Source organism: Peromyscus eremicus, chromosome 16_21, assembly GCF_949786415.1.
Source record: "Peromyscus eremicus chromosome 16_21, PerEre_H2_v1, whole genome shotgun sequence".
In the NCBI taxonomy this organism is placed as follows: Eukaryota; Metazoa; Chordata; class Mammalia; order Rodentia; family Cricetidae; genus Peromyscus; species Peromyscus eremicus.
In genome coordinates, this window is record NC_081432.1 from 1,336,205 (window position 1) to 1,406,064 (window position 69,860).

The following is a 69,860-nucleotide window of genomic DNA, read 5'->3' on the forward strand; positions in this document are numbered from 1 at the left end:
GACTCAGGGATGTTGTGACCAGGACAGGGATCAGGGTAAGGTAACTTGTGTTCAGACACTGATCCCAAGATACCAGGCCACAGAACTGGGTCCAAAGCGGGAAAGCAAGGCCCTAGATATTTATTTTCCAAGAGTTCATCTCTCCATGACCCATCCCACCAGATCTACGTCACCACCTTTGGGAATTCTTAGAGAAGCCAGTCAGCCTCTTCCACATCAGAGGTACAAAGTGGGGAGATACCAGTCCTGTCTGAGACACCACCCATCTCCAAGGATGAGGACACCTAGACCTGGTGCCCTCTTGCTCCTGCTGGTGGCCTTGACCCTGACCCAGAACTGTGTAGGTGGGTGTGGGGCCTGGAGGGAAACAGCCTTTTGGGGAGCAGAGTGCAGCTGGGAATCCCCGTCTCTGCATCTCCTCCATTGCCTAACCAAGCTGTCCCTGCTCCCCCCAGCTGGACGACCCTGGCCCCTCTCCCTTCACCACCCCAGCTCTGCTCCCTCCCCAGCCCACCAACCGGCCCTGGGTCCAGACAGAAAAGATCAGGGTCTCAATGTGAGTCGTCCCCAGGCTCACACTGGCTGCAGCTTTTGGACACCTTGGTTTATGGGCCAGACATCTGGGAGGCCCGATTCATCCATGTCTGCTATGTGGACACCACACAGTTTAAGGGATTCGACAGCAACGAAGCGACAGCGAGGATGCGACCTCGGGCGCCGTGGATGGAGCGGGAGCCGCCTGAGTATTGGGAGAGGGAGACAGAGGAAGCCTTGCACAAGTCACAGAACGACCGGAAGTTTCTTCGGTTCCTGATGAACTACTACAAACACAGCAAAGACGGTGAGTGATCCCACATCTAAGGTTAGATCCCTCCATGCCCTCATGGTCCTGCCCAATTCTCTCCAGGTCCCCAGGTCCGAGATTAAGCCACGGGCGCACGGCCTATGACCTGGATAGGGGGTTAGTTTGGGACAAAATCCCAGGAGGGAGGAAGCAGCAGTGACTGGTGGCTGAATGGGGGTGGGGCAGAATATCACACCCTACAGAAGGTGCTTGGCTGCAATGTGGATAATAATGGGAGCTTCCTCGGCGGTCACTACCGGTTCACCTACTATGGCCACGATTACATCACCTTGAATGAGGACCTGAGCTCTTGGAGTGCAGAAGGCAAGGCAGCTCAACTCATAAGGCAAAGCTGGGAGGAGGACGGTGCAGCCGCGAGCTGGAGGACTTACCTGCAGGGGGAGTGTGTGGAAATGCTTCGCAGATACCTAGACCTTGGGAAGGAGACATTGCTGCGCTCTGGTAAGAGAGGCCTCCGCTTGTCAACTCCTTCTTCTGAGATTAGAACTCCTGTCTCCTGAGGCCTCCTCCTTAGCAGGGAGCAGCTGGAATACTTTACACTGTCTTGCATCAAAGGGGGAAAGAATGCTCCTGAGTTTCCTGACTCAACATGGGAGAAACTCTCCAGAGGATTCACCCTTCTCCCAGGATAGTCCAGTGTGTCAGTTAAGCAGCAGTTCCCTTCTGTATCTGCATTGTGAATCATGGCCTCTCTAAGACCTGTTCACTATCCATGCATAATGGCATTGGATGTCTGACTCCAGGGTTGCTGAGTCTCTCAGACCCTGCTCAGTCAGAACCAGAAGTCTATTTACCTAGAGGGAGATTCAAAATCTCCTGCTCTGTGCTGGCTCATGATCATTCTGAAATTTCCCAAGGAATACATCATCCAGATCCTGAGTTTAGGCTGCTGTGAGGAGTCTGCTCCCCTCCCTTCCCATCCTTTCCAGGGATGGTCAGTCACATGAGCACTGCTCAATGCCCAGGAGGAATGCAAAATGCCTGAATTTTGTTCCCCTCAGACCCTCCCCAAACATATGTGGCCCATCAAGTAAGACCTGGAGGGAATGTCACCCTGAGGTGCTGGGCCTTGGGCTTCTACCCAGCTGAGATCACCCTGACCTGGCAGAGGGATGGGAACAACCACACCCATGATATGGAGCTGGGAGAGACCAGGCCTGCAGGGGATGGAACCTTCCAGAAGTGGTCAGCTGTGGTGGTTCTCTCGGGAGAGGAACAGAGATACACATGCCATGTGAACCATGAGGGTCTGCCTGAGCCCCTCACTCTGAGATGGGGTAAGGAGGGGTGTGAGTGAGTACATTGTCAGGGAAAGTGTGAGCCCTTTAGAACCAGAGCAGGATCAGGGTTGAGAGCGAGGGTCAGAGTCCTCACTCTTCCTTCCTCTCCCTCATCAGAGCCTTCTCAGACAATCATCTTCCTCATGGCGATTCTTACCGGCCTGGTTTTTGGAGCTTTGGTTATGGGAGCCGTGGTGATTTTTCTGATATGGAAGAAATAAAGGTAAGGAAGGGGCAGGGTCTGAGTTCTTATCTCACTAGGGATTTCAAGCCCAAGCTATAAATATACCCTGCCCCATAAGAGAGGTTGTATCCACACACCTGGGGATGTGGTGGGGCCTCTGTGCTGACTAACTCTTATTGTAAAGCATAAAGGAAATAATGGATAGCCTCATCATCCTGTTGATGGAGACCTGATTCTGATTCCCCACAGACAGATGTCACAGAAAAGGTCCCTACTGAGAACAAACCTACAGAAGGCCAGTTAGTCTTCTTTATGTTCAGTCTTCTATTGTGTTTCCTCTTCCTTCCATGGAGCTGCAGTCACAGTTCTAGAAACTTCTCTGGGGTTTAGACTAGGAATCTCCTCCTGTTCTTGTGACTTTACTGCTTCCCGGTCTCTCAGTGGCTGGTTCTTCCCACAGGTGGGAAAGAGGCATCTATAATTGGGCTGCCAATAATTAAGTGGAAGGTGGTTCCTGAGACCCTTGTAAGGGTCGACAGATGCCCCCCTGGGGGGGGGGGCTCACACATTTCTCTCTTGGCCCCGTTGCTGTGGGCTCTTGACAGGTCTTATTCTATACTGCCCTAGTCAGGGACAGTGCTCAGGGATCTGATGCATCTCTCCCAGGAGGATAGGAGTATTCAGAGAACACATTGCTGAGCAGTGGTGACTCCCTATACTGATCTCTTTTTTTTTTTCTTCAGTATGGCTGCCTGTTCAGTGTCACAATCTTCACTCAGAATTTGTTCTTATTTTCTTCCGTAGTATGAGACACCTACCTTGTGTGACTTCAAAAGCTCCTGACTTTTCTTTCTGCAACTGGCATCTAACTGTGTCCAAGTGTCTGTCTCCTGTCAGCATGGCATAAGGAAGTGAGTTCAGCCCAGACCTGAGCATGACTCCTCTCCACACTGACATGTGTGCCTTCCCAGTCATCTCTCCTGATCCAGGACAGGCAGGCCTTGGGAAACTTCCATTAGAGACTGAACTTTCTTGTTTCCAATGAGCTATATATTTATTCTTCTTTCTTGAAAATAAGGACGTGGATATTTTGGTAATTTTGTTTGGTAAACTCTTTCCATGGTTTGCTCAATGGGTAAACACAATCAGAACAACTGAGACAGCAGCTCTGTCTTGAGAAGTTGAAACCCATCTTTCGATCTTCTCTGTCCTTTTCTGTGTGCTTCCCTTTCTATTCATGTTTAAATCTGTTAATGCCTCCTCCTAATAAACTTGAACTTTGCTTCATACTAGTAGTTCTTAAATTCTTTTTTTCCCCCAAGTTAAGAATCTTATCTTTGCCTGAGTAAAGGTCTCTGAACAAAACTCCTTGGCTGCTACACATGCAGCATGAAGCTGTCTCTACCCTACATCCAACTGCTACTGCCATCGTTCCTGCTGGTGACCAAAGGACTCCCTGAAGCAGTGGCCACTGAGCTGCTCCATTCTGCTCTTTCGCTTTGCATGTTACCCATGTTCCTTCACTTTCACTAGCCAAAGACCAACATAGTTTTTATTTTTATGGGTGTTTTACCTGCATGTATGCCTGTCTGCGCACCACTTGCATGCCCAGTGTCCATGGATGCCAGAAGAGGGCCGCAGGTCCCCTGGAACTGGGATTACAGACAGCTGTGAAATCTTACGGAGCCATTAAGAACCAAACACAGGTCCTCCAGAATAAAACCCAGTGCTCTTAACTGCTGAGGCTTCTGTACAGCCTCAAGACCTACATAGTGTTTAATGACCACTCCTGTGCCAAAGATCTCCTTAGAGCCATCCATACCCCATTCTTGGGTCAGATGGAACAACACATTGATTTCCAGGAAGACATCCACTTGTGCCCTAAGTCACACCTTTTGCCTCAAGAGACCTTCCAAGACTAAATTGAGGTGAACTGACTCTGAAGTGACATCCAGAGAAAACCTTTTTAAGCACAACATTCTGGATTGAAAATATGGTAAGAATTGCTGATTCTTGAGCTGGAGGGATGTCTCAGTGATTAAGAACATTGATGGCTCTTCTAGAGGACTGGGTTCAATTCCCAGCACCCACATGGTAGCTAACAACCATCTGTAACCCCAGTCCTAGGGGGTCCAACAACTTCTTCAGGCTCCCTCAGGCACTGAATACATGTGGTGCAAAGACATGCATGCAGGCAAAACACCCATATACATAAAATGAAAAATTGTTCAAAATAATTGCTGATTCTATGCATGACATGCCCCAGTGCCTTAATTCTCTTTCTTAATTTTTTTTTTTTTTTTTGGTTTTTCGAGACAGGGTTTCTCTGTGTAGCTTTGCGCCTTTCCTGGAATTCACTTGGTAGCCCAGGCTGGCCTCGAACTCACAGAGATCCGCCTGGCTCTGCCTCCCGAGTGCTGGGATTAAAGGCATGCACCACCACCGCCCGGCCTCTTTCTTAATTTTTAAGAGATTTATTTATTTAACGTTTTTGAGTGTTTTGCTTGCATGTATGTCTGCATATTATGTGAGTGTTTGGTGCCCCCAAAAGGTCAGAAAGAGCATCAGATCTCCATGTGGTTGTTGGGAATCAAACTTAGGTCTTCTGCAGGAGTAACAAGTGCTTTTAACAACTGAGCCATGTTATATTACCTTAGTTCTATTACCAATAAAGACTCGGGAGTCAGATATTGGGGTGAAAACCTGATAAATCAAAGAAGTGGTGGAGGAGCAACCTGCTGACCTTCTCTCCACACTTTCCAGACCAAAAAGGGGCTGACAAAAAGCCCATGAATCTCCATGTCCCTCCCTACTCCTTCCTGTGCCTTTTTATCCATATCCTACCTCCTCCATAGTCTTTATGACTAATTCTTAAAAACTAGTAGCTGACTCTGCTCCAATTCAAGGTTAACTTTATTAGTACAGTCTCTGGGTGTCTCATGGTGTGATCAAATATCCCACAACATCTCTCCCCTTTTGTCTAAATAAAAAGGGAAGGTTTTGACTCTAACATAGTAAAACTATATACAATAACAATTATCAGGTAAGAATTACATTCCCAGTGTCTAGTCTATTTGTATTTGGCAAATCAGAGAAAATACTCCATTATCCTATCTTTGTGGTACACATCTTATATGTTGGATATAGTTCTGCAGCACACAGGCCCATAGCCAAGCAGGAATGATGATGGCAATTCTCCCCCAGCAGCCTAATGTTCTGGTTCAAATCCAGGGTCTTGAGCATATCAGAAAAACACTCTGAACACTCTGCTACTGGAGCAGATCTCCAGATATATTATATATATTCAATTGTAAGATGTAATATTGGGAGATGAATGTAATTTCTCTTCCATGGAACAAAGCCTAATAGAAGATATGGAAAATGGCTCTTAGTTTAATGTAAATCTCAAATGCTGCTTTCTCTCTAAACCCACTCTAGATTGAAGTCTCACCTGTGTCTTACTTCAAACTACAGAGTGAAAATTATAGTAACTGTAAACATTATGGAAGGTTTATATGCACATATGTGTACATTATTGGCAATCACTTTATTTAAGGTAATATACAGATTTGCACATGAAGCTGGCCACACAGCCAGAAACAGAATCAACACTCCTTCACTTCAAGTCCAAGGTAGAATTCATGAACCCTGTCTAAATAAATATTAATACATTTTTATTTTACTGTGGTATCAAAGATGAGTATCCACAATTATCTGATAACAGCATTAAAATATTCCACCTACATATTTGGGTAAGGCAAGCTGTTTGTTTCATATTCTTCAACAAGAATAACAGGTTAAGTGTATATGAAAATCAATCAGTCTTCTACTGAAACAGATGAAGAGAAAGACTTGGAAACTTGTGAAGTGCAAAAAGACCCACACTTCAGACTGTTCATTTGGAAAATGAGTATTTCTCATAAGATTTTATTTTGTCAACACAATGGATTTGTTAGTATTCTAAATCAATGGAATACATTTTTAAAAACTTTAGTTTCTAATATTATTTACACATATAACTCACAAAAACATGTTTTCCTTGGGGAAACTCGTTAAATCCTCAGACCCCATGGAGATCCTGAGACCAGAAAGTCTGAGAACAGCTGACCAAGACAACTCTTGACCTGGAGTCAGAGAGAACATGAGGAAAGCTCTTGGGGCTGGAAGAGGGGGAGGAAGGATAAAGGCCCAGGTCCCCCCCTGGTCAGGATGTCAGGTGGCTAGAAGCCCAGCCCTGGAGATGTCCCCCCTCCTACAAGTTTCACTTCCTGGTCTCCCAAACTGAGTCAGATTCTTCTGCCTAGACACTTATGACGCCATGGTATTTCCCACTGCCATTGGGTGTCCGGTTTCTGCAGAAGCCAGTACGAGGTTCCGGGTTCCAAAAAACGCGCAGAGCTCAAATGCTCCCCAGATCTCTATCTCTGGGTGATGGCACCTCGCGCACTGCTCCTGCTGCTGGTGGCCGCCCTGGCCCCGACCCGGACCCGCGCGGGTGAGTGCGGGGTCGGGAAGGAAACGACTCTGCGGGGAGGGCGGGGGCGGCCCCAGGGAAGCTGCGACCCCGCGTCTCACAGCCAGACCCTCCCGCTTCCTGTCCGGACCCCCGCTCCCAGCTCCCCTCTGGGCCCGCACAAAAGCTCCGGATCCTGGCAGGAAGGCGGAGCCGCCATCAGCGTCTTGCTTCCTCCAGGCTCGCACTCGCTGCGTTATTTCGGCACTGCCATGACCCAGCCGGGACACAGGGAAGCGCGGTTCATCGCCTTCGGGTTCGTGGACGACACGCGCTTTGTGTGGTTTGACAGCGATGCGGTGGCCCCTAGAGAGGAGCCGCGGGCGCCGTGGATGGAGGAGAAGCGGCCAGAGTACTGGGAGCGGCAGACTCGGATCGCCAAGGCGAACGCGCAGATTTTCCGTAAGAATCTGAGGACTCTGCTGCGGTACTACAACCAGAGCGAAGCGGGTGAGTGACCCCTGTACGGGCCACTTGGCCCCAGGCTTGGATAGCCCCCAAATAGTGGACCCGGCTCATAAACCCAAGGCTACTGTCGGGTGCATCTCCTCGATCCCACAGAGCTAGAGAAATTCACCCGTCTCTGCGGAAGACTCTCAACCGCTTGTGGACCTCCACGGGGCGGGTCTAAGAGTAGCGGGCGGGGCCAGGCCTCCGGGGCTTACTACTTTTGCCTTCCAGGGTACCACACCATCCAGTCCATGCGTGGCTGCTATATGGGCAGTGATGGGCGCTTCCTCAGTGGGTACTACAGGACAGCGTATGATGGAGCCGACCACATCTCTCTGAACGAGGACCTCCATTCCTGGACTGCGGCAAACAAGGTAGCTCTGATTACCCAGCGCGAATATGAGGCAACGAATGAGGCAGAGCACCACAGGTCCTACCTGAAAGTTACATGCATGGAGTGGCTCCGCAGCCATCTGGAGGAGGGGAAAGAGTTGCTGCAACGTGCAGGTACTGAGTGGCAGCAAATACCTGGGTCCCTGTGTAGACCTCCCTGCTTCGGGTCTAGTCTGGGCGAATCTTCTTGGGTTCTCTCTGGACAATTCAAGAAGCCCTGTCTTGCTCTCCCGGACGGGAGAAGTCAGTTGCTGTAGTAACTGACCAATGAGCAGTTTGCGCCAACCCTCCAGCAGCCTTGGACATTATTTGGAGATTCACTTTGTTTTCTGCCCCATTCCCGTGTCTTTGGAAATTTGGTCACGTTTTTCTGAGTCACCCAGCCTCCCCCCAGGTCAGACCCCAATGTCTCTTTCAGAGACTTGGGGCCTCTTACCCTGGGCTGGCTCGAACTGATTCTACGATTTTCCAAGGTAGAGGGTATCCTAGAAGCTTGAGTTTTATGCCTTCTTTCCCACCGCAAGTGTCCTGTCCATTCTCAGGATGGTCACATGAGCCCACTATTTCAGTGAAGGTAATAGTCTCTGAACCTCTGAATTCTCAGATCCCCCAAAGACACATGTGACCCATCATCGTAGCCCTGAAGGTGACATCACCCTGAGGTGCTGGGCCCTGGGCTTCTACCCTGCTGACATCACCCTGACTTGGCAGAGAGATGGGAAGGAGCAGACCCAAGACATGGAACTTGTGGAGACCAGGCCTTCTGGGGACGGAACCTTCCAGAAGTGGGCAGCTGTGGTGGTACCTTCTGGGGAGGAACAAAGATACACATGCCATGTGCACCATGAAGGGCTGCCTGAGCCCCTGACCCTGAGATGGGGTAAGGAGGGGTAGGCTGTCAAGGAAAACAGGAACCCTCTGGAGACCCTGAGTAGAGCCAAAGCCCCCACTTTCCTTTCACTTCCAGCTCCACCTCTTCAGCACATAAACCCCATTGTGGTCGTCTCTGCTGGCCTGGTTCTCCTTGGAGCTGTGGTCATTGCTGTGATGTGGAGAAAGTTACCAAGGAGGAACGGTGAGAAGATTGGGGTCTGTTTTTTATTGTGAATGTACATGCTATCAGTGTGTTCATGTGTGCCATGGTCTGCGTGTCAACCGACAACTCTGTAGAGTGGAGATCAAATCCAGGTCAACAGGCTTGCACAGGAAGCACCTTTACCCGCTGAGCCATCTGTGGTCTTGAGGGAATCAAAAGCCCAACACCACTTCCCCAGTCCTGTGTGCTAACAGTGTTTTGTAAATCATGTAAAAATAAGAAAGTATCTATTACTAAGGTGACTATGGCCCTAAAGACCTGGCTCCTAGCACCTACAGGTCAGAGATCCCTCTGGAGACACTGACCTACAAGGGCAGTTGGTCCTCTTGCACAAATCCCTTCCTCTTAATTTATCCAGCCCTGTGGTCCTGTGGTCTGCATGAGGTTCAAGATACCTCTCCATGTCCCCAGATTTGCTGGTTCCTTTAGGCTGTCATGGCTTTACTGCCTCCATGACCTCTCACAAAACAGGTTTTGTTTTCTACAAGCAGAAATGGCAGCTGTATCCAGGCCACCTATAAGTTTGGAAGGGCTAGCCCTGAGACCCTTACAGTAGACAGGAGCCCTTAATTCCAACCCCCCATCTCCTGTGGGCACTTAAGGCTTCTAAATTCTAAGACACAGAAGAACCTGAACTCAGAGACAAGAGTGGCAGGGGGCAGGACCATGTTGTAGGTTTCTGGGTTTGGAATGCAGGTGGGTGAATATGCAGTGGGCTATTCAGCACCACTACTCAGTGACCTGCATTTTCATGAATTTTCCTCTACAGCATGACACTGGGGAACTGAGCCATACAAAGGTGAACACACACACAACACACTATGTCATGAAGAACTCCTGACTTCTTTCTGCACTTGGCATCTGACTATGTCCATGTGTGAGCTCCTGTCAGCAAAATGTGAGTCTGTTCAGGCAAAACGGGATTAGCATTCTCCATCCCTGCCTATTGAGAAGAGCATCTAGATATGAATCTGTTTGAATTCTTACCCCAGGGTTGGTTGATGATTTAGTGTACAGCAAGTTGCTTCAAACTTGGGAGAGGAAATAAAACTTGAGAACATTCCAGAATACCTCTGCTGTATGGGTCTGTTTCAGGTTGGGAGAGAAGACCAAGGATCCAAGGGGCTATGCCCGGATGGTGCTCAGCCCACTGTAGACTTCATCTGGGTCATCTCTCTGCTTCTCTAGCTTTCTCCGACCTGAACCTTTGATCACAGGGACCCAGCTATGACCCTGGGCCTTATCCTACGTGTTAGGACTATACACAGTGAAGACTGCACAGCCTAGCATCAGGCCTGATTTCAACCTTCAGCCCCCAACTTATCTTTTTTTTTTTGGTTTTGGTTTTCCGAAACAGGGTTTCTCCGTGTAGTTTTGGTGCCTGTCCTGGATCTCGTTCTGTAGACCAGGCTGGCCTTGAACTCACAGAGATCCACCTAGCTCTGCCTCCCCGTGCTGGGATTAAAGGAGTATGCCACCATCACCCAACTAACTTATGTGTTTCTTATTCCTATGTTCCTCTTATCTCATTCCTCCCAGATGTCCCTTTTTCTTGACAGCATCAGGAGCTTAGTCAGACATTGCCTCACAAGGCCTGGGGAAGCCCTGCAGTCTCCAGGCACAAACTTTCATGTAGGCTCACTTTCTTAGCTTCCTCCCAGGACTTTCCAGTGAACTCTTCTTTCAACAGTTCATAACAGTCCTTATGAAGGAACTGGATTCCAGAGTTAGCAAGGAAGGATCTGACAGCTGCTCATCATCTGACATGAGTTCCTGTTGCCATTCTTCTGTCTACTCAGCCACTCCTCTCTGTGCCCCTTAGCCCAAGCAATCATAACAATGACTCATGTGCAGACTCAAGAATTTATTAAACAGAGCCTAACTTAGATTTTTCCTTGGTTGGGAAATATGACTAACAACCTTCTAAACCGTGTACTTACATTGCTGCAGGGTGCAGGAAGGCTGGGGTAATAGAGATAAGGAAGTCTGAGCACCTGTTAACAGCCGAGCACCTGTTAACAGCCCTGTTAACAGCCCGGGGCCATGAGCTCAGTGTGAGGTCCTTGTGCTGCAGCTGCCACAGAACAACGCTTGCTCTGAGGCCCCGCGGTGAAAGCTACTACAGAGGGTGGTGTAGTGCACTACCAATCACTGAACAACACAGTCATCTCTCACACTGTTGAGCTTTCACTCTATTGCATGCCACAGATACTGTTTTTGTTTTTACAACTCCTGCATCAAGCAAGCCAATTAAAGCCACTTTTCCAATAGCACATGCTCACTTCAATTTCTGTGTCACATTCTGGTAATTGTGGCATTTTATTGCTGGACGTAGTGGCACATGCCTTTAATCCTAGCACTCGGGAGGCAGAGGCAGGCAGATCTCTGTGAGTTTGAGGCCAGCCTGGTCTACAGAGTGAGTTCCAGGACAGCCAGGACTGTTACATAGAGAAACCCTGTCTTGAAAAAACAAAAACAAAACAAATAAAACTTTGGATTTTATTATTACATAAATCATGACAACCTGTAATCTGTGATCTTTGCTGTTAATACCAAATTTGCATTAGCTACCACAAACTGTGCCCATATAAGACAGCACGCTCATTCAATACGTCTCCTGATGCTCCACTGACTGGCCATTCCCCATCTCACTTTCCTTGGGCTTTTCCTATTCCCAGAGACATAATACTAAAATTACCAACCAACCCTACTATGGTCTCTAAGTGCTTAAGTGAAAGGAATTGTCCTAGCTCTCATTTTAAACCATAAGCTACTTGATGAAGCTATATGAGAAAGAAATGTTGAAAACTGGGACAGGCAAACTAAACTACTAGGCCTCTCTAGTTAGCCCAGTTGTGAACATGAAGGAAAGTTCCTGAAGAATGAAAAATGGCTACTTCATTGTACACATGAATGGTAACAAAATGAAATGACCTTCTTGCTGATGTGGAAAAGTTGTATGGTTGGGGTAGGAGATTAAAAAGCCTAATGCAGAACAAGACCCTAACCACAATTCTGAGAGATGTTTGAAGATAGCAAAGATTGGTTCCCAAGGCTTAAAGGCAGAAACTGTCTCCAAGCTCATGTAGAAACAGCAGGCTCTTCCCCAGAAGATCTAAGAGAAAGAATGAAGATGGCTATGCTGAGCAACAGATTTTTCAAAGTAGACAAAACAGGCATATAGTAGAAGATAACTCCAGATTCCACTTTCATGGGTAGAGAAAAGCTAATGCCTCACCTCAAAGCTTCAAAAGACAAGTTAATTCTGTTAAGAGGCTAATACAGTTAGTTACTGCAAACTGAAAATGGTTGTTCCAATCTTAGGGCCATTAAAAGTTACATTAAAGCTCTCTACATGGAGAAACGTGTGTATGACAGCACATCTGTTTAAAACATGGTTTCTGAGTATTTTAAGCCCATTGTTGAGACCTACTACTCCAAAAATATTCCATTTAAAATATTAGTTTCAATATGTTCCTTACCTGTGGTTGATATATTGTGCACCCCAATAAATTGATCTGGGGGTCAGAACAGAACAGCCACTATATTAACTAGAGGTTAGGCAGTGGTAGCACACGCCTTTAATCTTAACATTCCAGAGGCAGAAATCCATCCAGATCTCTGTGAGTTCAAGGCCACACTGGAGAACAGAGCCAGGCATGGTGGCACACACCTTTAATCCCAGCACTTGAGATCTCATGTCTTGCTTGGGAAAGACACACACCTTTAATCCCAGGAAGTGATGGCAGGAAGCAGAAAGGTACATAAGGCATGAGGACGAGGAATTTGAGGCTTTTAGCTTTTTAAGCTTTTAGGCTTTTAGCAGTAGTTCAGATGAGATCCATTCGGATGAAGACTTGGGAGGCTTCCAGTTTGAGAAAACAGGATCGGCTGAGAAGTTGTCAAGGTGAGGTTGGCTGTGGCTTGTTCTGCTTCTCTGACCTTTCAGAATTCACCCCAATAGCTGGCCCCCAGTTTTTTTTATTAATAAGACCTTTTAAGATTCGTGTTACAGCCGGGCGGTGGTGGCGCACGCCTTTAATCCCAGCACTCGGGAGGCAGAGGCAGGCGGATCTCTGTGAGTTCGAGGCCAGCCTGGGCTACCAAGTGAGTTCCAGGAAAAGGCGCAAAGCTACACAGAGAAACCCTGTCTTGAAAAACCAAAAAAAAAAAAAAAAAAAAAAAAGGTTCGTGTTACACTTACCATTCAAGAGCACTCAGAGACATACAACTAGATGGCTGCTTCCTGCTAAATCAACATCCGCCCTGTAGCCTTGAGGGATCAACTTGCCTTTCCAATCTTAACTACTGAAGAAATGCATTTCATACAGACACAGCTGCCACAGTGAGTGACTCCTCTGAGGTACCCAGGTAAATTAAAACTTCCTGCAAAGGGGTCACCACTCTAGATGTCACGAAGAATATTTGTGATTCAAGGAAGGTGGCTACAGTGTAGAAGAAGCTGGTTGTAGCTCTCCGAGATGACTCTAAAGAAGTGATTGTCAACCCATGGATCCTGTAAACAACTCTTTTACAGGGGTTGCATATCAGATAATACATTATGATTCATAACAGTAGCAAAATTACAGTTAATGAAGTAACAACAAAAATAATTTTATGGTTGGGAGGGTCACTACAACACTTTATTAAAGGGTCCTTTAATACAGGAACTGTATTAAAGCATTAGGAAGGCTAAGAACCGCTGCACTAGAGGATCAAAAATTCAGTGGAGGAAGCAGCTCCAGATATGGGAGTATCAGCAGAGGCCCAGGGGGAAGAGGTGACTGAATTGCTGAAATCACATGACAGAATATAACAAATGGGTTTCTTCCTACGAGTGATTGGGGAAAGTGTTTCTTGGCCAGTGAGGTGGTGCACACCTGTGTGTCCATCACTCGAGAGACAGATGGGAAGACCCCAAGTTTGAGAACAGCCTGGATCTAGATAGTCAGACCCTGTCATAAAGTATGAGTTTCTTAAAATGAAATCTTGGAACATGCTGCAGATCAGTGGTTCTCAACCTTCCTAATGCTGCAACCCTTAAGTTCCTCGTGTTGTGGTGACCCCAACCATACAATTATTTTTGTTGCTACTTTATAACTGTAATTTTGCTACTGTTATGAATTGTAATGTAAATATCTAATATGCAGGATATCTGATATGCAACCCACAGGGGGTCAAGACCCACAGGTTGAGAATCACTGCTGTAGACATTGTTCAATGTGAACCAAGTATTTAGATACTAAATATACCAGCTGATAAAGCAGCAGCAGGATTCAGAGAACTAATTACAATTCTGAAAATTGTTTTACTGTGGGTAAAAAGCCACTAAACACCATTATCTGCCATAAAAAGGAAGGAAATTTTTTTTTAAAGATAGAGCCTTGTTGGCTTCACAGCAATCCTCCTGCATCAGCATCTTGATTGTTGTAATTATGTACACCACCATGCCTGGCTTTGCTAAGGAGGAATCTTTTGTGAAATTAAGACTTAGTTGATCATTCTGTCTTGTTTTCTTTTTATCAACTTGCTTGTCATAGTAGCATAACCCCAGCTCTTGGAAAATATAAGAGAAGAATCCTAAGCTTGAGGCTAGCCTGAGCTACAAAATGACATCCAGTCTCAATCAAAGACCACAGCTACCCCAACTATAAGCAGCCACCAACAGCTATCAACATCAAAGCAGGAACTTCTACCAAAAGAAATTACAACTCACTAAAAGATCAGGTGATTAGAAATTTTAGCAACAAAATGTTCAACCTATGAAGCATATGCTCTAACAGGAAGAAGTAGATGATAAGCAGTGTAATTCAAGATCACTTCATCTAGGAGGTGAGGACAGTTATTGAGGGAAGAGGATGGCCAGGTCTAGACTGGAAGTTACCAGAAGAATTCTTACTTCGAGTGAGGCAGTTTTAAGCAAAACAACATAGAACTTTACTTTTTAAAGAATTGTTCTGGTTCTGTCCTAAGAAGAGAACTCAGACACTGCAGGAACTTCACTAGGTTGGAAATGTCAAGTCTCTCCTCCCAGCATGAACAGTGGGGATGCAGGAAGTAAGAGGAATATGGATCTGGTCTGTAGATTAAGACCTAGAGCTCTTCCTAATGAACTATACCAGGGCATGAGAAAGGAATTATACAGAGAGGCAGGCTGTACCAAGAAAACAACGCTCCTGAATGCTTAAGAGAAGTTCCTTGCCGGGTGGTGGTGGCGCACGCCTTTAATCCCAGCACTCGGGAGGCAGAGCCAGGCAGATCTCTGTGAGTTCGAGGCCAGCCTGGGCTACCAAGTGAGTTCCAGGAAAGGCGCAAAGCTACACAGAGAAACCCTGTCTCGAAAAACCAAAAAAAAAAAAAAAAAAAAAAAAAAAGAGAGAAGTTCCTTGTCTGTGTATCCTGCATAATGGGCGTTAACAGCTTAGATGCAAGATTGTAAAGCATCTGTAGCGAACTTCTACCCTCCGGGGTTCTCCCATTGTGCTGTAAGCCTGTATTTAAGACCTCTTCCCTCCTTCAATAAACAGCATTCAGCATAAAATAAATAAATAAATATTAAAAAAAAAAAAAAGGAAAGAAAGAAAGAAAGCAACGCAGATGCCACCAGCAAAGAAAGGAAGACTGCCAATGACATATGTGAGGAGAAAGCCGGGTGTGGTGGCACACGCCTTTAATCCCAGCACTGGGATGCAGAGGCAGGCAGATCTCTGTGAGTTCGAGGCCAGCCTGGGCTACAGCGTGAGTTCCAGGAAAGGCGCAAAGTTACACAGAGAAACCTTGTTTTTTTTTTTGGGGGGGGGGGGGCGACATGTGAGGAGGGATGTGGCAGACAGTGTAGGAAATGCTGAGTTGAAATGCCCACTAATATTTCAGTAAGGTGGGAAGTTGGCAGTGGGACATTTAAGGAAGATGTCTGAGCTGAGAAATGATCTGGGTGGGACACATATGAAAGGTATTTAGACCTGAGAAGTGATGAGGGCACTAAAGGAGTGATGGCTACAGAAGATGGACAGAACAAGGACCGAGGCCTGTGCTCTGGTGTAAGCAGTGGGACCAGCGCCCACACACAGAGCAGACTGCCTCGTTCCAGTGCCACATCTAAAAGGCACAAGGAGCAGGAGCCCCAGCTTTTCTGTGCACAGCTATCACCGGGATGTCACTACAACTTGCTGAAAGTCATCTGACAAGTGAGAAATCCCATGTTTGTGACAAGGCTGGTGTAGATGTTGCTGGTCTCCTAATAATTCCTGTAATAACAAGGACTAGAACAGGATTCTCAGGCCCTGGTGTGTCTCCTCTACAGACTGTTCAACAGGCATTCTGGAATTCAAGTGCCTAACACTTGAGACTGGATCTGGGGAGAGGCCTGTGTTCTTTTAACAGCTCGCACGCCTTCCTGGTACTCACACACGGAGGCCCAGTCAGATCAACAATCAAGTATAATGACAAAAATCTCAAGCTGCACCTGGATTCAAAAGAAGTTAATGCAACATACCATTGGCCATCACCAGGGCAACAAGTGGCAGCTCTTTAACATCAATGATGAGAGAGCCTGTATTTGGACATGTTTAGATAAAACAGTCACAAAGGCTGCTAAGCAGCAATTTACATGGTCACGTTTTTACATTAGGTATATTTCTTTCATATGGATGAAGAGCTGGAAAACCTGACAGCAGGGTAGTCAATTAGGATAGGAGAAGCAAGCTATCGGTAAACAGGACAGGGCAGCTCCCAAGAAAATGCCCACACCATGAAGTACTTCTTGACCAAAACAGAGCAAGTTGTCAAGGATGAATTAACGCGTGTTGTCTAAAGGACCACAGACACTGGCCCTTATTTAACTAGTGGGGAAGGAATGTCAGGGACCAATTCTGAGAACTGGGGCCTGACGTCTGTTTTGACACTAACCAAATACATCCCGTCTCTACTTTCCCCCCAGCCACTTCACTGACTCCTATCACAGATCTCACATTGCTTTGCCTCTTCTCTCCAGAAGAGCTGAAACAGAGTGTTACTCCATCCTACCAAATACTGAAATCAAAGTAAGAGCTTGTACCCCAAATGTTATATACCATTTCAGGGCTACCAGAGACTAAACTTCACCACCTCTCAGCAATTAGAAACCAAACCATGAGAAACTGCTATGGTTGGGAAAAAGACAAGCATGGAAATGTGACCTGGTTCACCTATTTGGGGGCTTGAAAGCAAAATTAAATATGAGGGAGTGATTATAATGGTTTATATACAATTAGGCATACCACTACCCAAGGTTTAGGAAAAACTGAAAAACCACATCAAAAACCCCTATATTTGGAAGATATCTAGTTCAAATTCCACCATGGAACTAGCTCAGAAGTAAAGGCTTGTCTAGTCAAAGACCAAGAACAACAATTTTAAAAGGCACAAAGCATGCAGGAAATCTTGAAAGAAAAGCAATGTCCAATTCATGAGAAATCTGAGGACATATACATATAAAACCTGAATCAGTCAAGGTTGGCAGTACTTAAAGGTCTCCACCCTGCCAGCAAGTTTCAGATGTAAAGACAAACATTCAAACGCAGGGAAAAAACATTTCTAAGGAATGAAGCCCTTCACTGAAAAACATGACAACTCTATAAGTATGACATACTGTGGTTTTGGTTTTTATTTTAAGGTTTCCCTGGCAATACAGAGAGCTTGAAAAATAAAAACACTGGCTATCCTGATGACAAGAAAAACCAAGTAACTGAAAAATCCTAACTTTTTAACCTCTCAGAAAGCTACCCAAGTAGACTAAAATCCCCACCACCCAGCTTCCCAGAATAGAAAAAGAGCTCCTGGGACCAGATATGAGCCTCAACTCATCAACTCATGGAGGGACCCAAGACACAACAGAAAATGGGGCACCACATGAGTGGGTTGGCAGTACCCGTTAACATTTACTAATGAACTGCTACAGTAAGTACAGAACTTCTGGGAGACAGACACTGTGGTAACTCAAACCTGTTTGCTTTTTCTCCACACACCTCAAAGGGCACTCAAAAGAAAGATAAGGACAGGGCAGGGACCAGAGAAAATTCTCAAGACACAAGACTAAAGGGGGAGGGGGTGAGTCCTCAGAGCAGAAAGGGTACCACAGTGGGAAAGGCCACACTGGGACATGATTAAGGGACAATGGCAGGAGACTAGTTAATGGCTTTCAAACTAGCTTATGTTAGAAATGAGATGTCTGTGAACTATAACAACTGCTGCAGCTTATAATCCCTAATGGCCAAATATGACAGCAATGAAGTGGAGGAAAACTAATAATTATCAAATTTACTCTTGAAATTAGCTACCATAAAAGGGAGTAAAGAAAAAACAGAAAAGACAATTTTTTGAAGTAATTTGTTGTATTTGCCATTTGTGGTCCCAAATCTTTAACCTTAGACACTGCGTGTTTTCTAACATTAAAATAACGGTGGACTCTTTAAGTATGAGGGTTAAACATGCATGTTAACTGGGGTAGCCAATACCTGTGATTCTAGCACTCTGGAGTGAAGCAGGAGGATCGAGTTTAAAGCAATCTTCAGCTACGTGGTGAGCTCAAGTCTAGCCTGGACTACACAAAATGCAATCGTTAGAAAAACAAAACCAGCCAAACAAACCTTCATGGTGTTTGCGAACAATCTCAAAATGTACAGGAACCACTTCCTCTAAAAGGAGGGCACACATTAAAATCCACTCGAATATGATTCATGCCAGTTGTTGCATGAAGTAGGGAGGGTGTTACATAGCAGTTTCTCTGAATTAAAACCTTGCATCATCAAGGGAAACGTCTTAAGACAGGAGGATTATGGAGAGGTAAAACAACAGGATATCAGAAAGAGAAATGAAGTATTACAGGGAAGCACCATAAGACACAAAGTAAACAACTCAAATAGCTTCAGGAGTCCCTGAAACTGACTAGATTTCCCAAACCCCTTCCCCAAGAGTATATTAAAGAGTAGAGACTGTTGATGGCCACTCTCAGACAAGCCCAGCAGAAGCAGATAATGCCTAGAAGAAACAAGGACAGGCTGAACATCCTGGAAGATGCTCAGACCAACTGAGCCACCAGGAAAGAACACCCTCCAACCTTTTGAGCTGTGGAATGTACTCCAGGTTTCTAGCTTTGTGAGCTGTCACCCATGCTGGGGTGGATTCTGGTAATACTGCGTCTTTGAGTCATTTCTGCTCCTTTAAGTAACCCCTCACCCATATTCCTCTAAATAACCCCAGCAAAACTCATGCTTCACCAAATGAGACTTCAGTGATACCCATACTTCGTTCTCTGTAGGTGCCCTATCTGAGGTGAGCAGGCATGTGTTTATTCCCCAGAAAAGGCCTATCTCACAACAGAGGGACAAGCTTCCTATGCTACTGGTGGTGCACATATGCATCCTAGTACTACCTCCTCCTGAGTACATCTGTACCATCAGACTTTCCCTCCCCGCCAATCCACTCCCTTCCACAAAATCATCACAGATTTGTGACGCTCCCAAACACTGGGAGGCTACAGTGCAAGCCCGGAATCCATCCACAAGCTCTATCTGCTCTCCTGGTGAAACGCAAGCCAAAGACCTCACAGAGCAAGAAACTGGCTGTGGTTCTTCAGCCAGTGTTTACTGAACACTGGATTTGGTCCGCCCCGCATCCAAGGATCTAAGGACAGATGCGTGAGCAGCAAAGCACTGGACCAGCCCAGTTCCCCAGCCGGGGAAAGCACTTCGTGAACGTTAGCCAACCAGAGGACAGAAATAAGGCGTACCTCAACACGCCCGCTCCAGCCGGGGAAAGCACTTCGTGAACGTTAGCCAACCAGAGGACAGAAATGAGGCGCACCTCAATCTGCAGCCAAGATAACTCACCTACTCCTTCACTATTAAAATGCTAAACCTCAGCCCGTCGGAAGTGACGTGCCAGCAGAGCCTCTCAGGTCAGCCACGTAATCCGCCGCCGCCGCCTTCAACAGCCACCCTATCCCCCGAACTGACCCAGAGGCCGGGAAAGTGAGGCCCAAAGCCTATAACCCGGAGTCGCCCAGGCCTCTGCGGCTGCCAGCCCCACCGGGGAGCAGCCTGAGCCCCCGCCGGCCAGGTGACAGCACGGCTTTGCCCGCCGAGACGCGCCGCCGGCCATGGGCTTCGGCATCCCGCCAGGCGCATGCGCGGCCCTCCGTCTCCGGAGGACTACTCCGGTCACCTGCGCGCCAGCACCTCAGCCACCTGACGCGGCGGGTCGCCGCTCGCCCGTTGCCGGCCCTCACCTGCGGCCCTCGGTCGCCACCTGCGGCAGGCCCGGCTAGGCCCGGGCGCCGCGGCCGGGCGCCGCGCAGCTGTCTTCCCACGAGCCGCGGCGCGGCTTCCGCTTCCGGCGAGTATTGTGTGTCGCGCCGCGGGGCGGGGGTGAAGGGGAGGAGGAAGGAGGGAGGCAGTGCTCCGGCGGCTCCGCGCCCGGCACTCCGGGACCCGGAGCCGGGAAGGTAGGTGCTGCGCCGCCGCCGCGCGGGGTCTAGAGCCCGCCCCTGCCCGCCGGCTGCTCACGCCACGGCCTTACGCCCGGCGAGCGCGTCAGCTGCCCGGCGCGTAACCACAGCTGCCTCCGCCCGCCTCGGGCCCGGAGGACGTTTGCCGCCCCGGCGACGTCAGCGCGTCCGGCGTTGCTTGGCTACCCCGCCGTTCCCCTGTCCCGCTGCCTCTGGTCTCCCCGGGTGAAACTGACGCAGTCACCGCAGGTCTGGACGGCGACCTGGCAGCGGGCATCCCACCTTCACGTCACGCCTCTCTCTCACTTAGACACGCATCCCTTGCTCCCTGCCAACCACGACGTGTGCCCCCCTCACTCTGGTCCTCATGCTCCGGATATGGCAGGGGAAGATGGAGACAGGGTGGGACAGAGTTGTGGCCAGTGCTCAAGAGAGGTTGCTCAAGGTGGTACCCAACCGTGGTAGAAGACAAAACCAGGACGCCTCTGAAGTTAGTACTTCTACCGAGAACAGAGTAATGCAGAGAGAGGAAGGACCAAGCCAGAGGAGCACAAGGCCACACTCTGGCTGCCCTCTCCAGCAGCAGCAGCTCCAAATCCTCTCCATTCTTCACTAACCCTGAGCCCATTTCTCTTTTTGTTTTTGTGTTTTGTGTTTTGTTTTTCGAGACAGGGTTTCTCCGTGTAGTTTTGGTGCCTTTCCTGGATCTCGCTCTGTAGACCAGGCTGGCCTTGAACTCAAAAAGATCCACCTGCCTCTGCCTCCCGAGTGCTGGGATTAAAGGCGTGTGCCACCACCGCCCGGCTCCGTTTCTCGTTCTTGCCACTTAGATACATCCTGGCCTCTTAAGTATGCATATAATTCAATTCATTTAGATGAGGATGCTATCTAATGTCTGTAAGATTGGGGAGGCGGACAGAGTCACTAGTCTAAATTGGATTCTAATGAGTAGAGAAGAAATCATCCAACTGAACTCGCCTGGATCTGAATTTCTTCTCTCCCTTTTCAGGAGATAAGTTAGCCACTCCTACTTAAAACTTTTCCATTTGTACCACCAGTATACAGTAATAACCATTGCCACTCCGATTCATTACATGACCACTTTTCTGTCAGTGTTTAGGCCTACCAGATTTCCGTCCTTTGTTCTGGTCTCTTTCTGGGGCAAAACGGAAGTGGGGTTATGGGACCAGAGAAGTTGACTTATGTATTGACTATTTAAGGATGAAGTGGGGACCAGCCTTGTGTTCTGTATCTCTCTGGTGTATTTGCAAGCCTGAGGCTGTATCTAAAGAGCTTTAATTGCTTGCCTCTTTCCATTTACTTATTTGTTCGTTGAGACAAGGTGGTCATATTTAATCCAGGTTGGCCTCAAGCTTGCTGCATAACTGAGGCTGGCTCTTGCCCTCACCTCCCTGGTACTGGGATTATACGCATGTGCCACCATACCTGGCAAATTTCCTTTTAATTCCTAGTCAGTGCCCTGAATATCTGAGGAATTAGTTATCAGTAGCGACTTGAAAGACTAAATTAACCGCTGAATGTTTAGAGTGGACTTGCCAGCTGTCTTCAAAGAGTTATTGCCCTCTGCTCAACAGTAGTCTCTTAGAGTTAAAATGTGTTTGCTGCGTTGCAGCCATTCCAACACCACACAAATAGAAATGAGATGCGTGAGAGAAACATCTAGAAAAGAGCTGTCTTCCTTTTGGCTAGTCCAGGGAAAGGAAGAATGATTCCACATTCCCTGGAAAGAGTTTGTTGCTGTGGTATAATTCACTCAATGTGTTACCCTTTCAAAAAGAGGAGTAGCAGACAATCAAGGTTAAGCCCTAATAATAATACCAAAACTTCTATGTGTTATAAGTCATTTTTTATGTAGATGCAGTGCTTATATATAAAGTTCTTTTTAAAAAATAATAGTAATAATGAGTTCCTCCTGGAACTCACTATATAGTCCAGGTTGGCCTCCAGCTGATGATGATGCCCTGCCTTGACCTCAGAAATGCTGGGTTCTGGGTTTGAGCCACCACACCAGGGTCCTTTTCATCTGTTAGAAAAATACGTCAAATTAGAGTTAAAGGAAGCTTCTGTTTGTAATGAGAAAACAAAGGTGAAAGAGGCACTAGGGATCGCTTTTGTTTGCTGAGTTGGAAAAATGTATTGGCTAGAAGTGAAGATGCTGTAAATCGAGCAACAGGTGAATCCACTGGAAGAGATGGGAAAATATCAAGATGGGGCTAAATCTAGAGTTATAGCTTAATGGGAGCTAATGTCAGGATAGGAGTGCAAAAATAAGAAAAGTAATCCTCCGCTAATGTTTTTCTTTCCTCTCTCCCTATCTCCAGGTTAAATAATGGCAGAGACGAGTCTGCTGGAGGCTGGAGCCTCTGCAGCCTCCACGGCTGCTGCTCTGGAGAACCTGCAGGTGGAGGCGAGTTGCTCTGTGTGCCTGGAGTATCTGAAGGAGCCAGTTATCATTGAATGTGGGCACAACTTCTGCAAGGCGTGCATTACCCGCTGGTGGGAGGACCTGGAGCGGGACTTCCCCTGCCCTGTCTGTCGGAAGACATCGCGGTACCGAAGTCTCCGGCCGAACCGACAACTAGGCAGTATGGTGGAAATCGCCAAGCAGCTCCAGACAGTCAAGCGGAAGATCAGGGATGAGAGCCTCTGCTCCCAGCACCATGAGGCCCTCAGCCTCTTCTGCTATGAAGACCAGGAGGCTGTCTGTTTGATATGTGCAATTTCCCATACCCACCGGGCCCATACCGTAGTGCCACTAGATGATGCTACCCAGGAATACAAGGTGGGCAACCAGACACATGCCAGTGTGGAGAAGAAGAACACATACTGTCTGAGTAGAGGGGCTTCCGCTCCCTAGGCAAGGCTCTCTGTTCCTCTATATTCCCCTCAGAAGTATATACATGAGTATTTAGTACATCAGGTCGGTTGTCCTTCACAAGAATAGTGAGTAGTACCCAAAAATTTCTGTGACTTATTGCAATACAATTGAGTCTTCAGAGTATTGGTATGTATAGTTTTGGAATATATCAGATTTTAAATAAATGAGTGAAACCACATAAGGATCTGAAAAATAGTTTGGAAGAACTGGAAAAATATTTTGATTTCTTCATTTATGCCTGTTTACTCAGGATGTTTTGGTTTTTTGTTTTGTTTTGTTTGTTTTCTCATTTGTTGGAAATAGCTAACATCACTTTAGACTGATCTCCAGCAAACTAAGCTGAACCAGTTTGTGTCTTCTTATAATGGGTAGCATGACATTTAACATTTAAATTGCTAATAATAAGAATAAAAAATGGTACTGTCTAGAATTTTCATTCATTCTGCTTAATTAACAAAATTTTGAAAAATATTTAAGGTAATTTACAGTCAAGTTTTATTTTGTTTATAAGTTGGTTAGACCTGGATGGAAGCAGAGGTAAAAAGGACATCAAGACAGGCGTCGTGACACACACTGTAATCCCAACACTGAAGGTGGAAGCAGGAGGATGGGGTTGAGGGCCATTCAGGACCACATGTTTGAAGCCAGGCCAGGCTGCTGGAGACCTTACCATGAAACAACGACAATAGATGAAGGATATTGAGGTATAAAAGGAAGCTTCTGGCTAAAGGAGGGTGTAACCTGATACGAGACTGTTCTTAGTGTACACCCTGCATGGATTCTCAGCACCACCAGAACAAACCAAAAACAAAACAAAACAGATAATTTTGAATGTGATAGGCAGTTGTCCATAAGAAAATAGAGTGGTGCTGGGTGGTGGAGCACGCCTTTAATCCCAGCACTTGAGAGGCAGAGGCAGCGGATCTCTGTGAGTTCAAGGCCAGCCTGGTCTACAGAGTGAGTTCCAGGACAGCTAGGACTGTTACACAGAGAAACCCTGTCTCAAAAAAGAAAAGAAAAAAGAGTGGTAAAGGAAACTATTGATAACAGCTAGACTACTAGATTCAGGAAAGTCATGTGTGCCACAAACATGTTGGGGACAAACCAATGGCAGGGAAAAGGGGATCTGTAAAAGGTCCAGTTCTCGGCAAGGAAGGGAGTTAGACCAAGAAGTGATGAGAGGGTAGAAATTACATGATTTAGGGGTGAAAAATGGGCCTTAGTGGTAGAACATTTGCCTAGCATGCTTGAGGCCCTGGGTTTGATCCTAAGTACTTCAAAGGAAGAATAATCAGGGCTGTAGAAATGACTTAGCAGTTAAGAGCATGTACCAGTCTGGCAGATCACCTGAATTTGGTTCCTAGATGGCTGTTCACCACTGCCTATAACTTCAGTTCCAGGGCATCTGATGCCCTCTGCTGGCGTCCATGGGTACTGTCATACGCATATGCACATACACTCAGACAGACACATACACATTACCATGACTTAAAACAATCTTTGACAACAACAAAAGAAATAATAAATGGGTTAAACTCTTGAATAATGATATATCAACTAACTCCAAATATCTCCTCTCCTACTTTCTCCCAACCCTCAGGAAAAACTGCAGAAGTGCCTGGACCCCCTGGAGCAGAAGCTGCAGGAGATCACCTGCTGCAAAGCCTCTGAAGAAAAGAAGCCAGGAGAGCTCAAGGTAGAGCAAGCAATCTGTTGCCTTCACAACTTGGCTGGGTATTTGTCTATGAGCGAATCAACAACACTTTATGTGATCTACCAGTTAATTGGAAAACTGCTATTCTCTCAAAATGATGTTTCATTAGGTTTAGCATTAAACACTATACTTAAATTACTTATCATAAGTTAAATACTGAGAAGAAGGACATAAGAAATGAAGGGGCTGGTGAAATGGCTGTGCAAGCATCAGGACTTGAAGCCCACATGAAGGTAGAAAGATAAAAGTGAATCCACAGAGTTGACATCTGACTTCCATACTGTGGCCCACGTGTTCACATACTCTTGTGTGTATACACACATTATACATACAATAATAAATACTTCTTATGTAAACAGACTAAACATCTTACCTCTGCTAAGTCCCGGGAGTTCTCGCCTAGTGTTCTCCTCCTCCCACCCCCAAGCAAGGAAAGAGGATCTCCTAAGAATGCAGGGATGGGAGCTTCTTAGAGGGGTTGGAGGAAAGAGAATTTGGAGAGGTCACAAGGGAGAGAGGGAGGAGCTGAGCAAGGTCCCAGGACTGTTCAGTGACCTTTTGTTTCCTTATTAGTTTTTAATTATTTTTTATTTTATGTGTATGGGTGTTTTGCCTATGTGTATGCTTGGGTACCATGTGCCTGCCTGGTGCCCAAGGAGGCCAGAAGAGGGCATCGGATCCTCCAGAACTGGAGTTACCAATGGTTGCAAGTGCCGTGGGTGCTGGGAATTGAACTCAGGTCCTCTGGAAGAACAAACAGCCAATGTTCTTTAACTCTGCAGCCCCACAGAACCACAGTTTGTTTGTGAGAGTCTCACTGTATGTAGCCTTGGCTGGCCTGGAACTCACTATGTAGACCAAGTTGGCTTCAAACTCACCAAGGTCCACCTGCCTCTGCCTCCCAGGTTCTAGGAATAAAGGCGTGCACCATAACATTTGGCTTAGAACTACATCCTTACAATTAAGTTATCTAAGGTAATGTTGACTCATTCCCAGAATTCCTTTCCCTTCCTCAGCCTTTACCTATGGAGTTCTTGGTAAAATACCTTGACCAAAAGTAACTTAAGGATGAAAAGTTTTATGTTAGCTTGCAGTTCCAGAGGGAAAAAGTCTATAATGGCAGGGAAGGCAGTGTATAGCAGCAGGAACAGGAAGCTGGCAAATCAGATTTTCCAACCATACACAGGAAGTAGAGTAAGACTGTCAACTCTCAAAGCCTGTCCCCAGTGACATACTTCCTCCAGCAAAGCTCCACCTCCAAAAATTTCCATAACCTTCACAAAGATCCCAAGGGCTACCATCTGGACACAGAGTGTTCAAATACACGAACCTATGGAGGGTATTTCTCCTTTAAACCATGATAGTATTTGAGCCGAAGCATAGTTGTTGTCTTTAATTATAAATTTTCAGTTAGTGGTGTTTAAAACTGCTGGGCAGTGGTGGCACACGCCTTTAATCCCAGCGCCGCCCTCCCCTCCCCTCCCCTCCCCCCTCCAGAGGTGGAGGCAGGCGGATCGCTGTGAATTTGAGTCTAGCCTGGTCCAAAGAGTGAGTTCCAGGACAGCTGGGTCTACACAGAGAAACCCTGTCTTGAAAAAACAACAAAAACTACAATTCAAAACACTCCTTTTATGATCGTTTGAGTTTGTCCTCTCTACCTTTCTCCCTTCCCTCTCACCTCAGCCTCCAGAACTGGACTCAGTAACCCCTTTAAAACAGTTGTAGGGAGACAAGAGATGGCTGTGTGGTAAAAACAGTTTATAGAAGCAACACATACATATAATCCCAATACTCAGGAGACTGGGACAGGAGGATTGCAAGTGAGGACAGCCAAGACTACAGTAAGACCCTGTTAAAAAAAATAAAATTAAAAATTTAAAAAGTATGTAAGAACTGAGGGTGTGGTATCCGTTTACCAACACAGCAGGCAAAAAAATGCAAGTTTATCACCTGGGCGTGGTGGTGGTGCACACCTAGAATCTCAGAGGAGGCTGGAGCAGTAATATTACAAGTTCACATCACAAGTTCAGAGCCAGCACAGGCCAGCCTGGGCTATGTAGTAAGATTATATCTCCTGAGTAGGGATGGAGTTTATAATTAGCTCTGCTGAAATCAAAACTTTTCTTTTTCTTTCTTTTTTTTTTTTTTTAAGTTTATTTATTTATTATGTATATAGTGTTATGCCTGCATGTGTCCTTGCAGGCCAGAAGAGGGCACCAGATCTAATTGCAAGTGGTTGTGAGCCACCATGTGGTTGCTGGGAATTGAACTCAGGACCTCTGGAAGAGCAGTCAGTGCTCTTAACCACTGAGCCATCTCTCCAGCCCCCTGAAATCAAAACTTTTAAAGAAAAAGTTTAGATACCATAACCTACTTATGTAATTTTAAAGAGACTGTCATATCTAGTAACATCATAGAGTGATTTTTTTGTTGGTTTTTTTGTTTGTTTGTTTTGTTTTTGTTTTTGTCTTGTGATAGAATTTCACTATGTAATTCGGGCTGGCCTGGAACTCTATATAGACCAGACTTGGCCTTGAACTCATAGAGCTCTGTCTGCCTCTGACTCCTGAATACTGAGATTAAAGGCTTGCACACCACTTCCAGCTAGAATATATGCTTGCACCTGTATGTGATATTATTAAATGAAATAAATACAGGTTCATTCTGAAGTAGATGTGAGTCAAACACCTCAAGCAGTTTGGTGACATGGTAAAGTCTAAGAAAAGCAAAATATAGTATTCTTTTTTTAAGATTTATTTTTGTGTATCTGTATATATGTGTGCACAAACGCCTGTGTACACATCCTCTCAGAGACCAGAAGAGGACAAATCAGATCCCCTGAAACTAGAGTTATAGGTAGTTTTGAGCTACCCAATGTGAGTGCTGGGAACCAAGCTCAGGTCCTCTGGAAGAGAAGCAAGCATTCTTAACCACTGAGTCATCTCTCTGGCTCCCAAAAGATAGTTCTCATGAGTATAATTCAGCACATCTGCTTCTAACACCACGCACATTGAGACTCTATATCCAGGACAAAGGTGAGAAGGCGTCCTGTCCCATTGCCCACCTGAGACAGCAACATATGGCTGTCTGATGAAAGCTAGTCTGTTGTCTGCCAAGAGTAGCTTCAGAACAGGACTGCCGTCCTAATGAGGCCCACAGGCTCTTATTTATATCCCAACCATTCTTTAGCCTGAGCACTGACTCTCTGTCCCTGTCCACTTCTTTCAGAGTCCCATCTCTAGTTCTCTTTTGAGTTGATGCCTCCCTGTCAATCACAAGGACGTGAGACTCCTTCCCTGAGAAGGTCACTTACAGGAAGGCATAGAGGGAGGATGTGCTGATAACCCTCAGAAAGTGGTATGACTGCTGTTTGAGTCCTGTACTCTCAAACTTCAAGGATGTTTTTTAGAAGTAAAAGTATGTGCTGCTATCAAGAGCATCTTTCAAATTTTAAGCAACTAATTTACTAAAAAATATCTGGAACATGATCCTGGGATGGGAAATACTTATTCTCTACCAACATAAAAACCAACTGTCACCTCTCTCAGAGGAGATAAGAATTTATTCTGGAGCCAAATATGAGAGACTATGGCCTTGAAACACAGATTTAGGTTACCCCAAATTCCATGTTTCAACTTAGAAACAGTTTCATGAAGTTTTTATAGAACAGAATGAAGAAAGCCATAAAGTGAGGCACTTTGCAAGTACATTGGTAGAACATTGAATAGGTAGTTACAGCAAGGTAGAGTGATCTCAGCTATAGGCCTCAGATACTGTCTGATGACACTTAGTCTTTTGGTTAGTGAAAACTGGGGATTTATTATATTAATACATGTTTTATCTGCTAATCACAGAGTGTTAGGTCCAGCACAGAGGTTTAGATGGCTAAAGATAGCCTGCAACAGTCCAACCTCTCTCCACATCACTGCTGTTCTAATCAGTTAGCCTTTGCAGAATTCTTTCCAGGAATTCTCAATCCTGTCAGAAATGACTTAAACTGTTTAACATGTTCAGAGGGGGCATGCTGGCACATACCTCTGGAAGCTGAGGCAGGAGGATCCCAAGTTCAAGGCCAGCTTGTGCTATGTTACAAGACCCTGTTTGGAAAAAAACAAACAGAAACAGCAACCAAAACAAGTTCAGCCCTGAAGTCTAAGTATAGACTTTGCACCAACTCATTAGACTTACTGATTCTGATAGTTTCTTATTTGTTCTCTGGTTTTTATCAAGTTAATATGTCACAGTTATTAATGATGGAAATCTTTGGCTTTCTAGTATTTGTACTTTAACAGTGGATATCATCACATCATTGAGTCCCTGAATCTTGAATGTATTTTATTAAAATATAAAAGGTTAATTTAGGTTTAAAAAGTTAAGTATTCCACTGATTGGCACTAGCAGGTCATCTGTTGGGGACGTGCAGGTGACAGTATGCCGTACAGGAAGAGAAGCAAGAATGCCACTAACATCTCCCCAGTGACTGGGTCTGGGAGAGACTCCCTCATACCTCCTGGTCCTGACAGCGTCCTCCCTTGTTCTCAGAGACTAGTGGAGAGCCGCAGGCAGCAGATCTTAAAGGAGTTTGAAGAACTCCACAGGCGACTGGATGAAGAACAGCAGACGCTCCTTTCACGACTGGAAGAAGAGGAGCAGGACATTCTACAGAGACTTCGAGAAAATGCTGCTCACCTTGGGGACAAGCGCCGGGACCTGGCCCACTTAGCTGCTGAGGTGGAGGGCAAGTGCTTACAGTCGGGCTTCGAGATGCTCAAGGTTCGGCTTTGCCCCTGTGTGGGTCCTCAGGTCAGATGCAGTCTAGCTCTGTGCAGACCATCCTGTCAGTCGGAGGTGTACCCTTTCTTACTCTGCTTCCCTAAGCCCAGATTTTTCTTTCAGATGTGTGCAAAGAATCTTTTTCTAGAGTGGGGTACCTCAGATTTCCACCATCCCCTTTAACAAACTTTTATATCCTTAGGTCTTTTCAGAAATGATATGCTTGGAGCTAGCGAGATGGCTCAGTGGTTAAGAGCATTGCATCCTTTGGAGGGACCCAGGTTTAGTTCTCAGCCCCCCGCATGGCAGCTCACAGCACTCTGACTGCAGCTCCAGGGGTTCCAGCGCCCTCTTCTGGCCACTGTGGGCACTGCTTGCACATGGTGCACATACATACACACATGCAAGCAAGACTCTCATACACGAGATGAAAATTTTTAAGTGTATGTAATTTGTACCCCCCCAAAAGATAACCTTTTTCAGAAGACAGACGTCCATTCTACTTAGTGATAAACTATAAATTCAAATTCTTATAAATGCAGTTACTCTTACTTTCCAGTCCTAGAACTTAACTTACCTAGCGCTAAAGCAGGGGTATGAAGCATAATTTAAAGGATACTCACAGTGTGTGTGAGTAGTAAAGAGTGCATTGCCACCTCTAGCGTGTCGGATACCGTCTGTCTGAGGCAGACGCATGGTGATGACAAGGCTGTAGGAAGCACATTATCTCGGATAAGATGACTGACCTTTGCGTCAGTTCCACTGCACGCTTACGTGTACATTTTATGTGGCTTGGTATTTACCCCTTTGTCTTTCATTTGTGTGTGCTCTGCTAACTGCATTAAACTTGAAATTCTGCAGGGTGAGATTTGTTGTGTGTGTCATCTGAATCCCAAACAGTCTCAAATCAGGGTTGATATAAATTAGTGTTTATTAACCAGTGCTAGACAGGGATGTCCAAACCACGGTGTGAAACATCCTGTGCTACCAGTCTGGAATTGTCTGTACTGATTCTCAGTGATGCTGAGGTGTGTGGTTGGAATTTGGGGGACAAAAGAGCAGACACAACCTCTGTGCCTTGCAGGGAGCCTCCAGTGTCTTTGAGGAAGAAAGACAAATGTACAGGAATCCGTTTGGAAATGATATTATCAAGCTTTGTTATGACCAACAGTTGAAATTGGGCATTCCATGAGAGACACGCACTTGGGTCCACCTGAAGTGCGTCCCTTGCACTGGGACCCTCAGTTTGCCTGGTGCCAAGCTTGAAGATCTAGAACTTTGGGGAGGTAGGAGAACCTTCATGACCCATGAATTCTAGGACCAATCTTACTTTCTTTTCTCTTTTCCTCTAGGATGTGAAAAGTACCCTGGAAAAGTAAGTGACTCTGTCTCTCTGAGTTAGGTCTTGGCTTAGAGGCTACAGTTTAGTAGTGACTTGGAAGAAGTAAGAAAGGGAAAGTCTTGCAGTGTCTGAGTGAGATATGGAGAAGGATGAACCATTAGGAGTGATATCAGGTCGTGTTTGGTCAGAGCAGTGATAATGGGGAGCCAGATTCTGCTTGTGCCTGTGGGTAGAGCTGTGTCCAAACAAGAGGGCAGAAGGGTTGGGATCACAGGAATCCAGTAGTGGAGGGGTGATTGTCCATTTGCATGAAATGTAAGAATATTCCAAGAAGTCCTGAGGCTCATTCTCAAGATACAGACCTGTCAAGGGGAACCACATAGCTTCTCCTGGGATAATAAAAGGAAGCAGCTGTCTTCCAGGAGGAAGGAGAGTGGGAGAGGTCTGGTTCTACTTTTTTCTAAAGATGACACCACTCACATATTCAGTTGGCTGGAGCTCCCCCTGACCCTCTTCTGGCTTTCTTTATCTCCCATCCCTCCTAGATGTGAGAAGGTGAAGACCATGGAGGTGACTTCAGTATCTATAGAGCTGGAAAAGAACTTCAGCAATTTCCCCCGGCAGTACTTTGCCCTAAGGAAAATCCTTAAACAGCTAATTGGTGAGTTGTTCCCAAAAGGAAACTGGCATAGGGCATACAAAGGAGTGGAAGGTTAAGATCCTTCCAGTGGGCTCCATTTTTCTCATGCCCACCCTAACTGCCCCGTCACCAGCTTTCAGTCTCACCTTAAATCATAGAGTTCAGAGAAGAAGCCTTAGGTGTCATCTGCTGTAAATAGGAACCTAGAAATGTTAAAGGATTCCTGACTCACACCGTCTTAGCCAGGAAAGTGAAAGGGAACATCATCAATGTTCATGTAGGAAAGGCATCACAAAGCAGGACTGTGACAGGACTCCCTGCAGCTCACCGGATCTGGACCTTCTTTCTGGCCCTCCTGCAGACATTGCCCTTCATTTTTCCATGCAGCGAAAGCAAGCATGATTTGAGGAAGTTAGCCAACCCACAGTGTTCTGGGGACCTTTCAGGGGCCAGGCTTTGTACAGGCAGGCTAGGAAAGTGAGGCAGGGAGGTATAGCCATTCCCATCCTCATCTAGCTCCCCACTCTGGCTTCTCCCGCCAGCGGATGTAACTCTGGACCCTGAGACGGCTCATCCTAACCTCGTCCTGTCAGAGGATCGGAAGAGTGTCAAGTTTGTGGAGACAAGACTCCGAGACCTCCCTGACACACCACAGCGTTTCACTTTCTACCCTTGTGTCTTGGCTACTGAAGGCTTCACCTCAGGTCGACACTACTGGGAGGTGGAGGTGGGCGACAAGACCCACTGGGCAGTGGGAGTGTGCCGGGACTCTGTGAGCAGAAAAGGCGAACTGACTCCACTCCCTGAGACTGGCTACTGGCGTGTGCGGCTGTGGAATGGGGACAAATATGCAGCCACCACCACACCTTTTACCCCTTTGCACATCAAGGTGAAACCTAAGCGGGTGGGCATATTCCTAGACTACGAGGCTGGCACACTGTCTTTTTACAACGTCACAGACCGCTCACATATCTACACCTTCACCGATACTTTTACTGAAAAACTTTGGCCCCTCTTCTACCCAGGGATCCGGGCTGGTCGGAAGAATGCTGCACCACTTACCATCAGGCCCCCAACAGATTGGGAGTGACAAGAGATGAATTGGGGTGAGGCAGGGTCAAGAGTGATGGGCCTTCCTTACTGTGACCTGCTGGAATGTCTTGGTGTCTGCATGGTTCCAGTCCTGAGCCATCTTGAGAAACCACCTGGTCTCTGGGATGGTTTGTGTGAAGGAGTAAAGATAGGACTGGGCTGTATGACAGAGCACAGATGAGTGTCCCTACTTAGTGTAGTAGGAGAGCGGGCTCCCAGGGAATTGTAATCTCTGGTGTCCAGCAGGTTTCCTATCGCACAAGGACAGGCTGGGAAAAAAAGGGCTTTTCTAAAAACAGAAAGTCTATATAAAAGGGTCTTAACTTGCTTAAAATGCAGGAAATAGAAACCTTTAAAAGGCTTCTATGACTCAGAATAGCCTTGTTCCTTGTGGGAGCGCATAGGGATCTGTATACCTCTGTGTTGGAAAGATGAGTGACAGTTGCTGTCATGAGTCTAGAAGTTGAGAGACTTTTTTGAGGGCAGAGATTGGACATTAAAGTTAGAAGGAGGATCAGGGAAGAGGCTAAAGGAACATTACTAGAAATGAATGAAGAAGAGGGGGATTTCTTTGGTTTTCTCTTTTTAGGGTAATGTTACCATTACCCATAGGATTAGCCAGAGGTTGGAATTTGGGGGAAAGGAACAGGTGGGCAGAAAGGAGAACCCAGGTCTCAAAGATGGTTGTTCCCGTTCCCTGCAGTTGGTCGTCTCCAAGAAGTAGGCTCACCTTTCTCTCCTCCGGAGGTGAGATGGAAACGATCCTGCAAGACACACACCTGCCCTTCCACTGTCTTCCCAAGGGAACTGGGAGAGGAGTCGGATAGTAGAGGAAAGATAATGGTGTGTCCAAAGCCCTGGCCTTAAAGAATGTTAAAAGTAGTTATTCCCAAGTTGTCTGCCTTGTCCTCTGGCTCAGGTGTCCAAGCCAGAAAGGAAAGGTAACAGAGTCTTTCTCACCCCATGAGAACAGGGTAGAAGAGGGTGGTTTGTGTAGCAAAGGGCCAGATAGACAGCTTAGCTTCTATTAACATCCTTCACCCTTTGACATCCCTCTTAAAGGTTCAGAGAATGTAAATCACTTTAAGTTAGGCCAAAATAAACAACCCATAGGGTACATAAGTTGTCACAAAAGGTAATGTGATGCATGCCAAACCAAACAACCTGGATTATCTGCTGCGTGGGTAATCTTCGTACAAGACTAAGACAAGAAGCTGCATTGAGGGCATTTCAGTTCCTCCTACCACCTCAACAGGACGCTGTCCACTCTCCTCGTACCTTTGTGCCTTGACTGTGGTTCTTTGTGGCAAGATAATTTGGTTGATCAAAATATGGAACAAAGGATCCACTGATGTGATCTCTGAGTTGTGTGGTAATTTGGCAGTAGCCTTATGTGAAAATCACTGGGTATGAAAAATATATGTCCTTAATGGAGGTTTGGGTGGGCCTAGGAATCTACATTTTAACACACTCCTCATTCGACCCTGAAGGTCCTTACAAAACACCATCCAGGGTAAGTTTCAGCTAACCACCTTACTCTGAGCTAGAAGCCTGGTACTCCACCCATCCTGGCAGAAGCCCTGAGGCAGGAAGAGTTCTCTGCCTCCCCTGACTTTTACTGATGTCCTCAACTCTGGATTGAGCTCAAATCCCTCTGCTTCTGACTTTGGATGCTTTAGCCATTTAATGGGAATAGTTACTAATGGTTAGCAGGGGAGACAGCCTATACTGTTGACAGGTTTCTGTGCCATAGAAAGAAATGTTCATGTGGCCAGCACTGTAAAAGCAAGTGTCTTCGTTAATAAGTGGGAGAAAGCTAGGAGCTCTTTCGGGAGGGATGTCTTGTCCTGTGTCCTTATTTCTTCCCTCATAACGCGATCTTTCCCACTTTCAGCCCCACAGGCGCCGATACTTTTTGGTTTTGAGTCAGGGTATGGCCATGTGGACCATTGTAACCTGTATGTAATTCATGGCACTCCTACCTCAACCTCCCGAGTGCTGGGATAACAGGAATATAACGCGAAGCTAGACATTGCCTGCTTTATTGTGTTACATCAGTCCGTAGATGTTGCAGACATCTGTCTTTGGCTTCAGGAGAGTAAGAAAGTCTAGCTTGATGTCTGCAGCACAGTTCTCTCCGTACATGAAGAGAACAGATGTCTGTCCTGGAAATGCTGTTTTAAGATCCTTTACCTTCTCCACTAGCCGTGCTGGGCCCTACCTAGTAAATATATGAGGAATACCAAACCACAGGGCAAGTGGGGTTGCCCGGTGTCTGACGAGGTTGTCTGGGGCCGCGGGCTCGACACTACAGTTCCCAACAGGCTTTGCGCGTGTCTGGGGCGGGACATCCGCGAAGAGGGGCAGGCACTCATGGCGGGCCCGGTGAAGGACCGCGAGGCCTTCCAGAGACTCAGCTTCCTATACCAGGTGAGACAGCGGTCTGGGTGGGCGGCAGTCCGGTGCTGCGGCCGCGGAATGACCCGGGTGGCCGTCCCTGTCCCCAGGCAGCACACTGCGTCCTCTCGCAGAACCCGGAGAACCAGGCGCTGGCGCGGTTTTACTGCCACACGGAGAAGACCATCGCGAAGCGGCTGGTCCTGCGGCAGTAAGGCACGGGCAGGCGGGAGGAACCCCGGGCGCGGGCGGGTGCCGACTACCTCTCCTCCGCACCCAGGGACCCCTCGGTGAAGAGGACGCTCTGTCGCGGCTGCTCCTCTCTCCTCATCCCGGGCCTCACCTGCATCCAGCGCCAGAGACGTGAGTGCTGCTGCCTCAGGGGCACCGGGGTGGGCAGGGCAACTCCTTCCTCCTCGAGGTGGAGGCTTTCTGCAGCTGATTTGTCCCCAAAACCAGCCTGGACTACATGACACTCTAATTTATAAGATTCATTAAGTACTGCTGGCTGAGTGAGTCGTGGTGGTTCACGCCTTTAATCCCAGCACTTGGAAGGTAGAAGCAGGTGATCTCCATGAGTTCAAGGCCATCCTGACCTACATAATCCAGACCAGCCAGGGCTGCATAGTGAGATCCTGTCTCAAACAAAAATACATAACCTCTCTTTTGTAGCTGGAGTTTTCCTGCCTGGCCCACAGTCAGGTCAAATCTCTTTCACCTGCCAGTCCCACAGCCTCTTAGACCCGACCAAGTAAACACAGAGACTTATGTTGCTTTCAAACTTTATGGCCGTGGCAGGCTTCTTGCTAACTACAGCTCAAATTAATCCATTTCCATTAATCTATGCCTTGCCACATGGCTCGTGGCTTACCAGCATCTTCACATGCTGTTCCTCATCGTGGTGGCTGGCAGTGTCTCTCTGACTCAGCCTTCCACTTCCCAGCTTTATTCTCCTCCTTGCCCCGCCTTTACTTCCTGCCTAGCCAACGGCCAATCAGTGTTTTATTGATTAATTAGCAACACATTTGCCATACATCCCACAGCACTCTTTCTCTTTGGTTTTGATTTTTTTGACACAAGTGTCAACTGTAGCGCAAATTGGCCTCCAACTCCCTGAAATCCCCTGCCTCAGCATCCCTAGTATTAAAGATTACAAGGTGAGACAACACACCCAGCTACCGGAGTAATATTTTTAAGTGCTTTGATTGGAAGAGAGTAGAGTGCTGAGTTACTTCTACTAGAGGCAGGGAAGTAGGTATGTCGTGATAAACAGAGTCAGACAGAAACGCTAGACATTGGTTAGGATTCCCACACAAGAAAACTTGCTATCAAGGGGCTGGGGAGATGGTTCGGTGGGTAAGGTGCTTAATAAGCAAGTATGAGGACCTGACTTCAGATCTCCAGCACCCATGTAAGAGCACCCTTGGAGGCCAGTGAAGACATACAGATTCTGGAGCCTCTCTGGCCAGCCAGTCTATCTGAAAACATCTAGATCCCTGACCTACAATGATATGGTGGAATGTAGTAAAGGAAGACATCCAAACTAGGTTTCTAACCACACCTACACCCACGTGAGTGCTCTCCTGTTCACACACATATGCATGTGATGCTAACACATACACATGTACACAATATAAGTATAAATAAAAATAATGTTAAAGGGAGAATCTGTGCTATAGGAAAATAATGTTCAGGAGGCTGTAATTTGAGGTAGGTAGGGTGGAGAGATTTGTGAGGCTGGAAAGGGAAGCTAGCCCTCGTTAAGGAGTTTGAACTTCATCTTAGAGTTCCAAGGAATTGATGTTTGTGCAGGGCCTCCCATACACATACCAAATCTGCATTCTAAATGCAGACGGGATGGAATTCCCACCAACGGGAAACAAACTGCAAACAAAAAAAGCCAAGACCTTTTTTGTGAGAAGCCTAAGCACTCTCTTCTTTTTCCCACTTATACCCCAGGCAGAAAGGGACAGCGCTGGACAGTACAGACCTGCCTGACATGCCAGCGCAGCCAGCGGTTCCTCAATGACCCCAAGCATCTGCTCTGGGGTGACCGGCCTGAAGCCCAACTGGAAAATCAGGCAGGTGAGCAGTAGGGAAAGATGAGGGAGCCTTCAAGAGAAAGCTCAGTGGGGAGGAGCTGAAAAGCAAGGTAGGTCAGTCTGATCAATGGAAGGGGTGCCACAGTCTTAGGAAACTAATTCTTCTCTGATTCTCCCCCACTGTCTAGATTTCAAACCATCAGAGCCCCTGCCAAACATAGCCCACCTCCCTAAGGAGAACGCGCAGCCTCAGGCTTCAAACACCAGTGATGAATTCACTCCATTTTCCAGATAAATAAAAGTTGAATTTTGTTTGACTTTGTGTTCTGTGGCATTTCAGCTGGTTATATCATTTTCCTCTGGGGGGGGGGGGGGGGGGCGTTGTCACGGTAACCTCTTCTTAGATCTTTGTACTCTACTATGCAGGGAATTCCCAGTTTCCATTCACCACGAGGTCCTACTAAGCAACCCTTAACTTAAGGCTCCAGTGCCCTGTCACCCCTGCATTCTCAATACAATGATGTGTGTGGAAATGAAGCTTTAGCATTTCTTCCCTGCTCATGTACCTTCTTCATGGATTCCATATGGAGATGGGGAGGTAGACACTGTTCATACCCATGGACCTACTCAGACTTGGCGTTTTTTCTCATCTCAGAGTTGTCGTGTATAAAATCATAAGGGAAATGCTTCAGGCCTGAACTAAAATAAAAGGTGCTAAACATGGCAGGTTTGCTTAAGTATGCTCCATAGGTAAACTCAGATGTCTTCTCTGATATCTCTAGTGAGCCTACTCAAGCACAAAATTTGTAAACTGACTTCTTTGCTGGCTGCAGATTTTCATGTTACCCACAGAAATAGAGAAACAAAATTCGCTATCCTGGGAGTGAAGTTTTCTTCCATTTTACCTTAACCCTGTATAGCACTTACCTATTAATGCATCTTTTTTTTTTTTTTTAAATCTTTTTAATGTGCCTTAAGCAACAATGATTCTGCATTTGGGATTTTGAAGGAGTCACTTCCCTAGCTGCTCCAGAAGACTCAGTAATTTAATGTCCCATTGGCCAAAGCAAGGCACATCTCCAAGGCCAGATTCCATGTGGAAGAGGCTGTACTAGGACAAGAACGCTAGGTTCATCCGTTTCCTGGGACCATGGTTATAACAATCTACTGTATCCTTGTTTGTCTTTCTCCCCCAACTCAGGCTCTCCACCGACTCCACAAGTCAGTAAATGATTAGCATTGAAAGTACTAAATAAAATTAAATTATAAAATAAAAAAAGGATAAAAAGTAAAAGTACTAAATAGGGCTGGAGAGATGGCTCAGGGTTTAAGGTCACTGGCTGCTCTTCCAGAGGTCCCGGGTTCAACTCCCAGCACCCATATGGTAGCTCATAACTATCTGTGACACCATTTCCAGGGGATCCAACACCCTCACACAGAGAAATGTGCACATGAAAATGAAGGAAAAGAAAAAGTACTATGTAGGTAACCATGATATTTGGCAGTTCATTTCTAGAGATTGTGCCTGGCTAGGTCAACTGATAGCCACCAGGAACGTGTGCTCTAAAAGTATACCTCATTCGTACCTGGAGTCTGCATCTTTAGCTCATGTTCTTTGGCTTCTCCAGTAGGTCATTTCTGATGGTCCTTGGCTCTTGCACACTAAATCTAATTTATGGACAACTCTGTGTGTATGTGTGTGCGTCTGTATGTGTTGTGCCTGCGCACAATCAAACATGCCCTGTCTCAGGGTTCCTTATTGCTGTGAAGAGACCCCCATGACCACGACAGCTCTTAGAAAGGAAAACATTGGGTTGGGGCTGGCTTACAATTTCAGAGGTTTAGTCCATTCTCATGGTGATGAGAAGCACAGTGGCATGCAGGCAGACATGGTGCTGAAGAAGGAACTGAGAGTTCTACATCTTGATCCAAAGGCAGCAGAAGGAGGCTGTGTGTCACACTGGGCATGGCTTCAGCATATGAGACCTTAAAGCCCGCCTTCCACAGTGGCACACTTCCTTCAACAAGGCCACACCTCCTAATAGTGCCACTCCCTATAGGCCAAGCATTCAAACGCATGAGTCTATGGGGACCATTCCTAATCAAACCACCACATGCCCCAAACAGGATAACAACTAGAGAATATTTTTTAAGGGTCTTTTGCCCAGGCTAACCTAAACTTCCTATAACCTAAACTTCCCATGTAAGCACTAATTACTTTGGACTTCTGATCCTCCTGCCTCCAGTTCTGGGATTACGTGTTCACCAAAACACTTGGTTTTTATGTGGTGCTGAGGATTGAACCCAGGGTCATGCGCATGCTAAACAAGCACTTTGTCAGCCGAGCTGCATCCCCAGCATAGGAGCAGGAAAGCTTGAGTTTTGATCTTGTGGTTCAATCAAGAGATTTCCTCTTGTGTAGGAGACTATTAGGATCAAGTTCCACGTGCGGAAAATAGAATCTGGAGGGCTGGAGAGATGACTTCACGGTTAAGAGCATTTGCTGCTTTTGCAGAGGACCAGGGTTTGGTTCCCAGCATCCACATGGCAGTTCACAATTGTCTATAACTCCAGTTCTGAGGATCTGACATCTTATGACCGCTTTGGGCTCCTGTACATGCATGGTACTTATACATGCTCTCACACATACATATGACTATAGTTCCCTTATAAATATGGCCTGCTCATGTGTTCTGGTTCCTCTAGGAAGCAGTTTTGGTTGTGTGCATGTTCCAAGGACTACAGGCCACAGTTACTATCAAAGAGTACTTCAAATACAAGAAATAAACCTTTGGTTTAGCCTGGCACTGTGATCTGCACTGTAGTGGCAACCATTCAAGAGACTGAGGCTGGAGAATCACTTGAGCTTGGGAGTTTGAAACTAGCCTCAACCACAGCAAGACCTTCTCTCAAAAGAAGTTCTGACTCTCCGGAGGATGAAGGTTCGGGCGTGCAAAAGTGGGTTTCCTGCACCAAACATGAAAACAAGTTCCTGGTGTATGACAGCTTTCTCCAGCAGCCCCCGAGAAAATAATTTAAGATGTGTGCCCTTTCAAAACTAAAAGATTAGTCCATTTAAATTAAGTCAAACCAAAAAGAACACTTTCAGTATTTACCCAAAAAAAAGATCATTGTCTAAACCTTAAATTTATTCACTTTGAAAACCTTTAATTCCAGCACTGGGTAGGCAGAGACAGCAGATCTCTGAGGCTAGCCTGGGCTACATATCGAGTTCCAGGACAGCCAGGGCCACAGAGTTGAAGGAGGAGGAGGAGGAAAAAGAAGAAGGAAGGAGAGGAAGAGGAAAAGGAAGAAGAGAGGGGAGGGGAGGGGAGGGGAGGGGAGGGAAGGAGAGGGAAGGGGAGAGAAGAAGGGAAGGGAAGGGAGGGGGGAAGGGAAGAGAAGAAGGGGAGAGGAGGGGAGGGAAGGGAAGGGAAGGGAAGAAGAGGAGGAAAGGGAAGGGAAGGAGGGAAACCACTTCTGTGGTGTACTTGTTTTGCTCATTGGTAAAGCTCTTTTGCCCAGGACTGTGAGTTCAGTGTCCAGCACTGGAGGGTGTGGAGGGAGAAGGGGGAAGAGGGAGGGAGGTGGTGGAAATGAGTATCATTACTGTCGAGAGGAGTAGAGAAGGACCAAATGTTACTGTTTCTCAGAATTCAAAAATTGGATTCTCAACAAAGGAAATGGTGCTAGTTTTTACTGCCTCACATAGTAGCATCAAATACTGTATGTGAAGTACTGAAAATCAGGTAAGGATTTTTCTTTGTGGGGGAGGGGCATGTTTTTTGAAGCAGGATTTTATTCTGTAGCCCCAGTTGATCTGAACTCATTATTTGGCCCAGGGAGGCCTTGAACTCATGGTGACCTCCTGCTCAGGCAGCCTGTCAAGTGCTGAGGTTATAGGCTGAGCCACCACATCCTACTGGATATAAGATATTTAATCAGCAATTATAAATACTTTGGGAGTAATAACAGCAAATATATTAGAAAAGACAAGCCCTGGTTCATGAGCCACCTTTGCTAATCTTCAGATCAGCTTCTCTTTGCAGCAGACAGAGATCTTTACAAAAACCACACCTGGCCAAAATGCAGAGAACTGACCTTGGGGGCCCCAGCCCCAGTGGACACATCCACAACACAATCCTGCACTCAAGGCTCAGGGAACACCAGGAAAGTGGGGGAAGGAAGATTGCAACTCCAGAGGACCAGGAAATCTGTGAGATGTGTCTCTTAGAAATGACAGAACCTACACCATGATACATCAACAGTACGGCTGCCTAAACAAGACCTGAGCGATGACAATAGACGTACTAATGTGGAAGGAGGAAAACTCGAGAGCCCCATGCCTAGAAAAGGGATAAGCAAATAAAAACTGTTGAGAAAGGGAGAATTAGTCTTCCCCAGGGATGAGCCCTCTAATGGTTATCTAATACAAAGTGGTCAGTCCTGGGCTCCACTCCAGAGGTTATATTTATATATTGATGTGTTTAAATGTGTGTGTGTAACAACAATAATCATCATCATGGTAAATAATGTTTGTGATAATAAAAATCATAATAATAATCAGAAAAAGAGACCATCTATTGGGAGGGATTAAGGAGACATAGGGAGGATAAGGAATGGGAGGAGGAGAGGAGAGGGAGGAGAGGGAAGGGGAAACTTATGTGATTATATTTTAACTAAATTTGAAAATTTAAAAGAAGGCATATAAGAAAAAAAGACAAGTCCTGTGTGTGGGGAAATTTGAATTAATGTTCCCACAATCCATCAGTGCCTCCAGCACTTCTGTATCCACATATCTACAATTAGTAAAGTGGTATTCTTTTTTTTTTTTTTTTTTTTTTTTTTTTTTTTTTTTTAAAGATTTATTTATTTATTATGTATACAGTGTTCTGCCTACATGTATGCCTGCAGGCCAGAAGAGGGCACCAGATCTCATTATAGATGGTTGTGAGCCACCATGTGGTTGCTGGGAATTGAACTCAGAACCTCTGGAAGAGCAGCCAGTGAGTGCTCTTAACCTCTGAGCCATCTCTCCAGCCCCCAAAGTGGTATTCTTATGTGATTGTATTTGCCTGGTCTCACTGTCAGGATACTTTCCTGACCCTTCATTATAAATTAAAATACAGAGAAAAAACATTCAAAACAATGGTAGGGGGGATGGTTCAGTCAGTAAAGCGCTCGTCTCGTAATTGCAAGGACATGAATTGTTCCCAGGACTCATGTAAATAAATCATAATAAATAATAAATAAACAGTCAGGTGTGATAATATATGCTTGTAATCCTAGCACTGGGGAGGCAGAGGGAGGTAGATCCCTGATAGGTGGATCCCTGGATCTCACCAGCCAGCCAGCCCCTTGCCTACTCAACAAGTTTGGGGACAGTAAGAGACCCTGTCTCCACATGCACTTGCACACATAGGTATATGCATCCACACGACATACATGGACATGAACACACATATACACACACAATAGGCAAAACAAAATGATGGCATAATGGATTCTCACAAAACAGCCTTAAAACATACCCAGGCTTAGAAATACTTAATTTATTACTTTTCTTGTCATTGTGACAAGGTTCCTGGGGTCTGAAGGGCTGATTTTGGCTCAAGGTGTGAAAGACTTTAATTTGTCATGGCAGAGAAAAGTGGTATTATGGAAGCCAGAAAGGTAGAGGGAAAGACCAGGGCAAAATGTGTCCTCTGGTGACTTCCACTTCCTACCATCCCCTAACTCTCAATAATGCCATCTTATTATAATCCATCAAGGAGTTAATATCCATTAGGTCAGAGCCTTCATGATCTAATCCTCACTGGAAATGCCATCACACTGAAGACATGGTTATGCTGCTTTTTGAAAAGATTTATTTATTATATTTATGTGTATATGTGTGTGCCTGCTTGAGTGTATGTGCACCATGTGAGCACATGTGCCCAAGGAAGCCAGAGAGCGTATCAGACACCCTAAAACTGGAGTTATGGGCAATTGTGAGCCATTTATGTAGGTATTGACACCAGAACCCTGGTCCACTGCAAGATCAGCAAGTGTTCTTAACTGCTGAGCCATCTGTCTAGACTCAGGTTTGGTTTTGTTTGTTTTTTGTTTCTAATTGTAAGAACTATATTTTAAGATTTGTAATGTTATATATTTCATCTTCACATCATTTTTTAAAAGATTTATTTATTATGAATACATAGCTCTGTCTGCATGTATGCCTGCAGGCCAGAAGAGGGCACCAGATCTCATTACAGCCAGCTAGGAACTGAACTCAGGACCTCTGGAAGAACAGCCTGTGCTCTTAATCACTAAGCCATCTCTCCAGTCCTTCACATCATTTTCAATAATAGAAGCATAAATTATATAAAGCCATTAAAAGATATCTTATTATTTTATACACTTTTTGCAAATTGGAGTCTAGGTAAGTGCATTAACACATTGTTTATGCTATAAATATATGTGTGTTAAAAACATTGAACCTTCCTCATTATCTAAAGACTCATTCTTTTTGTATATCCGTATTTATTTTAGATTTTATTTTATACTTGTATTATGTGTACCTATGTACCTACCACATATGTGTGGGTACCCCATGGAAGCCAGAAGAGGATGTTGGGTTCCCTGGAACTGGAGTTACAGACAGCAGTTGTAATCTACCCAGTGTAGGTGCTGGGAATCAAACTCGGGGTCTCTTAAGAGCAGCAAGCACCCTTAACCACTGAGCCATCTCTCCAGCCCCTACATCTGTATTTTTGAAGGACGTACATGTTTTTTATTTCTTCGGGTGACTGAAAATATAGTGAAAACTCCTGGCACTATTTGATGAATCTCATCAAAAGATTTAGGTTGTCAAGATGGGCATGGTGGGACAAGGCTATAATCTAAGCACTCTGGAGGCTGAGGGAGTAGGAGCACCAATTTGTGGCCACCCTGGACTACAGAGCACAACACTGTCTCAAACAAACGAGAAGAGGTGTTGGGAAGGAGAGATAAACAAAGCTAACGGTGTAGAAACCTACTGCTTTATAACGTACTAAAAAAAGATAATTTTTAAAAAGGGCTTAGAGCTGGAGAGATGGCCCAGTGATTAACAGCACTTTATTGCTCTTGCAGAGGACTCAGGTTCAATCCCCAGCACCCACATGGTGGCTCACCAACATCTGTAACTCCAGTTCTAGAGAGTCTGACGAAAAGGGCGGGGCCGGGGGGTGGGGGGTGGGGAGTCTGACACTCTCTTCTGAGCTCTTTGGGCACCAGGCACACTCGTGGTACACATATTTAGATGCAGGAAAAACACTCAGGCACCTCTGTGACCTAACAACCATTAACCCCTTGATGGATTCATAATACGATAGTATTACTGAGATAGGGAATGATAGGAAGCGGTGTCTAGTCGGAGAAAGAAAGTCCCCTCATCCGCAGTCTCCCAGCTGTAGACCCGGCACGCTGCAATACTGACCTGCCACGCGAGATACGCCCACCATAGCGGCAAGACTGTTTAGGGATTGTGATGATTTGGATGAGAAATGCCTCCCGTAGGCTCAAGCGTTTGAACTTGTGGTCCCCCAGTTGGTAACACTGTTTGGGGAGTCATGGAACTTTTAGATTGCAGCCTTCCGGAGGAAGGGAGTTCCTGTGGGCCGGCTTGCAGAGTTTATAGTCTTGACCCATTTCCAGTTTGCTCTCTCCTTTAGTGTTCCTGGCTTAGTGAAGATACTAGCTCTCCGTTTTGCCCTCTAGCTGCCCGCTGTCATGCCTCCCTCCCCCTCTGGAACCATAAGCCAAAATAAAATCTTTCTTCTGTAACTCACTCTGGGTCCTGGTGTATTTAATTACAGCAGCAGGAAGTAATGAATGCGGGGTAGCGGTCTCTGGCCCGGTAGGCATACTCGGGTCTCCTTTACTCCTCCCACCTGTGCTTCTTTTCAGAGATCTTAGGATCTTTTGTAAGATTTGTTCTTAAATACTCGTTTTTGAGGGGCTGCTTACTGTTCTCACAGAGGACCTGGGTCTGATTCCCAGAACTAAAATAGTGGCTCACAACTGTCTGTAACTTCAGCCCCAGAAGAGCAGACACCACAATTCGGGTTCCACTGGCACCAAGCACACACACAGTGCGCATACGTACATGCAAGCAAAATGCTCGTAGATACAAAACAATATAAAATGAATATAAAATGAAACAAGCCTTAAAATATATATATTTTGAAACTACTGTTTTTGGAAAGATATAAAAAAATTAACTCCAATTATTTGCTGCATACATGCAATTCATTTTAGGTGTGTTGGGTGAGTTGTTTTACCATTCTTTCGTTTGTTTTGGTTTTATATTAACTTCAGAAACTAAATTTGTTTTGTGATATTTTGTTAAAGATAATGTTGGGCGGACAAGATGGCTGAGCAGGAAAAGGGGTTTAGAAGCCCAGAATCTACAGGAGGGTGATGGATAACTGGCTCCACAAAGCTGTCTGTCCTCTACCTCCACGTGTGTGCCCTAGCAAACACACACGCAATTATTTTTCAATCTTTTTAGTTAAGAAAGATTTTTGTGGGTGTGAGATCTGACTGCGACATCTGTCACCCCATTGATCGCCAGCGTTAGTTGATTCGGCTGATCTAGCTGGCTAGGCGGGCGGGCATCCTCTTCCTTCCTCAGAGCTCCACATCTCTCCAGAAGCTGCTCTCTCAGTCGAAGAGGACAACGTTCCCCGAAGAGGACTAGTCTCTGCTCTCCAGCTAGAACCTCCAAAGACGCTCTCAAGAAAGATTTTTGTGTCTATAATCTGGGGTGATGTCCGTCTGTAATATTTTTTCTCTTTAAATTATTTTTATTATTAAATAATTGTATTATTTTTAATTGTGCGCGCGCATGTGAGCCCAGGTGACCATAAAAGCTAAAGGTGTTGAATCCCCTGGAGCTGTACTGTGAGCCCCCAGCTCGAGGTGCCAGAAGTGTGTGTCCTTAACCGCTGAGCCATCACTCCAGCTCCACTGTAATTTTCTTTCTCTCCTTCCCACCCTCCTTCAATTTCGTTATTTCAACTTCAACATTCCATTTTATTGAAATTTACAAAAGATGTTCTTTACGTTCTCTAGACAGATCAAGACTTTTTTCCCCCTTCCTAGAATAGGGTAATGAGGTGGAACTGAGCCGTTCGTCTGCCTCGAGCGCCAGTTTGTTCTGCAATTGGCGGAATGTAGGGTGTGCTGGGGACGCTTGGGTCGGCGGCGTCCGCTGATATTTTGTGCATCCATCCGATCAGCACAGAGGCGAGGAATTTCCAGTCTGCCCAGTGTCTGCTGCTGTATCTGAGAGAACCCACGAGTGGCTGCTTCTGTAAATGATTCTCACATACAAACCCGACTCTCACTGGCTTGCAGCCCCCGAAACCCCAAAAGCGGAGAGCAAAAGAAATCTGAGTCACAGGTCCGGAGAAACGTAACTTGACCCCTAGTGGGCTCCTCCCTTCCGGTGACTGCGTGAGCGTTAGAGGGAATCTGCCTTCAAAAAGGGGGAAATAAGACACTTCAGCATGATGCTAAAACACAATGAATGGGCTAGTTTTAGCAGTGTACTGTAAAAACCAAAAACCATTCAAATTGAATTTTAAAAAATGAATCAGAAAAGTAATAAGCAGTTAACAGCTTAAAAACGATATAGCATGCCAGAGATAAAGCTTGCTCAGTGGAGGAAGGTGCTGGCCACCAAGCCTGATCACCCAAATCTGATTCTGGGAGTGCATGCAGTGGAGGAAGGGAGATGACTTGTAATTTCTCCTTGGACCTTCACAGGCATGCAGTGGCATACACACACTCCAATTTCACTAAGCACTAAAATGTAATATAAATTTAAAAAAAAAAAAAAACCCGCCCTGCCAGTTATTGGCCATTTTCTGACCAGATTGCCAGTGAGGCTGGCGTCCCTGAAGCAGGGTGACCCTTGCCTGATGTGGAGCACAGTAGTGGGGTGTAGGAGGTGGCTAAAGCCTGGGGTGTAGGAAGGTGCTCTCCTCCAGTGATTTTTTTTTCCAAGATTTGGAGTGTGGTGGATATGGCCTGGGGCACCGCACATCTAGTCAGGCATCCTGAGCTGAAGCCCTGGTCTTCTGGGGCTGTGCAGCACACACCCAGTGCAGAGTGAGACCAGGCCAGTCTTCTGTCCTCTTCCACCAACACCACCATCCCACCCCATCCCCCAGGGCTAGAGTGTTTAATGCATATGGATGCCACAGGGTGAGTGGTCGTCCCAGGCTGGAGCTACCAGCAATGTCTGACCACCCTGATGGGTATAGAGGTAAGGAGACCCCGAAATAAAAAAATAAAAAAAAAAGTCAAGGCAAGGTTTCCTGATCCCCTGGTCAGCCTGTTATTTACTTGGAGGAGTGGTAGTCAGTCTCACATGCGTTTCTTAGTGATGAGCTTCCTGTCCTGAGGACTCCTAATTGGGGTGGGATTTGAGATCAAATTCTGCATTTTGTTTTTCAATGTCCTTTTGAACATTGAATGTTCAGAAAACCACAGAGCTATGAAAACACACACAGCATCCTTGGTGATCAGGGAAACAAAAGCAACACCTCACTGAGCTGTGGCTCTGCCTCTTCTAGGTTGGTGGGTATGACCTCGTTAGAGGAGATACGGAAAGTAACAGACTCTACAGACATTTCATTCCAAACAATACAGAGGGGCTGGAGAGAAGGCTCAGAAGTTAAAGCATTGGCTTCTCTTGAAGAAGATCCGGGTTTGATTCCCACCACCTACAGGGTGACTCACAACTAATTCCAGAGTATCTGATACTCTTTCTGGCCTCTCTGGTCACCCAACAGGCACATGTCGCACAGATACATGTGCAGGTTGAGAGTATCCTCCTAATAAAAGACTACACTTTCCAGCTTCCCTTGCAAGCCCAAAGATAAGAAGGGGCTTTGAGCTACATGGGCTATATGCCACAACTATTTCTGATCATCACCCTACCCTCTATAAAGGATTGCAGTCATCTTTTTTCTCTGGCAGATAGATCAACTTCCAGGGTAGAGAGTCTCCTCCTCCATTGTAGAGCCAATAAACACAACCATCTGCTGTAAGGTTAGGCCCCTGTCTGTCTTTATTCCTTCTGCACTGCCTCAGAAATCCAGCATATGGTGCTGAAACTGGCAAGGGAATCTGAGGTCCGCTGGCAACCTGAGTCCTCCATTACTCTCATCCACTCACCAGCCTGGGCCCCTGTGGGCCTCACAAAGCCTTCCATCTCTCCCGGGAGGCCACTTCTTTCACTCCCCATCTCCACCCTTCTCTCCTCTCACTTTCTTCTGTCTTCCTCTGACAAAGGCAGACAGGAGGCCACTCTCCAATCAACAAGACCTTACACCCAACACAGTGGAAATGTCAGAACAACATAACCCACGGTGCCTAACTCAGAAGGGCTCCAGTTAATTCTAAGGGGCTCATGGTAACCGTCCCACCCCAGTCTTGTTTTGAGACTTACATGTTCAAAGGCTCAAAGGACTTTCCACTAGCCCTGAGGTCCCTTGACTCCTGGAACTGTAGGATTTGGGGGACACCCACCATACTTTACAGTCTTGTTTGGTCAATCCAAAATCCCAAGGATGCCTCCAGGTGGCTGGATTTGACCCCTGCTTTTACCATTTACCCCAAGCTGCCACATGCAGGCAGAAGTTTCTGTCCTACCACAACTCCCAAATTATGTTGCACAAATACTAATTGGTCTTAATAAAAACCCGGAGCCAGATATCAGGGTAAATGCTGAAAGGTCAGAGAAGCAGAACAGCCAGCCTGCTTCTAGTGATAGTTCTTACCTCTACCAAATCCTCAGGCCAAACAGGAGCCCCTGTCTCCTCCCGCCTTAAGTTCCTCCCTCCGCCCAGCCATATCACTCCCTGTCGCAACCCCCCTAGTGCTGGGATTAAAGGTGTGTGCCACCACTGCCTGGCCTCTACGGTCTGCCTCTGCCCTCTGAGCTTCAGGCAAGCTTTACTTGTTAGCATATACACAAAATATCACCACAGCCATATGTTCTAAATCATCCTCCAAAGGATACACCTTTAGCTTGGCTGCAGGCTAATCCTAATCTAAAAAAAAAGTATAATTTGTGAGACTTTAGTCAGGTCTCACTTGTTTTGCCCTTAGCACAAATCTGGCTTCAATGTACATTGGACAAATGGCCACTGCTGGCCCAAATTTGGAATTTTCAATGTTAATATCTGTGGGAGCCCGTTCTCGGGTTCCTCGTGGCTTTACCCAGCAGGTCCGAATAGAGGATGATTAGACCACGGGCCTAAGTGCAGGTGTCTGGGATGGTCTGCACTTGGCTGTGCTGGGGGAGGAGGTCTCTTGCTCCACCCCATGGCGTCTCTATAAAAACCCTGGGGCAGAGACAGTCGGGGCCCGTTGGAATAGGTTCCAGGCCCTCTCGAGGCTATCCTTTATTTTCTATCTGTTTATCTCCGCGATATTCTCCGCAATAAATCCTTCTATCTAATATTTCCTGCTGCTCGCACTCAAGAAAACTCTGGGGAACTGTGGGTGGTGGTTGGGTAAACGCCCCACAGAATGGCGCCATGAACAGGGACTAAAGAAAAAAGAAAAAAGGGACTAAAGAAAAAAAGGGGGGACTAAAAAAGAAGGGGGGACTAAAGACAAATGACAGGGACTAAAGATAAAGGAAAACAATAGTTTTATTACAGAGTTTTTGGCGAAAGTGCTGAGTTCAGCCCTGCCAGTGGATGAGGCATGCCGGTGTTATGGAAAATATATATTTTTTATATATATTATTGAGAGGCAGGGGTTTTATCCTCGAGAGAAAAGGAAAGCGGACTGGAAGGATGTCCGATGCTGCAGCGAAATTCTCTTCTGTCAAAATTTTCTATCTTCTATCCCTTTCTCAATTTCTATCTGTGAAAAATAAGTATAAGGCATAGGGTAGTAAAATAGTGTAGGAAAAACTTAGAAGTGTAAGATTGTGTAGGAAAAAAATAAGTAAGGCAACTAGACAGAAAAACTCTTCAATTTTCTAACTTGGGGGCTCTGAATGCAAACTGGGGGAAAAAATCTTTCTTTGGGCTATTTGGGTAGTAAAAAAGCTCTTCTTCGAGCTTATGGGGAAGAAAAAGTTTCCTATGGAAGCTTTTGACCTGGGGACAGCTGAAATGCTAAGTCCAAGCGGCAGGAGAAAGTAATTTCTCCCTGAGGCAAAAATGGGGGTGTAAGAAGTCAAAGTTTAAAGTTGGGAAGTCTTGGGAAAAGTTGGTCTTTCTCCTGGGGGAAAAAATCTTTCTCTTAAACTAAAAGCTTTTCTTGGAAAACTTGGGAAAAATCTCTCTAAAAAGCCTTAATCTTTCTCAAACTAAAAGCTCTCAAACTTAAAAACTAAAGCCTTTAACTTTCTCTCAGAAGGACAAAAATTAGAATCACCTGAAGATATTAGTATGGGGACCACCTGTGATTAGCTCTAAGGGAAAAACAACAAATCTCTTAAGACAGCAAAACCTCTAAGTTCTGTTTTTCAAGCTTTAAAAATCCTCCCTGCAATGCAGGAGGCAGGGACAAGTTCCTAAAAACCTCTTCTAAGCTCTGTCTCGTCAAGCTAGTAAAAGACAGTGGGTCAGTACCCTGAGGGGGATGCTTGGGAGAGTGTGGGTAAAGAGCTACAGAGAGCCCAAAAGGGCCAGAAACTTTACCTGAGAAAAGCAAAAAAGCCAAGCTTATCAATTACAGCCGAGCTGAGGCATCAAGGGTTTTGTTTCTGAGTTGAGCATTTCAGAATGAAAAGGTGCTCCTAATGGTCCTAATGCAAAGATCCCCTGAAGCAATGCAAACTGTTAGCTTTGTATCCTCTCTTCTGAGCAAAAACCCAGAGGGACTGGCCAGCTTCTCTGAGTTGGAGTGCATTTCAGGGATACTAGGGTTCCTGCAGTTGCAAACTTCCTGGAGCACAGAGCTGAGGCAGGAAGGTGCAGGACCCAGGGGAAGGTTGCTAATGAACAACCAAAGCTAAAGCCAGTGGGAACAGCACAGTTGTCTGCTTTCCTACAAGTCCCGGGTTGGTAGGTCCACTGCTGCAAAAAGACATCTGAAAAAAGCTTTCCTATCAGTAAGGACCTTTCTGGGAAAACAGTAAAGCTGAACTGTCTGAAGCAGTTGTGCTGCTGAGTCAGAACGCTGTCTGGGGAAAGAGCCCAGCCAGGGCAGAACAGAACTATCCAGGAGTAAAGCTTTCTTTTCTGTCAGAGAAAACACCTCTTTGAGAAAAGCTTTGTTTCAACTGACTCCCCTGAGATGAGGGAGTGTAGCCCTGAGGGGTGATTGCCTCTGGAATAAGCTCTGTCCTTGAGCACCCAGAAAAGCAAATGCAACCCACTGGGGGACTGGGCCAGGTGAAGGTCTGATAAGGCAAAACACCTGTCCTAATGGGAGTTTAGAAATGGCAAAAACCTCCCTTGTTAGATTTTCAGTCTGTACGCAAACCACACAGACCCAGAAAACAAACGGACAAAAAGCCCCTACCTTCAGTAGCAGGGAAAGCCGCCACTGTAGTGTCGGAAACTGTTTCTGGGGTAGAGGGGATAAACTGAGACCAAACTGGGAACTCTCTGGGAAAAAGACTCCGAAGAAACAGAAGGGACATATTCCTTCCCAGAAAATCCATGACCTGAAAAAGCTGCTAGGATTTGAGGCAGATTCGGGGGGAAGAAAAAAAAGCCCCTACTTCCAAGGGCAGCTAGCAGAGGTACAGAGCCACAGATACTTGAAGCTCTGCATCTGGGGAAGGAAGGAACAAGCAAAATGAGATAGATCAGTGGGAGAAAATCTCTCTGAAGGAGCTATGGAAAAGGTGTCGTACATGATCTTGTTTTTCACTGACTGGCTAAGACAAACACAAGCCCCAAGGAAAGCTGCTATCAGAAATGCCAGCCTCAATGCCGGCTAATGAGGCAGGTGCGGTTCTGATTCGGGGGCCCGTGTCAAATGAAGGAGAGACACCTGTTAAAGCCAGCTGAGGAGAGACCAGAAACCTCCCAATGTCCCATAATTGAAAATGTAAAATGCTTGTTCAAATCTCCCGTTGCAAAAGCAAAAAACTTTGTTCAAACCTCCCGGGCAAGAATTTGTAAGCAAGTCTGGTAAAAAAGAACCAGTTGACTCTCAGACCCAAAAAGAACTATGGGGAATGACTGATATAAGGGAAATGATATAAAGAAAATGATATATGGGACTGATATTATTATGGACTGATATAAGGGAAATGCATTCTGGGAAAGGTAGTTTTTTCTGCTAAAGATGGCGACATTGCCCTGAAACACTTTTGTCAGCTCGAAAATACGTTCATGGTAAACTTTAAAATACAGCTTTTAAAAGAATAAGGAGGAAAATCATCTAAGAGTTTTAAGTGTCAGTTCCAATGAAACATTGAAAGGATATGGAACTAGGCACTTCACGGTTTGGGGGTTGGTAAAGTGCCTTATTTACCCTAATAGCTGTGCAAAGTTTTTATAGTAGTTAGATGACAAAAAGCTACCTTTAAGAGCAAACAAGCCACTTTAAAATCCTTAAAGCAAGAGAGAGCAGTTTATACACTGAACGTTGTCTTAGATATGAAGAAACTTATGTGAAATTAAAATATTTACCTCTTGAACAAACAGCCTGCAATGAGTGACTCCTTTGCAAATCTAATTAAGGGGATAAGAAACAGGCATTCAAAAAGAAATGACTGCTTTATAGATGGGAAACAAACTTCGGAAAATCTAGCTGTCTTACGAAAGAATTGCTTCACCTGAAAGTTCCTTATAAGAAATCAATGCTAAATCACAGCTGCTAATAACATCAGTAGTTAAAGCTAATAAAATGAAAATGCTAAATCCTGAAAATGCTTTTTCTCAAAGTAAGCTAATGAAGGATATGTTTCATGAAAGAACATCTATGTTCTTGACTCCTTTGAATAGTAACAGTTTTGGTGAAAATATTGGAACTAACAACAATCCAGTCAAAATGTTTCAATAAATCCAAGACGCTATTCCACAAAAGAAAGCTGCCATGCTTTGTGGGCCATATTAGAGTTCACTCCAATCTTCCTGGTCCTTTAGCTGAGGGTAATGAGAAATGGAAAGATCCCTGCTCAGGATTATGGAAGGGTCCCGAGCCTGTGTTAATATGGGGTCGAGGACATGTTTGTGTTTTTTCACAAGAGGAGAATGAAGCTCGGTGATTACCGGAGCGTTTCGTAAGGAGCTTGGAACTAAGAAAGGTCAGCTCCAATGACATTCCTACAATGGAACCAGAATGAAAGTGGCTCAATTAGTGTTTCTGAGGTTTTGTCACTGGTTAATGCAAACAGTGAGGAAATAGAGTTCGGAGCTGTGCCGCTTTTGGCTTTACTAGCTCCTTTGGAAAAATACTTTATATCACCTAATAACTGTGCAATATTTGGCAAAGAGCTTACAGCAGCTAAATACGGTAATTTCACCGTCAGCGTGAAGGGAAGTTTTTCGGTAGAACAAACCAAGAGTACTGCTGTAATAGAAATGTTTGTCTGAATTGAAGTACTTAGGGGAACTATTATGAATTTGGGTGAAGGGACAGCCTCTAGTTAAAAACCGTCTACCGCTGACAGTGCATCTCTGCCGGTTTCGGAATGGCTGAGAGAACTGGCAACTTTGGAGTGTGGCGTCATCCTGGGAAGGTTATAGTCCCCTAGCAACAACTATCACAATTCTATAACAACACTCACTAAATCCCAGGGCTTTATAACAAAGCTGACTATACACTCTAAACGTTAGCAATGATGTACGTACTTCCTGTCTAGTTAAGAATCTTTCTAATAGAGATAGTGATAATAATTAAGAGTAAGAAATAGAAAAAGATGAAAATAAGATATGTGAGTTTATAAAAATTCTCTTGTTAGATCTGTGTTAAGAAATCTTTAGGTGTTTGCTAAGTAAAATATATGCTAATGGTAGCCCTATATAAGTTTGTAAAATAGATCTATAGATCCTTTAAGAATATAAGCTTGCAAGAAGTATCTAAGGTAGTCTTAAGACATGTAGTGATAAGCTTGTAAGAAGTAAAGATGTTAGCAGTAAATGTAAGTTTAAATAAGAATAAGATGGAATGAATATAAGAAATATATAAGTAATAAGAAATATATTTGCTAAAGTAGTTCTATAGTTTCCTTAAGGAGTATAAATAAGTAGATGTTAATACGTTATATGTGAGTTTGTAAAATGTAGATGTTGAATGTGAGTCTAAATGCTTTGCAAGGCAAAAGGTTATATGTGAGTTTGTAAAGTGTAAATGTTAAGTGTGAGTCTATTCTTAATGTATATGGTGAAAGAACCTGAGACATACAGAAGTTAGTGTCCTAGCAGACTGCAAAGCAGGCAGTCTGAGCGGTTTTTCAAAAGCTCCAGAAGCCGCTAAGAAGCTAAGAATGGCGGACGCCAGAACTAGCACAAGGCATCCGCAGCTGAGATTCATGGAAAATCAACGCAACACAGAAAAACCTGAGCTAACATCAAAAACGGTGTGGTTTAGAATACTACTGTACCTAAAAAGGTCTCTGTCTGTGAGAACAAAAGTTGCAGAGACGCTTGTTTGAAGTAAAATTGTTAACAGCAAAAAGTTTTGGTTGAAAACCATCTCTTCATATTTGGAAGTGAAAGCCTGATACTAGAATTTATTTCTTGTTTGAACTTTTTGAACTTAAAATGAGATAAAATTACAAAAAGACTTTGGTTATGGATTTCTTCATATTTGGAAGGCTCGTACCAGAATTTATCATTTGAATTTTGGGACTTAAGAAATGAAATGAACAATAGAGATTTCATTGCAATTGGACAATTTTGAGTTTACTTATAGTTTTCTGGAATTGGGTTAAAAATGGAACTGTTTAAATGAAGAAATTTATTTCTACCTAGAATCAAGATGCAGTTTTGTGTATGCATATATGCTTTATTAATTGGTGATTCATGAATTGTTTTGTGGAACTGTTTATGTAAAAATGAAATTACTTACAGAACTGGTTTTGTGTTACAAATGGAACTGTTTAAATTGAAAAGTTTGGGTTTTCTAACTAGGCTTGAGATTTTGCTTAAATTATAAAGAAAAGGGGGAGAGTTAATATTCCTTAGTCTAATTTCAAAAGTTGTTTGAGGGATTAAAGTCATGTTTTTGTTAGTAAGAAATGTATATTAAGAGACTACTTTTAAAGTGTAAAGAGTTTTATTAAGAAACTGCTTTTGGATGTTTTGCTAAGTTTTCAAAGTGTTAATGGTTAGATTGAGAAGATTGCTTTTCAATATGGGTTTGTAGGAATTGTATGAGTTTGGGTTCTTCTAACTAGGTTTTAGATTTTGTTTAAAAAATTATAAAGAAAAGGAGGAGTTATGAGGTTGAATTATGTTTGCAGAAATTATATTTACCCTATTGATATTAATGCACCCTGGTTTTGTGGAGTTAAGGAAATATTTTTTTTTTTTTTTTTTAAAGATTTATTTATTTATTAGGTATACAGCATGTATGACTGCAGGCCAGAAGAGGGCACCAGATCTCATTACAGATGGTTGTGAGCCACCATGTGGTTGCTGGGAATTGAACTCAGGACCTCTGGAAGAGCAGTCAGTGCTCTTAACCGCTGAGCCATCTCTCCAGCCCGAGTTAAGGAAATATTTAAGTTTGATGTGAATACATCGAAGTTTTTCCTATGTTGTTAACAAGAAAATTCAAATGATTGAGTTAAAGTTGTAAGACGGAGAAAATTGTTAACTATATATAGCACCACATATGCTAATTCAAACGGCTCTGTTAAGAGTTTGCTTTGAGTTGTAAGACTGAGAGAATTGTGGCTATGTATAGCAATGTTTATGTTAACCTGTTAATCGTAATGATGAAGCTAAGGGATTCTTTAAGTTTGTAGTTGCCTTAAGAGTTTTTGGCTTAGAAAGGGCTTGAGGCAGCTAAGACTGCTGTAGTCACCTTGGACCTAATTCAAAAGAGAAATGCCATCTATATCATCCTCTACTCCCATACTGGGAGGTGTAACAGCTATGGAGATTGTTGTAAGCCATTATTAGTTATTTTTTTATATATTAAGAAAGGGGGACCTGTGGGAGCCCGTTCTCGGGTTCCTCGTGGCTTTACCCAGCAGGTCCGAATAGAGGATGATTAGACCACGGGCCTAAGTGCAGGTGTCTGGGATGGTCTGCACTTGGCTGTGCTGGGGGAGGAGGTCTCTTGCTCCACCCCATGGCGTCTCTATAAAAACCCTGGGGCAGAGACAGTCGGGGCCCGTTGGAATAGGTTCCAGGCCCTCTCGAGGCTATCCTTTATTTTCTATCTGTTTATCTCCGCGATATTCTCCGCAATAAATCCTTCTATCTAATATTTCCTGCTGCTCGCACTCAAGAAAACTCTGGGGAACTGTGGGGGTGGTTGAGTAAACGCCCCACAAATATCCAAACCCGGAGCCAGATATTGGGGTAAAAACTGAGAGATCAGGAAAGCAGAAAGAAGCTAGCCACATTCTTTTTTTTTTTTTTTTTTTTTTGGTTTTTCGAGACAGGGTTTCTCTGTGTAGCTTTGGAACCTCTCCTGGAACTCACTTGGTAGCCCAGGCTGGCCTCGAACTCACAGAGATCCGCCTGGCTCTGCCTCCCGAGTGGCTAGCCACATTCTTACCACTAGAAATCCTCAGCCAAAGAGAAAGCTACTTCCTGTATGTAAGGATTCTGCTACTCCAGCTGTATGACCGCACATGCGCAGTTCAGTAGCTAAGCAAGGGGTCTTACGTCTTAAGTCATCAGTGTGCTGCGTGATTGCACAAATGCGTGCAGTGCAGTCACGCAATCAGTGCATGCGTGGCGCGTAGTTCTGTAAGCCCACATGCGCATGTGCAGGGAAATCCTTAAAAAGCTGGCCTCTGGCAGGCCCTTCTCTTCCATTCTTCCTGCCTTGCTAAAAACCACTAGATTACACTCTCAAAACTAGAATAGTCGATTCCCTTATTTGGCCACTTCCTCCTGAGGCTGACCACCAAAGTTTAGCAATAAAAAGTACCCCCCCCCTTTTTTTTTTTTTTTACTTTTTGAGACAGGGTTTCTCTGTGTAGTCTTGGCTGTTCTGGATCTTGCTCTGTAGCCCAGGCTGGCCTCGAACTCACAGAGAACCGCCTGCCTTTGCCTCCCAACTGCTGGGATTAAAGGCACGTGCCACCACTGCCCAGCTCAAAAGCCCCCTTTGGTTCACCTAATTAACATGCTCAATTAAAATTAAACACCTCATCTTAACACAGGGTTTCCCCGCCTCATAAACCACCATTTGCCTATGTCCCACGTGTGTCTCCCCCTCTATCCCCCCCTGGGACAAATACCCCTGCCCCTTTCCCCTTCTCCCTCGTTCCTTTACAGCTGCATCCTAGCCCATTCTAACACAGACCTCCCCTTCTCCTCTTAAAAATTACACCTGCACCGGGAGGCGGCCATCCTGGTCTACAGAGCGAGCTCCAGGACAGGCACCAAAACTACACGGAGAAACCCTGTCTGGGGAAAAAAAAAAAAAAAAAAGTTAGACCTGCAAGGTCATTTGCTGCTGTTTTTCTGCCTGAGTCAGAAAGCAGCCACTTGAACTTTCTTTCCTGATTAATAAAGGATCTCTCTGTAGAAACAGGTGTTTGGGTGTGGTTTGTGCCCAATCCGGGCTTGCTGTGTGGAGGTCTCCTTCAAAAGATCTCTTGAAATTTACACTGTACTGTAGCTGTCACAAGCATGTGGTGGAATGCAGACACTCACCCCCGACCCCACGAGAGAGAGAGAGAGAGAGAGAGAGAGAGAGAGAGAGAGAGAGAGAGAGAGAGAGAGAGAGAGAGAGATTTGTGTCAATAAGAGAACCCACACACCCCCTGGAGGAGCACAGACCCTTCTCTGACCGCAGCAGCGGAGGATCAAGAAATGCTTTGGTTTTTTGGTTTTTGTTTTGTTTAGCATTCTGTTTTTTGTTTTTTGTTTTTGTTTTTGTTTGGTTTTTAACAGCGAGCTAGGGTTTTTTTACTGCATCTGTTTCATTCCAATGCAGCTGGTTCTGTTGTGATTACTGGTGGCAGTGTGGTGGCACTCAGACTCCTCTCCTCTCCGCTGCTCCAGCAAAGCCCTGGAAGAACAGCCCCAGGAACTTTGGTAGGTACGGGGAATGGAGAGGAGTGCCTGCATGGGGAGGAGGGGAAACCTGACCCTAACTTTGTATCCTTTGGAGAGCAAAGCAGGAAGAGAAAGTAGAAAGTGGAACTGTCAGGCTAAGAAAAGGACAGACAAAAAAGGTTTGAGGCTGACAGTTTGAAGTATCCTGTGCTGGCTTCATTTGTTTTGTAGCCCAGGATGATCTTGAACTCCTGGCCATCATCATGCCCTCTACCAGCTGAGCTACATCTCCAGCAAAAACAACAAATTTAATGACAAATGAAAAGGAGATGACCTTCAGCCATGGTCATCTACCACATGTACCACGTGTCTCACAGGCTAAGGAGCTTCTCTGGGAGGCTCCATTCTCTCCTGTCATCTTCTTTCTCTTCCTTCTCTTCCTTCTAGTCCTCCTCCTCCTCCCTCTTCCTCCTCCTCTTCTTCCTCTACCTGCAGATTAATTTATTTAGAGATAGATCTGATAGAAGAAGACAGGGATGTGGTGGCTGTTCTTGATTGTCAAGTTGACTACACTTAGAATTAACTAAAACCCAAATGTCTGGGCACACTGTGAGATTTTCTTCTTAATTAAATCATTTGAAGTGGAAAGACCCATTTCTAATCTCAATCTTTGAGATGGAAAGATCCACCTTCTTCTGGTAGCCTATGTAAAGGACACAGAGGAGGGGAGATGGGCTCTCTCTTTGCCTGATTGTTCTCACTCTCTCTTCACTGGCATTAGAGCCTACTTCTTCAAGACTGACATATACTGAAGACCAGCTGAGACATCCAGCCTCATGGGCTGAACAACAGAAGGATTCTTGGACCTTCTGTTGGTAGGCAGCCATTGTTGGGTTAGCTGGACAACAACCTGTAAATCATTCTAATGAATTCCATAGATAGATAGATAGATAGATAGATAGATAGATAGATAGATAGATAGATATTGATTCACTCTATAAGTTCTGTTCCTCTAGAGAACCCTGAATGTATGGTGGTCAGAGGAAAATTTCTGAAGAGTTTAGTCTCTACTGACACTTTGGTTCTTAGTGTTTTGTTTTGCATGATATGTCTTATTGGGGAGACTTGCTGCTTTGGGGAGGTTTCAATCAAGTCCTCAGTCATTGCTTCCCATCTCTCCATAGGAGTGCTGTGGCTGGACTCACATACAGACACTAGTCAACTAAATCTAGTTTTCCAATGTGGATTCCTAGACTTGAACTTAGGTCTTATCGGTAACACAGCAGGCTCTTCATGCTTTTATGGGCTGAGCCATCTTGACAGCCTCAGTTTCAACATTATTTCCATTTCAATGAAGTTTACAAAAGATGTTCTTAACAGCCTCTGAATGAAGGGGAGTCAGTTTTTCAAGCACAGCTCACTGCTGTGGACATATGAAGTCTGTCTGCCTCATGCAATGGTTTCTTCTGTGATTCCTGGATTGTAATGAAGAATTAGTAACAGTTAAGTCAGGCTTATCTTTTCTGTGATTTGGGGCACCTGTTCTATCAGTGCTGAGGTGAAGAATCTCCTGACTGACGTGGAGGATAATGTATCTTGTTTCTATTTGTCTGTCTTCGTCTCTGAAGCTCTGCCTAAGGGTTCCCAAGGCTGGCTTTTCCCTATTGAACTACATTTCCTGAATGAAGTGATTTCTCCTAGTAAAGAAACTGAGGTTTTGGAAGTCATTGGGTATGGGGCAGTTGAGCACAGTCCACTTACCTTTTTTTTTTTTTTTTTTTTTTTTTTTCTGAGAAGTACTATTTGTTTAATTGTTGTTGATTCTGTTTGAATGGAGAGCTGGGGCAAAAATTCGCTCATTGTCTTCCTGCCCCAAGTGAAGCTGTTGGCACAAGCTGTGCCTCAGTCATCCTTAGAGAGAGCCACACAATTGGTACCCACCACCCTAGGTGCTATGAGAGACAAATGGCCACATGTGTCCTTGGCTTTCATACCTTTAGCCCTCCATAGCTTAAATATTGTGAAACACAGCTGGGTACAAACTGTCTTGACCCCCAGCCTGGGGATATAGAACCCACAGCCTGGTGCACATTAGGTAAATACAATGGTATTGACCACACCAACTGTCCCACCATTAGGCTTTCATGTAAATTTTTTAGTGGCTCTGTGCTGGTGGAATAGAGCTGAATGTAGCTGTCTGCCCTTTGGAGAAAACCAGGGAGACTGTACGGAACATCCAAGTTTAAGTAAGAATTTTTTTAATATTATATTTACTAATTTATTTGCATGGAGGGGTGCCATGGTTCATGTAAGCTCAGAGGACAACTTTGGGGAATCAGTTCCCTCCTCCCACTATTCCAGGGACTTGCAGGCTCAGTGGCTAGACTTAGTGGCTGCCTCAGTTTTGTGACTTGGGTACGTTTTGTTGGACACTGCTCTATCACACTAGCAATACCAAGGCCTCCCCTGATGTGCCTCTGCCCCGCAACCACCTTTACACCACTTCTGTTTTCCTGCCTTGCCCTCCTCTTCTCCACCCTGCTGGCCTCCCTCCAGCCCTTCCTTTTATCTCCTTTCTATTCTTGCCTTTAGTTCAACTCCCAAAGAACAGAAGTGTCAGCTGTTTCAGATGTTTTAGAATTTATTCAGTATTTTCTGGACATGTAGTAGAAGACAATGACTATGTCCCTGATAAAATGAGTGTTTCCTAGTCAGGGATGGTGGAACATATTTTTAATCCCAGCACCCAGGAGGCACAGCCAGGTGGATCTCTAAGTTTGAGACCAGCCTGGTCTACACAAGAGTTCCAGGACAACCAGGGCTATACAAAGAAACCCCGTCTTGAACCCTCTCCCTATCCCACAAAGAAAAAAAATGTTCCCTACCCTACATCTAATCCTTAAGTCTGTAAAGGCCATCTGATCTACCCATGGTCTAGGGAAGGAAACTGAGGTCTATAATCCCTGAGAATGCTTGTTTCCAATCACTTCACTTCTGCTTGACCACCCATTACAGGGTGTTGCTCAAATCTTAAAAGGTCTTAAAAAAAAAAAAAAAACCCTGAGCCACATATGGGGTAAAAACTGAAAGATCAGAGAAGCAGAACAGCCACAGTCAACCTCACCTCGCCAACTCCTCAGTGGATCTCTGTCTCCTGAGTGACAGGATTAAGGCTGTGTGCCACCACTGCCTGACCTCTTTGTCTAATCTAGTGGCTGGCTCTGTCCTCTGATCCTCAGGCAAGTACTTTGGGGTACACAATATATTGCCACAACAGGGTTTTGTAGTGGCCCCAGTAGTCTGCAGCCTCTGATGCTGTTGTCCAGAGATGCTGGGGAGCCTGTGGGGATGACTTAGTCTCTGTGTTGATTAGGAGGGCTGCTGTGCCCTTGGCATGGATCCTCCTCTTGGATATCTGGTTCCTGCCCACGGGTTCCCCATCCTTCCCTGTAAATGAAGAAATTCCAATGTTGTAAAGTTCTTCTACCACAGTTATCCTTGTATGTTTTCAGGTAGTTGAAAGATGTTTTCTACAAAGGTGTGAAATAGATCTGAGGAGGATAAGGGACTCACCAGGAAAGCAGGCAGAGGTGGGAGGAACACTGACAGTGAAACAGACCAGCAGGGGACAAGGTGCTTAGGCGACCAGAAAGCAGAAATCAACCCTCAGAAAAACCAGCAGGAGTCCAAAGGTGTGAAGAAATAATTTACTCTGGTGGTCAGTATTGATCTCCAACTTGACACAAATCCAGAATCACCTAAGACAGTAGCCTCCAGGCATACCCCGAGGAATTAACAAGCTTAAGTTAACTAATAATCAAGATTAAGCTACTCCCCCCTGCGCCTGGGAGGCATTGTCTTGATTAGATTGAGTTTGGAAGACCCATTCTAAATATATGTGCAGTGATTTGTCCTTGGCTGGAGTCTTACACCACATAGAAGGGAGAAAGTTAGCTAAATGTAGCCTTTGGAGCTTTCTACGTCCTGACTGGACCAGCTGCTCCATCTTCCTGACTCCATGACTATGCACTGGAAGTGTGAACCAAATACACTTCCTCCTTATGTTGCATTTGTCAGAGTATTTTATCATAGCAACAGAAGAAGAAACCAGGACACACACGTGCAATACAGTTAAAGATTATAGAAAGTTTCAAACTGAAACTCACAGGGATTATGAAGTCCCTATAAACATCAAAATGTAGAGAAAAGAAAATTAAGAGAGTTTAAGGAATGACTCAGGACACACACCTTTCCCAACTCTCCAGAGGCAGGTGATCCATGGCCAACCTGGTCTACAGAGTGCATTTCAGGACAGCTAGGACTACACAGAGGAAACCCTGTTTGGGGGGGGGGGGGAATAAATGGCTCCAGCTAGGGAAAGATTGCCTTAGGTCAATAATTGAACACCTCCCCAGCCAGCTAAAAGTACTCCACATCTGAATGAGGAAAACAAAGCTTCCTGGGTGTTAGGGAGGAGGCTTGGCTCAGAAATATTAAACATTTCCTACACAAAGGCTTAAACAGAACCGTCTGAAGCAGCATGATGTACATCAAACAATAACATTTTTTAAAAAAGCATGTTCTCTCTCTCTCTCTCTGCTTTTTGTTTTGTTTTGATTTGGGTATTGGTTTTGGTTTTTCCAGACAGGGTCTCTTTGTGTAGTCCTGGCTGTCTTGGAACTTGCTCTATAGACCAAGCTGGCCTCAAACTCAGAGATCTGCTTGCTTCTGCCTCCCAAGTGCTGGAATTAAAGACTTGCATTACCACCGGGAGGCTGAAAAGTAGGTTTTCAACAGGCAAAATTGAAGGAAGTAGGTAGCAGGGCTGCAGAATGTGGCCCAGGATCACAGGGTCTGGCTTGGGTAGAGGAAACTCATATTCAAGGCAGGGTGGGTCCCTTGACACTGAGAATACAGAAATATGAAGAGGGTGAAGAGAGAGTGGGGAGCCTTGCTTACTCTTGTCTCTATCAGGGCTCATTTATAAGACTGGCTATGACAAACTGCTTGAGAACTCATCAAGATAGGTCAAATTTTCTACCCCACATACCTTGCACTATCATTACACACATGGCCCTCAGCATAATCCTGTTCTTCTCCTTCGAGAAAAAGGAAGTGAAAGAAAAGCTAAGAAGGCTACTTACTGTTGGTTAAGCGGTGGCGCTGCAGTGGCAGAAGAATCACGAGCTATGGTTACCTTTCTAGAACTTTATTGGGAGAGGGAGGGAGGGAGAGAGAGAGAGAGAGAGAGAGAGAGAGAGAGAGAGAGAGAGAGAGACCGCGGAGGAAAGAGAGCACAGAGAGGGCACGCCTGCTTTTTAGGCTGGGATGCTGTCTCAGGCTGGTGACGTAATTAAGGACATAATCCTTACACTTACCGGCACAGCCAGAGAGATGCAGCTACCAACACTCCTGTGGTGACCACGATGGTGGCAGCCTCCCAAGGCATGGGATTGGAGGAGAACCAAAGAAGTCTCAACCCGGAGAGAGAAATGTCCTGAGGGCACAAAGAAAAAAATCAGATTTAGGAAAGTATGTCTTACGTCAGAGAGGGAAGCTCTGTGAAAAGCAGCCACAAGCAAAAAAAAAAAAACCCAAAAAGCCACAGCTGAGTGTGTGGAGGGAGGAGGTGTGGGGAGGGAGGAGCATGTGTGCCCTTACTGGAGGGACACTGCAGAGGCCAACATGACTATTCAATAAGGATCACATATACATCTTAATGACTTTAATATAGCATTTTATGCTTGAAAATTAAAGAGACAGTTCTTAGACAAGGATAGGTGTGGTACCCTGAACAGTTAGTTGGCCTTAGATGAAGGCATTTCAAAGCACCCCGTCACTGAGTGGTAATTACAGAAATATTGACACCCACTAGCAAGGATTCATCATTGGAAAAAGTTTTCCACTCCCGGGGCCCAACTCAGGCCTTCCATCCTACTCTGAACCCCTAAATAATGAGAGCTCAGCCACATGGGGGTTTCCCTGGCTTGCCCACCTGATACAGACCCCAGATCTGCTTACCAAGGAGAAGAAGTGACTGTGGTTCATGGTGAGCGCTAGATCCTACAACTCAAGATACCAGGGTCCTTGGTTCCTTGCAGACCATCCACCTCGTGCTGCGCCAACTGCAGTGTGTGAACTGTGAGTGATCAAACGTCTAACATCACCCCAGTCCACGAGATAGTATCAGCCTTATTAGGAAGGGGGTAGACCACAAATTTCTACACAGGATGTAGAAATCTACACTCATCTTCACTGGTGGCCACAGTCTGGTTGCAGCATACCTTTTTTTTAAATCTCCTGGGAGAAAGAACCTGACTCCCTCTAGCTTTGTGGTTTGTGATTCTAAGAAACAGGAACTAAGCTGGCAATACAATACATCAAGTTTCCTCCGTTTTGCGCTGAGCTGAGTTATGATTGCTTGAAAATCCTCGTGCTGAGTTGGGCAGGTATGCCAACATTCTCTAGGGTATGCCAATCTGGGAGGGCAGGAAGAACCCTGACCTCCAGTCATGAAAACCCACCTCACCCTAGACCATCTTAAGAATGGGCTCTGTAGGATATTGAGAGACTAAGTTGGTAATCCACTCTCTGCCTGGAAGCCATTCTTAGGGCTTGAATGCTTCGTTAGTAGGGTGGTAGGAGTCTACAGCAGGCTGAGACAGCCATGACCTAAGAGGACCTACTAGGCTCCATATCTTGCCTGGGTTTACTACACAGTGGCTTGAAGAACAAAGAAAATTATGAACACTTTTTTTTTTTTTTTTTTAGAACTAGCCACAAATCCCACAGATAAACCCGGTTTTTAAAATATCTAATCAGAAATGTGGTGAGTGAAGGCTACACCCTTTAAGGAAACCACAGAGCTTGTGGTTTGAAACCTTTCAGCAACCTAGTTGTCAGGGCAGGTGAGGCTTCCACTCTGGAAGCCCCTCGTTGACGTTTTGAAATTAGACTGCAAGGTTCCCTGGAACCACAAGGAATGAAATGGGTAAGACTGTCTGGATTCTCCTGGGGACGCAGTGGTGCCGAGCAAGCCTGACTGCCCTGTCCTCGAGGTTCAGGAAGCATTGGTCCAAGTGTGGGTTCAAAGCTGAGGTAACACCTTTGGAATCCACTCTTTTCTCTAAGGACAGGGGTGGGTTTTTCCCAGGAGATTGCACGCTGTGTAAAGGAGCGGGCATGCAGGTAGCATGGGGCAGCCTTGCATCAGACTCAGGCTTCTGGATTATACATCCAGTCTCTGAATTTTCTAAACAGTGAACTTGAAAGGGTTGTTTTTGTTTCGTTTTGTTGTTGTTTTTTTTTTCCCCAGGGGCATCTATGCAGCAGGTTCTTTCTCCTTGTGGTGACTGGGAGAATGTTTGTGGTTTCAGGCACGGACCTTCCCATGAATATCATTACTTCCCCAAAGGTTTGATAAGCTAATGCCCCTCAACCTCAAAAGATGCTGTGGCTTCCACAAAGCCACTGTGCAATACTTCTCCCCGGTGCAATGGAAAGAAAAACCCTGTGCCCCATGACCTATGTCCTGTGCACTGTGCCCTGCCCCCTGTGCCCTGTGATCTGTGACCTGCCCTATGCCCTGTGCCCTGCGCCCTGCGCCCTGTGCCCCGTGACCTATGCCCTGTGCCCTGTGCCCTGCCCCCTGTGCCCTGTGATCTGTGACCTGTGCCCTGCCCCCTGCACCCTGTGCCCTGTGATCTGCCCCCTGACCCTGTGCCCTGCGCTCTGTGCCCTGCCCCCTGCCCCCTGTGCCCTGTGACCTGTGCCCTGCCCCCTGAGCTCTGCACCCTGTGCCCTGACCCCTGCACCCTGTGCCCTGCGCCCTGTGCCCTGTGACCTGCACAGCAGCTCACGTTCTGACAAGTGCTCAGGGTGCTGACCGAGACTGGAGACTGCAACCTGGAAAACACGCTAGGGGAAGGGGGTATGCAGTGCTATTACCACCCAAGTCTTTGCCTTATGTTGAAAAATACACATTTTCCCCCTCTCTCCCTTCCCTCCTTTTCCTCCCCTTCCTCAGTCTGTTTCTGGAGACTGAATTTGAGATCTCAAGACGAACTTGCTAGAGGGACCCAGGTGTGCACCCAGCACTGGCCTGGACGGCTTTCTGGCCCTTTTAACTTTTAACCCAGCACCCAGGATGCTTTTGAAATGTTTCTGTTCTCCCTAAATTGTTGCCAGTGCTCTCCACTGGCCCAACCTCCTCTCAGCTCCAGCACAGAAACTTCCCCAGGGTAAGTCCCCAGGAGGACTATAGGGCAGGGTAAGGATTAGAAGAACAAAATATTTATCCTTATTTTCACAGATAAGTGTAGCTGTCACCCTCATCAAAGAAACTTGTTTTTACAGACACTGACCAAGATCATTACGGAAAGCCATACCTAGTCAGAATGCAGACATTGGCCGCGGGGTGCCCAGCCCCAGTCAGTATGTTTACGGGACTACCTCCGCTCTTAGGGCTCAGAGAGCAAATAGGAAGAGGAGTCAGAACAAAGGTAAGAACCAGGGGACCAGGACATCTGCTGTGAGACGGTCTCTTCTAAAAAACTAAAGAAATAATAAAAAGACATGTAGTGGTGGAGGGAAGGGAAGTTGGGGTAGATCTGGGAGAAGTTGTAGGGGTGAGTGGGGGAGTGGAGGTGGGGGAGGGAGTGGAGCGGGGCGGGGGGGGGAGGGGCCGGGGGGAAGCGACGGCTCCGCGCACGCTGCTCCTGCTGCTGGCCGCCGCCCTGGCCCCGACCCGGACCCGCGCGGGTGAGTGCGGGGTCGGGAGGGAAACGACTCTGCGGGGAGGGCGGGGGCGGCCCCGGGGAAGCCGCGTCCCCGCGTCGCCCGGCCAGACCCTCCCGCCCTTCTCCACCGCGTACCGTGCCCCGCGCCCTGCTCCCCTCCCGGCCCGCGCACCCGCCCGGGGTCCCGGGAGGAGGGTCGGGGTCTCACCGCGCGCCGCCCCCAGGCTCGCACTCGCTGCGGTATTTCAAAACCATCGTGTCCCGGCCGGGCCTCGAGGAGCCCCGGTTCATCGGTGTCAGCTACGTGGACGACACGCAGTTAGCGTGCTTCGACAGCGACGCGGAGACTCCGAGGATGGAGCCGTGGGCGCCGTGGGTGGAGCGGGAGGGGCCGGAGTATTGGGAGGAGCAGACACGGAACGCCAAGGGCCACGAGCAGACTTTCCGAGGGAACCTGAGGACCCTGCTCGGCGAGGACAACCAGAGCGAGGGCGGTGAGTGACGCGGGTCGGAGGTCACGACCCCTCCACGTCCCTATGTACGGGCCGGAGTCGCCCCAGGTCCCGGGTCCGAGGTTCAGCCCGAGGCTGCGGAATCTCAAAGACGCTGGGCTCCGGAAAGCCCCGAACCAGGACCGGGTTTCCCCTACACTTTAGAGGAGTCCGCGGGTGGGCGGGGCCGACCGCGGGGTCCCGCAGGCTCTCACACCTTCCAGTGGATGACTGACTGTGACTTGGGTTCAGACCGGCGCTTCCTCCGCGGGTACCGTCAGTTCGCCTACGACGGCCGCGATTACATCGCCCTGAACGACGACCTGACGACGTGGACGGCGGCGGACACGGCGGCGCAGATCACCCGGCGCAAGTGGGAGCAGGCTGGTGTTGCAGAGAGACACAGGGCCTATCTGGAGGGCACGTGCGTGGAGTGGCTGCGCAGATACCTGGAGATCGGGAAGGACACGCTGCAGCGCACAGGTGCAGGGCCGCGGGCAGCTCCTCCCTCTGCCCTCAGGCTGGGCTCAGTCCTGAGGAAGAAGAAACCTCTCAGCTGGGGTCATGCCCCTGTCTCTTCATGTTTTTAATGTTTTAAACTTGATTACGAACAAGTCACACACCAAAATTAACCAGAACAAAGGCTATACACCTCAGTGAATTTCTGTACAGTTAGAGGAGCCATGAACTTGTGGAGACTCACTTTGGATTTTACACATTCGGTATCAATATAATTCATGCACTTATCAGGCACCAACACGCAAGAAGAAGGAAAATGGAAGAAATAAAATCCATGACAGATTTAGAACTAGAAAACAATTAGATTTATAACCTGCTTCATAACTCAAGTCCATTACCTGCACTCACTCCTTTCTCATCCAGTATTTAGCCTTGTTCTTTTTTGGTCCTGTTAGAGTATACACATATCTACACTTGTTTACATATATTCATATATCGTTGGCTATATCCCCCATATGAGGAAAAACAATGTAGTTTTCCTTTTGAGATTGTTTGCCCTCACTTAATATTATACATGCTAAGTCCATCCATTTTTCTGAGTATGTTGTGATTACATTGTTTAGAGCCGAATAGGATTCCATTTTATAAGTATACCAAATTCCCATTATTTACTCATCTGTTGATGGGTTTAAATCCAATTCTTTAGTGAACAAATTAGCAATAACCATTGGGTGTAAATATCTCACCGTAGAACGTGGACTTCTGCCCAGGAGTAAAATAACTGGGTCATACGGTGGTTCTATTTTTAATTTTTTTGAGAAATGTCCGAAATGATTTCCACAATGACTCACACAGGAGTGAGTAAGGGCTCCTGTCTCTCCATGTCCTCTCCAGCATTTGCTGTCAGATTTGTTGGTGACAGCCATTCTGAATGGGGTGAAGGGCTATCTCAGCAGTTTTAATTTTCATTTTTATTTCATTCTTTTATGTGGATGAGAGTCTTGCCTGCATGTGTGCGCCTGGTGTCTGGGGTCAGAAGAGGGTGCCAGATCCCCTGGGACTGGAGTTACATACAGCACATCTAACCCAGGTCCCCTGCACGAGCATCCAGTCCTCTTAACCTCTGACCCAACTCTCCAGCCCCTCAAAGTAGTTTTAATCTGCATTTTCATGAAGGCTAGAGATACTGAATACACTAAAAATAGTGGCCATTTGTGGTTTTCTCTTTTATTAAGATAACTGTCTATTCAGTACTCTCCCCATGAGTTGATTGACATTGCTAGTTCCTTGGTATTTAGTGTCTGCAGTTCTCTGTAAACTGAGGGCTCTAGTCCTCATCTGCAGCTGGTACAGGTTTCCTCCTGTTGTGGCTTCTGGTCACTCTGCTGTGTCCTGTGCTGTGAAGAGGCTTTATTTTCATGCAGATATGTGGCCTTATTAGTTCCTGAGGTATTGTCCTATTCAGAGGCTCTTGTCTACCCCAGGATCTGGAAGGGTTTCCCCTAGGTTGTCTTCTTGAAGTCTGGGTCTTTCAAATTTGGAATTTAATAAGGTCTTCGCTCTGTTTCAAGTTTACTTTTGTACAAGGTGAAAGGGGAGAATCTAAATTCATCTTCTCAGGCAGAAAAACAGTGTTGCGGCATCATGGGTAGAATGGGATCTTTTTTCCAATGTGTGTTTTGCATTCTTTGTCTAAAATTAAGCATGCATGGCTTTGTCATCTTGTTTCCAGGATCTCTATCCTATGCCTTATTCTCCCGTCTATTTTATGTCAGTTCCAGGCTGTCTTTGTCATGATACCTCTAGTATAATTTGAGGTTGGGATCGTAACACCTGAACATTGTTTGTCATCTGTACAGATTCTTGT

The 69,860-nt window shown here is 45.8% G+C and overlaps 4 protein-coding genes and 1 pseudogene across 7 annotated transcripts; all 5 read left to right on the top strand.

Annotated features, from left to right (window-relative positions):
* Positions 1-274: 274 nt before the first annotated feature.
* Positions 275-2,366, top strand: LOC131926465 (patr class I histocompatibility antigen, A-2 alpha chain-like). The gene is made up of 5 exons (XM_059281961.1): positions 275-344; positions 572-841; positions 1,031-1,306; positions 1,867-2,142; positions 2,263-2,366. The coding sequence occupies exons 1-5, from the start codon at positions 275-277 to the stop codon at positions 2,364-2,366; spliced, it is 996 nt and encodes a 331-aa protein (XP_059137944.1).
* Positions 2,367-6,691: 4,325 nt separating this feature from the next.
* Positions 6,692-9,849, top strand: LOC131926469 (class I histocompatibility antigen, Gogo-OKO alpha chain-like). The gene is made up of 6 exons (XM_059281964.1): positions 6,692-6,824; positions 7,023-7,292; positions 7,524-7,799; positions 8,290-8,565; positions 8,653-8,760; positions 9,551-9,849. The coding sequence occupies exons 1-6, from the start codon at positions 6,761-6,763 to the stop codon at positions 9,553-9,555; spliced, it is 999 nt and encodes a 332-aa protein (XP_059137947.1). The 5' UTR covers positions 6,692-6,760; the 3' UTR covers positions 9,556-9,849.
* Positions 9,850-20,155: 10,306 nt separating this feature from the next.
* Positions 20,156-34,083, top strand: Trim39 (tripartite motif containing 39). 4 transcript variants are annotated; one of them, XM_059281944.1, is made up of 8 exons: positions 20,156-20,263; positions 22,609-23,069; positions 24,766-24,861; positions 29,422-29,652; positions 31,005-31,027; positions 31,540-31,655; positions 32,177-32,740; positions 33,430-34,083. In XM_059281944.1, the coding sequence occupies exons 2-7, from the start codon at positions 22,617-22,619 to the stop codon at positions 32,722-32,724; spliced, it is 1,467 nt and encodes a 488-aa protein (XP_059137927.1). In that variant the 5' UTR covers positions 20,156-20,263; positions 22,609-22,616; the 3' UTR covers positions 32,725-32,740; positions 33,430-34,083. The 4 variants fall into 4 exon arrangements, with proteins under 4 accessions (XP_059137927.1, XP_059137923.1, XP_059137926.1 ...); XM_059281940.1 differs by having other exon boundaries at positions 32,177-34,083; XM_059281943.1 differs by lacking the exon at positions 20,156-20,263 and adding an exon at positions 20,389-20,515 and having other exon boundaries at positions 32,177-34,083.
* A 121-nt stretch (positions 34,084-34,204) lies between these two features.
* Rpp21 (ribonuclease P/MRP subunit p21) lies at positions 34,205-37,482 on the top strand. The gene is made up of 5 exons (XM_059281962.1): positions 34,205-35,156; positions 35,234-35,334; positions 35,404-35,486; positions 37,083-37,208; positions 37,354-37,482. Exons 1-5 carry the CDS (start codon positions 34,959-34,961, stop codon positions 37,458-37,460), a joined length of 615 nt encoding a protein of 204 aa, XP_059137945.1. The 5' UTR covers positions 34,205-34,958; the 3' UTR covers positions 37,461-37,482.
* A 28,318-nt stretch (positions 37,483-65,800) lies between these two features.
* The window catches only part of LOC131893763 (H-2 class I histocompatibility antigen, Q10 alpha chain-like), a 7,178-nt pseudogene continuing 3,118 nt past the window's right edge, over positions 65,801-69,860 (top strand).

Bases quoted from the DNA above. Each gene is read 5' to 3' on its own strand.
- LOC131926465 (XM_059281961.1), top strand. From the start codon at position 275: ATGAGGACACCTAGACCTGGTGCCCTCTTGCTCCTGCTGGTGGCCTTG. The intron at 345-571 runs GTGGGTGTGGGG...AGTCGTCCCCAG, and splicing joins CCTGACCCAGAACTGTGTAG to GCTCACACTGGCTGCAGCTT. The intron at 2,143-2,262 runs GTAAGGAGGGGT...CTCCCTCATCAG, and splicing joins GCCCCTCACTCTGAGATGGG to AGCCTTCTCAGACAATCATC.
- LOC131926469 (XM_059281964.1), top strand. From the start codon at position 6,761: ATGGCACCTCGCGCACTGCTCCTGCTGCTGGTGGCCGCCCTGGCCCCG. The intron at 7,800-8,289 runs GTACTGAGTGGC...CTGAATTCTCAG, and splicing joins AGAGTTGCTGCAACGTGCAG to ATCCCCCAAAGACACATGTG. The intron at 8,566-8,652 runs GTAAGGAGGGGT...TTTCACTTCCAG, and splicing joins GCCCCTGACCCTGAGATGGG to CTCCACCTCTTCAGCACATA.
- Rpp21 (XM_059281962.1), top strand. From the start codon at position 34,959: ATGAGGAATACCAAACCACAGGGCAAGTGGGGTTGCCCGGTGTCTGAC. The intron at 35,335-35,403 runs GTAAGGCACGGG...CTCCGCACCCAG, and splicing joins AAGCGGCTGGTCCTGCGGCA to GGACCCCTCGGTGAAGAGGA. The intron at 35,487-37,082 runs GTGAGTGCTGCT...CTTATACCCCAG, and splicing joins CTGCATCCAGCGCCAGAGAC to GCAGAAAGGGACAGCGCTGG.
- Trim39 (XM_059281940.1), top strand. From the start codon at position 22,617: ATGGCAGAGACGAGTCTGCTGGAGGCTGGAGCCTCTGCAGCCTCCACG. The intron at 23,070-24,765 runs GTGGGCAACCAG...CCCAACCCTCAG, and splicing joins ATGCTACCCAGGAATACAAG to GAAAAACTGCAGAAGTGCCT. The intron at 31,656-32,176 runs GTGAGTTGTTCC...TTCTCCCGCCAG, and splicing joins AATCCTTAAACAGCTAATTG to CGGATGTAACTCTGGACCCT.